General features: G+C 34.6%; 1 protein-coding gene across 1 annotated transcript; it reads left to right on the forward strand.

Annotated features, from left to right (window-relative positions):
- The first annotated feature begins 5,749 nt into the window (after positions 1 to 5,749).
- Positions 5,750 to 40,444, forward strand: LOC123655042 (muscarinic acetylcholine receptor M2). The gene is made up of 5 exons (XM_045590888.1): positions 5,750 to 5,829; positions 12,336 to 12,462; positions 38,014 to 38,197; positions 38,355 to 38,656; positions 38,759 to 40,444. Exons 1-5 carry the CDS (start codon positions 5,750 to 5,752, stop codon positions 40,442 to 40,444), a joined length of 2,379 nt encoding a protein of 792 aa, XP_045446844.1.
- Positions 40,445 to 72,089: the final 31,645 nt, after the last annotated feature.

The following is a 72,089-nucleotide window of genomic DNA, read 5'->3' on the forward strand; positions in this document are numbered from 1 at the left end:
TACTAGCACACAGTGCTTAACGTACTAAGTTCCAAACTGCCTTTTTTACGGAGAGGAAGTCTTCGTCCAAGTGTTTGTATTTCGGTGTACATTAAAAATAAATAAAATAAATAATAAATAAATAAATAACGTTTGAAAGAAATTAAATTTGTAAAATACTATTTTTAAATAAGGATAAAGAGTTCTCAAGTATTATACGTTGTGTTAGATTGATTGAACGAAATGAAGTTGGTTCCAATACTCATTAGAAGAAGCTTCTAAAAAAAAAACTAAATTATTAATATATCCAATATTAATAATTCATATTAACAGAAATATAAGTATATTGTATCACCCTTGTGTCGTTGTTAATCTTATAATTTTCAGTAATGTTGCTTAGTTATGAATCAATGAATCGTGTATTAATTTTGAATTCACATACTCTATATTAAACAATAATTGTCACACAATTCCAAGACTAGTAAATTGTTGTATAGCATAATGCATGCAATATTTTTTTATTATTTAATATTAATTATTGTGAAATTACCATTGATTCAAAATGAAAATTTTGCTCAAATAAAAATTATATAAATATTTAATTTATTTTTTTAATATTTAAGAAACGCGAAACAATATTTCACGTTTTTCACGTTTGCTAAACAAATTTAAAGGTACGTGACGAGAATTATGAGTTCTTAGAAGTGTTTGTTTCCAGGTCGACTGTTTACTTTATTTGTAGAAACTACAAATTCTTCAAACAACGCCTTTTGTTATAAATACAATGAGTTAATATTATTTTTTGAAGTTAATAAATAATAGTTACCTACCGCTAATTTCACTTGAACACTATTTCTTGTAAGAATAATTTTCACTAGACAATTTAGTCTTTAAATTCATATAAGGATGCAATGAATAAATTAATTTCAGTGGTGAAAGGTTGACCTATTAAAAGGTAACTGTAATGTTACAGAACCCAAAAATAGGCAAGGTTGTAAAGTCCCAACATTTATGTTCAGAGACTAATTACAGATGCTCTGTTAAAGGCTATCAATTATACAATATCGTCACAGAAATAGCAATGCCTTCAATCAGCATAAGATACCTGGGTAACTACAAATATTTTAAGCTTTAGAGAATTCTACGTCCTTTAAAAGTTCTTTAATATATTTTATATATTCCTAAATAAACAAATTAGAGAAAAAATTGTAAAAAAGTAGTATTATGGTTTATCTATTATATACACATATCCAATAACTTTGAAGTGCAGAATTATATATTTGATATTCTCAGCTCGCCTTTGAAGCAGGCTCGTCAACCTATTTACCATTATGTATCAACATGCATATTGTATAAGATAGAAAGCTTTTATATTTTATTACTCTGATATTTAAATCATAGTAGGAAAACTTAATAAACGTAATATGATTCGAGGCCGTGTGCTTCAATACTATGACAAGTAAATACTCGTTATGAGTTATCTCAATTTATTTCTAAGAATTCGTAATAATATAATAAAGTGAGATGAACATTGTACTATTATGTTCGTTTTATAAGTGTAAAAAATATATTATATTAGTAATTTTCGTTTTTTGTCCATTTGAATGAAATATAATCAAGCAACGCTTATTATAAATATAGTTAGTGTCCAAAATCAAATCAAAATCGAAAAATTGCTTCCTTCTAGTATGCTTCAACGACCTTTTAATCGTTATTTTACAAAATAGCAATATACTTAATATAGATTTGCCATCCGATTATGAAAAAAAGATTCTGCAAAGAAGGATCGACGTGAAATTCGATAGTTAATCTTTTAAAAATCACCATTAATAATTAAACAAAATAATTGTTTTTTTCTTTTAAATCAGCCTGTACCATCTCACTGCTTGGCATAGACTTCATTCTCCATGTATCAGTAGGGTCGGGTCGACTTACGACTTACTTTACCGTAGGTCATCATAAAATATTCCCTACTATTATACAATAAGAATATAACATCCCCCCCCCCCCCCCGAGGTGGACCGACGATCTGGTCAGGGTCGCGTGAAGCCGCTGAATGCATGCTGCGCAGGGCCGATCGTCGTGGAAAACATTAGGGGAGGCTTATGCTCAGCAGTGGGCGTCTGTGAGCTGCTATGATGACGATGGTGATAACAATCACTACCAGTTGTCTATGATAACAACCGGGACAAACAGCTTCACGTATTCTCCGAGGCACCGTTGAGAAACACACAGCTACAGAATACACACTATAATCTTAATTCTTAACAAATTTTATTTTTTTGGGTAGAGTGTTTTGCGCACATTTTACGAAATTGCTAATACATTTAAATCGTAAAACTATACTTCTAAAACACTCTATAACACAGAATATATTACTACTTATCTACCTTTAACAAATTAACTTTTATAAAATTAAATTATTTTTCCTTTTGAAACAATTAAAAAAAATACACTTTTATTGTATCCAATTCACATTGATCAGTACACGTGATATTAATATTATAGAAACAAAAAATATTCCTTAAACAGATACCTCTTCTATGTTCACAAAGCACTATAACCCAATGTCAATTCGCACGGCAGTTGGTATCAGGCTCACCGAACTTCCGTTTCAGATGCTGGCATGGACGACGCAGATAAACATCCGACACCCATCCGACCGGATCCAGTTCACGAAATATTGGTGAGATAACTGTTACAAATATTTACTAGTAATCAAGAGTTGACATTTTTAACAATACCAATGGAGTTCAAAGTAGAAAGATAGCACACATTGGTACTAAAAATAATGTAACATAAAAGTATGTTATGTTATGTTATATGTTATGTTATGTTATGTTATGTTATGTTATGTTATATGTTATGTTATGTTTTTGGAGTTTACTCCTTAAGAAACGAAACGAAAAGCTATGTGCTATAAAAAAAGTATTGGGATGTGAAATTGTGTGAGATAATTACTCTGACGCTCAGAGACGCTGAGAATTACCTTTTACAGCGCTTTTACCTGTTTATGCAAGATATAGGTAATACAAGCATTTACTGTAAATTTACTGTAAAGTTGGTATTTGGTACTTAATAAGTAAAATTTAATTTAAGCGTCAATTTATGTTTTGATTTTGAATTAAATATAATTTTATTTATTTGGTAAAATATTTAATTTTTAAATATCATAGTGTGAACTTCATTCGCTTATCGGAGTTGATGCACACTCTTTATGATTTTTTATTTGCCTCGTCGGTTTTCGTAATTTTATTTAATAATCATAACTGCATAATAAATGCGTATTCCTTTTTCAAAAAGATGTACCTATAATGCTTTATATACAAACTCAATGGTGTAAACACAGATGTAGTTCAGTATAAATTTCGGTAAGTATTCCAAATTTAAATTACATTCTCCCTCTAGAGGATGAATGAAATTCAGTACAATTTTCTTTCCCTGTTTTTAACAGATTAAAAATGACTATTGTCATGTTCGCTTTTTTTGGCATAGAATGTCACTTTTTTGAGCAAGTGGTACGAAAAGAATATTATATATTATATAGTATTATTATGGATTGTATTAGTAGAATAAATAAGAAACAAGTTAATTTTTTAAGTCTCATTGTTACAAATTCAAAAATAGAGCACTATAGACCTACTATTACAGACGAATTAATGCACAAAAACTTGGTATTAAATAATGACTTTATTTATAGTTCAAATAATCTTTGAAAATTTAGTACCTTTGAAAACTAGACCACATAACTAAAATGTTCTACTTAAACAAAAACTGTTAGTAGTACATCTCGTTAAAACATGTATTTTAACGATGATTTTTGTAATTATTTTACTATGAGAAAAACTACGCTATATAATAAATTAAAGGTAACTAAAGTTTGTGAAAATTACATAACAATTTGTTTGACGTCCAAACACGCGAGTTACTAAACATCGCCTGTTTTAAGCTCATTGTTTTCAACTTTAACAGTTTTCATTTAACTGAACGATGTGTCATAAATGATGATGGTTTTCAAATTAAAATAACTTCATCAAGTATGATTATGTGTAAACGATGACATTTTCACATACAACGGCCCTCAGTAGAATATGAATTCTATTTCAGGAATTCGGAAACACATAATAATAATAACCCTCAGAAAAATATACGCATGACCTATATCAATAATTGTCGTGTGTGAGGATCGAACCGACGCCTACAAAATCAGTTCTTGCTATGACCACTGCACATATACATCGTCGATCATAATTATAAGCATTTGAACTAACCTTTGTCACAAAATATTCTTTACATTACTCCGTTAACAATTTTTATTTGACATAGATTTATCTTGTTTGTGCTAGTTTCACGAAGTGAATTAATCACTTGAAAAATTAAATTGTGGATTTGAGAAAAATATATTGGTGGGATTGAAGAATTTTTATTTCTTTGAACCCCATTGCCAGCCCAATTATTAATTGAATACGGTGGATTCAAAGCGCCATATTGTTTACTTAAATCAATTATTTTCTTTTAAATGCTTTGTCTAAGGAGAAAAAAATAAATTTATTTTGTGACTCATTCTTAGAAGAAAGGGTTGATAAGGATTTCTAGTGACAAGGACTTAGGACACGAATAATGAAAATTAATCTTTACTTATTTTATCTAGGGAATTAGGTATGTTTATTAGACTAGAATTTATACAGCATTTTAGAAATCTGAATGTAGGACAAAAGATTAAAAAAATAAGAAACAGTCCGACTTTTGCTGTGGCTACAGCGTTGAAAGTAGCTGTAAAACGTCAAAAATTTCCGCCTGGCTTATTTTAACATCTTGGAATTTGTCGCTGCACTGCTTAAGGTGACATCGTATTAAACTTTCAATCTATTATCATACATACTTAAATACAAAATAGTTTTTATTCCGTTAGAAAAGAATAATAAATCTTTGTTTTATAAAAGCTTTAAGTCCCGTGTAGAAGAAATCCCATGTAAAACTATTATAATTATCAATTATTTCATACAATTTAATACATATTTTTAATTTATTATATTCCACAATAAGTAAATTAATTTAACTTTTTAAGATTATGAAATATTTAAGGTGGCTTAATAATACGCATACATTTGCACTTCCCAGCTCTGGCTTATTCTTCGTCTTAGTGAAGAATAAGTTGCCATTATTTGCATACTGCTTACGTTTTGATATAGCAATCAGAAGTTGATCATTCTCGTTGACTAGGAGACTAATTTGACTGGTATTCTAAGAGTGTGATTGCCGATTATCACGGAAATTTAGTTACAATTCGCAATAATTAATATTTAAAAGCACAATAAGTGCAGATTCACGAAATTAGTTTTGGTGAGTCTATCGCCAATTTTCGTTGTGTTTAAGTTTTATCAGTGCACGACTAAGATCACCACATTATGAAAAATTTCCAAATTTTACCCAAATATAATAATTAGATAAATTTCATATTTAATCACTTTAGTCTATCACAGTCCACTGCTGGACATATGCCTCCCCAAGTTCGTGCCTAAAATGGCGCGAACTCATATGTTTTGCCTTTCCCATAGTCATCACGCTGGGCCGACGGGCTGATGACCGTAGGGCTGGCTTTGTCACACGGAAGACGTTTTTTTTTTTTGAAATTTTATATTTATACACTCTGTGTTCCACATTTTGAATAAATCCATAGAAAAGAAGTATAATATTACAAACATATAAAATTCTCTATCCAGATGCGGTAGGCGTATCCGAAGATCTCTGAAACAAAAGCCTGGTAATAATGAACTCGACGGAAGCAAGCCTCGACGTCAACAGATCAACACCTATATACTCTATAGGAACGAGTTTCATAACGCAATGGTGAGTTGACGTTATTTTCTTGTCTCAGCTATTATATCTGCCTCTTATAATATTGAAATATAAAATTAAGAATTTATTAGAATTGTTAACAATAATACCTGCTTTTCTTTAGTCATTTATGGATCTAAATAGTTATTTTTGATCAGTAACTAAAAAACACTCGATGTCTTGCTCTTAAAAATTTCAGCTAAGCACGTAAAATCTGGCAAGATTTAACTTAAAATAGTTTTTATTTATATATTTAGTAATTACCAAATACCAACTTTACTGACACACTAGTACGACGTCTAATAATAAATTAATTTATTTTTTAAATATCGCTGAATAAGTTTCTTAGTCTGGTATTCTCAGCAGAGATTTACCTTTTTAGATAAACACATTTCTTTGTTTATAACTAAATGTAGTTAATTAAAATTTTTAAGATCTTTAAGATTATTTTTTCTTTGTAGCGAAATAAATGTCCTTTAATTTTTTGTCTTTCTTACTTTAATTTGTTTACAATAATATAAAATTGAATCCCTATTTCCCTTGGTAACTTCATCCCGCGTGAACGGCTAGATCGATTTTGCTAAATCTTTTTTGTTGTGTTTGTTATTGTCAGAAGAAAATTCTTGTGAAAGAAAAAAGTTACGAAAATTGCGAGGGAAATCAGAAAATTTAAGAATACATAACCACCATATAAAATTATTTCTAATCTAACCTTAGCACCTTGGACAATATAGACTTTTTTAATGTAACTTTTTGACGTTTGACATAGAATTGAGAGAATATCGGTTATAACATTTTTTTTTTTTTTTAATAAATATACCAATTCGAATTCAATATTCATAGTCAAGACAGGACGTCTGTCGGGTAGTTTACAATAATATCTGTTGTCAATCATTGTTTACATTATTTTTAACCAATTCTATAGTATAACGGCTTATAATTTTGCAATTGGCTTTATCAAAATCTCTTTATTTTTATATCAGTTCTCAAACGCCATCTTTGGAATATGAAGACAAGTCCTTTTTGTTTCCAACTTGGCTTAAAACACAAATTATTTAATCGTCTCCATAAAAATATATTTGAATTGTCCACCAGAACAGCACTAGAACCATTACATCATTTGTAAGCAAACACCGATAAACCGTGGTTAAAAGATACTTGTCTTTCTTTCTCGCTTATTTATTTTTTAGGCTAGTCTAATAGCTTTTATGAACAGTATTTCAGAATAGTTAATTACAACGAGGAAACAAGTAGGAATTTTGTTCTTCAATGCTTTTATAAATCTAACAGGCGAATGGACCATGTTACCACGATTTTAGTGTTTAAAAGTACCTTGGTGTAGTCATATGTTTTTTTGCTAAGAATTATAGAGTTTTATCCACAATACATTTTTATACAAGCAGATCGGCAAACAAGCGTACGGATTACCTGATGGTAAGCGATTTCCGCAGCCTACAGACACCTGCAATACCAGAAGCATCGCAAGCACGTTGTCGACCGAATCCCCCCTAGGATCTTTGGTCATCTTATCCACCAGAGGCACACAAGACTGCTTGAAGCAGTATTATTAAGCTGTGATCTTTTGTAAGGTCGAAAGACTTCTCTAGTCAGCCTTTTTTTACGTGGGGAAAATCGCCATCGGGGGCGCCAGAGGGTTATGTCAGACTCTTACTGACTAAAAAACCACCACGTGTGACCATTCGTCCGCCTGGGTGGGGCGAGATGGGGTCGCGCTAGCATTCGCCACCTCGCCCCGGCGGTAGGCCCGGACAAAGCCTCCGGGCCCCGGCACAATGGTGGGGTGGCCTCGCTCACAACAAGGCCAGCCCTTGGACATGTGAGGTCGTGTCGTCCGGCCGGCCGAAGTCCCCCGACTATCGGCCGGCGATTCTCCAGTCGGCCTGCACCAGGTTTTGAGCAAAAATTTCCTGATGTGTTCTACCTCCTCACTACTTAGTATAAAACAAAGTCACTTTCCGCTGTCTGTATGCTTAGAACTTTAAAACTACGCAACGGATTTTGATGATTTTTTTTTCTTTAGTAAATAGAGTGATTCCAAAGAAAGTTTTATATGTATAATATAATTCATGCATAATATAGTAGAGGAATACTGATAGTTTTAGAGGTTTCTAATTTGATGTCGTAAATAAAGACATTTTTTTCGCTTACACTGCAATTATTTATTTTATGTTAAGGATCAACATTGCACCCGTGCGAAGCCAGGGCGGGTCGCTAGTTTAAATATAATACATAATAGAACTTAGCTTAAAAGCTAATTATAAATTCTATAACAGGCGATCTAAAGGGTAATTAAACATTTCTCTCACATAATCGTAATCATACAGAGAATTTAGAATCCAGCTTACGAGGGTAGTTTAACAGTAGCTGCTTGATTGCTTTTCACACAAACAACTAATATACGTACATATGTGTAAAATCTGCCACATTTATAACCTAAATAAACATGATTGTTTTCTAATGCTTACGCGAATTTCACTCTCTATAATGAAAACAACTTTTTCGGATTTTATTAAGTTTTTTAAGTTTTTTAGATGCCCGAAGTTTCGGATATTGTACAGCTAACCTCACGGGAGGACTAAATAAACATTCTTAAATTAAAATGAATATATAACAATAGTAATAATATTTAAGTATTAAAAGCTATGAATATTTTTTGGTTGAAAAAGTCTAGCATGACTTTTGTCCGCAATTTCTAGAGATTAAATTTTTTTATAGTGTTAATATTTTTTGGTATTATCCATTAAAATAATTAGTTAGACCGAAAGTTAAAACATTTATAGTATAGGAGAACAAGCTAGTGTAGTTCTTAGATTATGTATTCGATAGTTTAAACTCTTATAAATTATTAAATACTAGCGACGCGCCCCGGCTTCGCACGGGTGCAATGCTGATACTAAATATACTACAGAATGTCTTTATTTCTAGTGTGAAGCTAGCTTATAGCATGGTTATTAATATATTAACAACAACATTGAAATATTTGTCGTTAGATTACACGTTGTTACAGAATGCGTTAAAGAAATAAAGGTTCACTGCTCGTTCCCCGTAGGTGATAGCGTGATAATATGTATCCTAGATGTTGACCCGACTTCTTAATAATATTTGTGCCAAATTTGTAGTAAATCTATGCATTACTTTATGAGTTTATCCCGGACATACATACAGACAAACAGACAAAATATCTAAAAACTATATTTTTGGCTTCGGTGTCGATTGTAGATCACACCCCAAGTATTCTTTAAAAAAAATATTCAATATCAAATTTTTTTTTTTTTTTTACAGATATGACTTTCCTACCATTTTATTATATATATAGATAAAATTATAAGGTACCTAGTGATTCCATATTTTTTTACCGTAAACATTATGAAATTATGTAATTATATATCTGTATATGAAGATATACGGATAAAAACATAAAAATGTATTTTAATTTATCTCACAGTGCAACTGGCTTCACTCAAGTATATAAAAGCTTACACACTCAAATATAAAGCTAAGTTGCATAGTTTCGCGCAAAGCTCCACAACACTAACCTATATTGCATATGAAAACAATGAAGGCATTCACATTCATTTGGAACACGAAATAACTTAAAGATACGAGTACGTTACATTCGCGCGGAATTTTAATTAGGTTTTTATCAAATCATTATTTTAACGCTGAATGTCTGCTAAATAATAACATTCTTTTGAAGTGTCTCATACTATTAAGCAGTTATTCTATTTCATCATCATCATTACAGCCTATACAGTCCACTGCTGGACATAGGCCTCCACAAGTTTACGCCAAAAATAACGTGAACCCATGTGTTTTGCCCATAGTCACCACGCTGGGCAGGCGGGTTGGTGACCGCAGTACTGGCTTTGTCGCACCGAAGACGCTGCTGCCCGTCTTCGGCCTGTGTATTTCAAAGCCAGCAGTTGGATGGTTATCCCGCCATCGGTCGGCTTCTTAAGTTCCAAGGTGGTTGTGGAACCTTGTTATCCCTTAGTCGCCTCTTATGACACCCACGGGAAGAGAGGGGGTGGCTAAATTCTTTAGTGCCGTAGCCACACAGCACATACACATAGTTATTCTATTTACTTACATATAATTGTATTTTTTACGTCATATACTATAAGACTGAACTAAATTTATACGATACCAGTTGACCATCTCTTCTTATTTTTTTTTTCTTAAATATAATAATTGCATATATCGAAATAAAATATAGCATATGTTTCAAGTTGGACTAAACTGTACATGGTGTACAAATTTGATTTAATTCGATTTAGTATATTTAGGAGTCCATCGCGGACAAACATCGTGACTGGTGATTTATATATATTAAGATATAATGTCTCCAGTACACACTAGGCCGATAAGATGTATATCATTACTTTGTATTGATTTAAAAATCACATAACCCTATGTTCGGAGACACTTACCCACACACATTCAGATGAATAATTCAAACTCGACATTTTATATTGTTAGTTTTTATTTGTATGTAGATAAACGATAAAAGGTGAACGTTACACGCTTACTTTTTATCACTAGCTCTGGTTTTTTTTATATCTGCCAACCCGCGGTATCGGCCAACCAGCAGTGGAGCAGCGTGGTGGATTAAGCTCCAATCCTTCTCGTACGTGGTGAAAGATCCCTATATAAGTAGAATATTGCAGGCTGAATCGATCGTGATTTTAGTTTGTTAAGTATTGGAGTTCTTATGTTGTAGCGCCATCTGTTATCCAGTAGGTGAATGAAAAACAAAAAAGGGATTTGCTACTAAATCCAATGATGATATCGTAGAGCAGGAAATTTACGTCATATTTGATACTACCATTTGAGACACTCCATTTAGATATGACAACCTACCATTAACATTTCACTATACAATAATTCGAAACTTACACTCAGGTAGGACGCCTTTAGATATGACCTCGGTCTTTTGGGTCCAAACTAAGTGAACCGGAAGCGGATGGCGTCAGTAAATAATTTCCCGAACAGGTAGGCATTGTATTAACTCTAGTAAACCTTCAGGATTGCCCATATACATGTCTAATTAATTCGAATTTTATCTGAAAGGACTGGTCCTCCCGTGACCACGGTTGCTATAAAGTATTGGAAACGTATATATATAGAGTGAGATTCGCGTAAATATTAGAAAACAATATATAAATGTATATCAACTAAATAATTTCTTGTATATGAGTTAGTATACCTAGTCAAGATGTAATAAAAATGTTTCTGCAGTTAGAAGAATTAAAAAAGAATAGAATTCAGGTGATATGCAATGAATCAACTTTGAAATTAAACATATTTGCTGAATCGAATATATACTGATACTTTTCCAAGAACATATATAAATATTTTGTGCCTAAATCAACTTTAAATTTAATTGTATTTTTTATTCTTTCCACAAGTATCCATACAGTGTATTCAAGAATATTCTATTTAAAGTTATTTTAATCAGTTTTATTTTATACTTTACCTATTCAATTTTCTTGATCTGCAAGTATATTGCTATTTTAAGCAAAAAAATTGTATTTATTATTTTTTATAAAAAACAATATTGTAGTTTCTAGTAGTATTTGTTTACTTTTATAGTTTATAAAGGTCACGTGGGTATTACTTTGCCTAATCAGTAAACTGTCAGATCCAGTTAAGATAAATAACTAGGTCCCGGTAAAAACAGAGAACATGCTAGGCCAAAAAAGGAAAATTTAATTACAAAGCTTTTTCTTTTTAAATACTTGAGAGATTAGATCTTAAACAGAAGACTAATATTAGTATGTTTCATCAAATGAATTGTGTGAAATGTTTTAAGGCGCTTTTTTCGATAATATTTGATATCTATAAGCTGATCCAAAAAATACACTACAAAGACTGCAACCCTAGCTTCGACCCTCACTAGGGGCTCTAGCGAACTTACTTAGAAAGTAATAGGGCACTAATTAGGAGCAGTAGACTTTTAGAAATTTGAAGTTAGTTATTAAGGCTTCTAGGATTTTAAAGTTGCGGTGAAGTACCGATGCATGTTTAAACGAAAAAAAAAAATATTTGGAATAACAAAAGCACGGGCATAAAGCCTGTGGATATATCACTTAAATAAAAAAAAATTAAGAGCAGTAATAATTAGCTGTAATCTTTTGTAAAATTGAAGTGCTTCCTCAATGGGGCTGTTCCAAATCTCAAGTAAAGATAGACCATCTGAAATATGACTTCAACTTGCTCTCAAAGTTAAACCTTCTGATGTTGCAATAGCATGTTATTGCCTGATGATTCGCTGGAGTAGAAATTTCTTATGCTTTCAAATGAAAGAAGTATTCCCTATTTTGAAATATTTTCTTCATTATAACTCTGCTCCTGTCCTATCTTACACAATAATTTGACTGTTCCAAGAAGAATTTTTAAATTTGAATCGCTAGTTCTTGAGATAAGCGTATTCAAATAAACTCTTCAGATAAGTATGTGTTTCTGATACTTAATAATTAAGATTTTATTGCCAACAGGAAACTACAGAAGTTGAAACAACGTTCATGCATCGGCAGTCAATGTCAAGGTTACTTCATCAGCAACATCTCCAACTACACCGACGTCTACTTTTACAATAGTACTTCGGATGACACTATTGATTTGGTAGGTTATTTATTCATATGCTATTTGTTTTTTAAATACCGAAAATTATCCATATACTATATATATGTGTAAATGTATATAGCCACAAATGACGACATCTTGATTTTATTCTTAAAAGAAAACACCATAGTAATAACGATTCAATTTAATCGTGAAAAATTAAATCAATACAGCATGTGCTCCGACCACCTGTTGATCAAAGAATGCCTGTGGCCACCTCGTGCGCTTCCTTTTATTAATAAAGAGGTGGGTAGCTTCCAGTCGTTGCACATTGGCGGTAGCGTTAAGGCTTACTCAAGTAAGAAATACGTGTATATTTAGTTTGGTCAAGGATGGTATTAAAAAAAATTACTTCTATTTTACCTTTTTCCAAAATTTATATTGTCTTCTTTCGATATAAAACCAAATTGTTATATTATGCGAATGCAAAAGGTTTAATTATTGGTTTCCCGTCGTCATGATACAGATAAAATATTCAAATTATCCAATATCCTGTTAATTTTGGATTTATTCAGATTAAAGACTGTTTGCTTTTAACTGACGATTAGGAACAGGGCTAGTGTCCCGTTATCTTCTAAATATTGTATGAACCTTTTCTGATTACTATATTGATACACGATACAGATGCTTTTGTAGAAACATCGTACCCCGTATAGTAAAATAGGGTCATAGGACCAATAGTTAGATTCGGAATAGTACCTTATAAGTCAGAAATTTTATTATTGTCATTTATTCTTTAATTTCAACTTTAATACGAATTATTTTGATTCGAACTTTCATAAAATTTTACTTTCATTTTTACATAAATCCCAATCGCACATTTATAAGAATCGGTTTGCCACTTCTACTTTGACCTTAATTCATTGTTATTTCCTTGGTCACGCCGTAACTTGAACGCGATTTTACCGTTTCAGACATATATTTTTATGTTTCCTAATTATTTAAAGAATGAATAAAATGTTAAAGTATTTATGAAATTTTCACAAAGTTAAATATTATTATTATTTGAAACTTTATTGCACATAAAAATTAAAATTGTTAAATTTCAGAAAATTTTACGTTTTTGACTTTCCGCGTTTGACAATTCACAAGATAGAACAATACCTGTCAAGAATGAAAGTTATTTATAAAATGTGTCACAAAAAAAATTGTAAGAACAACAATTACGTTGACAAGTATAGTAAAATGCATATTATTAGGATAACTCAAAACTACGAAAAGCACGAGCTTTCAAATACCTATAAAAAGAATCACAAAAATTGGTACTGGGTGTAAAAATTACTAGGTTACATCCATAGACGAAATTCAGTCGAATTGAAAACCTCCTTCTTTTTATTAAGTCGATTTAAAAGTAATGTTCAACCCTTTAGGGTGAGAAATCTAACAGCGATCGCTCTGTGTAATAATACATAATATGTCAGATGTGACAAGGGATAGAGCCATAAAGGCAAACATTGGGTTTTTTTTATTTCTAAAATAATCTACTTTTATGAGAAAAAATCTATTTCTCGAAAGTATAAAATTATTTTATTTTTTGTTAATGGTAATTTAAAGACTATGTTACTTTCGTAAAATCATGTTATTTTATTTACAATTTCCGATAAAAAATAAATTATTATCCTAGCATAGCTTAAAAATATAGTCGAAATTGACGACGAAACGAATAGATTTGAAAAGTCACGATCGCGGTTTTCCTGAATTTCTACCTGCATTGTATTTCGACAGAGTCGAAAATTGTGAATAGTTTGGGTTACACCTTCGACTGCAAAATCGTGATATAAACCAAAAACAGATTACTATATCATTCCATTAAACTAATTGATTTAAGTCTAACTGATTTACTGTTTTCTAATTATAATAATCATGATCCCTAAAATAAGCGCTATGTTACTAATACAGACGAAATTTAAATAATAAAATTATAATAATATAGTAATAAGAAGATTTTTAATCAAAATGTGAATAAACACAAAGTCATAATATATTACGAGCTTGGGATTAACTAACGCAACCCTCGTGTTTCATAAAAGTCGTTCAACAAACACGAAGTACTTTCGAGCTTTGTGTACATTCGACATCTGAAGAGGCTATTAACTCTCCAGAGGTTTCTTTTGTTTCTGAATTTAAAAATGTTATTGATGCTATCATGAACCAACCACCAGCCCATACAATCTCCGTAGACTGTATTTGTTGGATTAATTTTAATTTTTCATCGCAGTGTCTTTTAGCTGTGACTACGAAACTTTTGGAAATTTGAAAGTTATCTATTTTACGAAATTAAGACTCGTTGTTCACAAGTATTATTACTTTATAAACTTAGATTAAGCTCTGATATACAGGCTGAAGCCTGTGAGCGCGTAAGCGTATTATTCTATTGAATTACTTTACAAAAAGGTGAAATCCTTTTATTTCAAGTTAAAATATTAATAAAATACTATAGTATTTAATGCCTTGACGACATTCGATTCCGTTCAGTTTTCCTCAGTATTTTTTTAGTAACACACTTCAACCTAAAACACACACAGGTTCGTGCTAAAAATGGCGTGAATTCATATGTTTTTCCCATAGTCACCACGCTGGGCAGGCGGGTTGGTGACCGCAGGGCTGGCTTTGTCGCACCGAAGACGCTATTGCCCGTCTTCGACCTGTGTATTTCAAAAACAGCAGTTGGATGGCTGTCCCGCCATCGGTCGGCTTTTTAAGTTCCAAGGTGGTAGTGGAACTGTGTTTTTTTTTCTTATGTTTTAGTAACAGAGAAATAAAAAATTATATAAATAGATAGATAGATAGATAAATAGATAGATAAAAACTTAATTTACAATTCCACCCAATAAAAATTAAAATAAAAATGAAACAAATAAAATATCTTAATAGCATTAATAATAAAATATAATTTTTGTGTTTGCTCACAAAAGAAAAAATCGACTTCAGTAGTACGACGCCTACGTAGTACTTGTCGACGTTATTGAAGATAAAATATTAAATTAAATACGCATACACATACGAAAAAATACTTATTAGATCTGTCTTGATCCAATTTAAATAGGATCGTATGACAAGCACCAGCTTTCAATTAAATATTATAAATAGCTAGCAGACCCCTCAAACGTTGTTTTGCCATATATGTTATTAACCCCCTTAATTCCCCCTCTTATAATTTAGATTTTTATAATTAGATATGAAAAATAGATGTTAGCCGAGTCCTACCCGATATGCACATTAAATATCATAAAAATCAGTCGAGTCGTTTCGGAGGAGTATCTTAGCTTTGTGACATGAAAATTTTATATATAAGATTATTAAAATCGGAACACCCCGACAAAGTTATGAGGTAACAAACATAAAAAAAAATATAGTCGAATTGAAAACGTCACCCTTTATATGTATAATTAATATATGTATAATTAATATATGTATATTAATTACCTCAGAACTTTTTAGTGGGTCGACCGATTTCGATGACCTTTTTTTTAATCCAAAGTTCAATAAAGATCAAGATGTGATAGGTGCTTTTTGAGTTATATAACAAAAATAATAATGCATGTTTACTTGACTTATTTTTTGTCTACCTACGTTATATTTTTTGTCGATATAATTAAAGTCAGTTTTATTTCGTTTGCGAGCAAACACAATTATTTAAAGTCGATCAATACGTTTATGTACAGACGTCTATATACAATTACACAACATGTATTTTGCAGTGAGTTTGCTTATTCCGCTCACGTCGAAGTACTTTGTCTCATCGTTGTGAATTTTATCACAAACATTCCTTGTTAGTTTTGTTCACACTATATAACACAATATTTATTGTGTTATTAAAATTAACGATAATTTAAATTTGTAAATTAAATTGGAACGCTTGGAATTTTAAATATGTAATTTAAATCAAAGTGTGAATAAGCTTAAAATGAGCCGAATGAAAAATAGGCAAAAATTTTATACTAAACTTTGAAATTACATTATTAGTATAACCAATTGGGGGTACTAATTCGCAATTATATTTGATGTTTTAGAATTTTCAGTAAACGCTACAACACTTAACGTTATGTAATAATTTAATCCTGTAACAACACACATGTCTTTAATGTTCTACATACTATCAATATAAGTCTCACGATTGCAATTTGAATTTGCATCTCAGAGCTGTCAACATCGAATTTCCAAAACCCGAACAAAAATTCTAAATTTTCGGTAAATCTTTTATTATTTCATCACTCATCATCATCACTTCAGCCTATCGCAGTCCACTTTTGGACATAGGCCTCTACAAGTTGTGTGTTGTGTGAACTCATGTGTGTTGGCCGTAGTCACCACGCACCGCAAGTAGCCAAGCACATGTGAGGGTCCCAACTTCAGCTGATCTTCGATAGGTGGAATCCAGAAGTTACCTTCTAATCTCAACACTGATTTGTTACTGGTAAGGTCAATGTACCTGAAAAATATAACATAATACTCATCATTATCATCATCATCACTTCAGCCTATCGCAGTCCACAGCTGGACATAGGCCTCCACAAGCCAAAAACGGCGTGAAGTCATGTGTGTTGCCCATAGTCACCACGCTGGGCAGGCGGGTTGTAAAGATAGTAGTTGGATGGTTATCCCGCCATCGGCCGGCTTTTTAAGTTCCAAGGTGTTAGTGGAACTGTGTTATTCCTTAGTCGCCTCTTACGACACCCACGAGAAGAGAGGTGGTGACTATATTCTGTATTGCCGTAGCCACACTGCTACTATACTACTATTTATAATATAGTTTTAATTTCCAAAATATAATTATTTAACCTCAGTTTTTTCTACTTTTAAAAGTGTCTAGATTTTCACTATGACATGAGAGCTTGAAGACAAATCTAGGCAAATACCTACAGTTGACAACCCTAGTCATATAGTAGTCTCATGTCATATGAATAAGGCTCCGGTAACAATATTATTTTCTTATTTAATCAGTTGTAGCTTTAACTATAATAACTAAGACTTTTTATAATACTTAACAGATCAATGATACCTTTGAATCACAGTTTTTCTTTTTTTTTAACCAACTTTAAAAAGGAATCCTCCATTCTCAATTCGACCGTATTACTGTATTAGATAGTCACATAAATACGCGTTATCAAAGATTACTCAAAAATTACTAATCAGATTTCGATTTTTACCTAAACGGAACTACAGGACAAGCGTCAGCTTTCAATTAAAACAAGAATCATCAAAATCGCTACACAAAGTAAGAAGTTATGATGAAACACATAAAAAATACAGTTGAATTGATAACCTCTTCCTTTTTTTTTGAAGTCTTTTAAACACATCCTAAATAAATAATTGTTTAATGAAATCTCCTTTTATGTAACATAAACTGTCCGTCAGTAAATACAGTGGACGTACAACAGAAACAATTTTACGACGTTACATTTTATGTTACAATAAACCATAGTGTCGCGCTTGCAGAGGTTTTGAGTTGACCCTCAGATAAAGTGATTTTATGTCGCCATAAATACGTACGCGTTTAGCTCAATTGTTAATCTTTTTGAAGTTTACCCCTTAAGAATCGATTTTCATACAAGGAAAAATATGAAAAAAATATAAGCAGTAAAATTACTGAACGATTTACCTCGTTACGTTTTTGTTAACGCCATCTATCTGGACAGAATAGGGTTCCGATAGATGGCGTTATTTGATTCGCTTATTTACCATTTGATATAGTATTAATCTTTTTCTTAGATTAGTAAGCCTTTTTGCCTATTTAGACAGTTGATCTGAGGGACTAAACTTCAGTCGTGCGTTTGAACTGACACATACTTTTTTTTTCAAGTTACTGGAAATAGGTAATGCGGTGATTCGATGATATTACATTTTTCAAACGAAATTATAAAAAAAAATGAAAAAGTACAAGTAACACACACGGTCGTCAGTTCCCAAGGATAAGCAACATAATGCTTGTATTATCGGTAACTACTTTTTATATAAATATTGATTGATATAGCTACTTTTTATACATAGTAATTTCACATATTCAAATAAATATAAATAATACTGGACTCAGGGAATCGAAACCACAACCGCAGCAGAAGGTGGGGCCACTACAAAAATTTGCTAACGGGCTAGTAAATAAAATACTTTAAAACATTTAAATCAATTTTAATTATTATTAGGAAATAAGTTAGACTAGCTAGAGAAATCCGAGCAAAAATATTTTATTCTCATAAGTATAGAAGTTGCTAACTTAAAAATCTATTAATACGAAATCAAATCAATAAAACTAAAACTAAATAGAATAATAACGATCACTGCTTACGCATTTTTTATCTTAAGGTAAGATTCCGAAGTAACTACGCTACAATGTGTCTCTACAACGGCACACTCAGCCATTGTCCTAGCAATTCAGACGTCCATTAAGAAAATTGATCACTTACAGCTGTATCTTTCGCGTTGTTAAAGTAAATTTTACAGTTTGCTTTCGTTTTAATCTTGCATTTTTTTATTTACAAAATCGCACATACCTTACAATTTGTATAAATTTGACTAGCCCCTTGGCGTAGTTTGTAGTGACCCTGCTTTCTGCTCGGGGTTGTAGGTTCGATTTCCATCTGAGTCTGTATTATTTTTACGTATATTTATAAAAAAGAAATCGCTGCTTTAGCGATAAGGCCGCCTGTTGCAACTAATGCAAATTTATTATTTTTTTTAACCTCATTAAACTTATGTTACTTTTGTGTTGGTGTGCAAAAAATGTAAATAAATAAATAAATAATTGTGTTTGCTCGCAAACGAAAAAAAAACCGACTTCAATTACATCGACAAGTAATACAACGTAGATCGACGAAAAAATAGTCAAGCAACTACGTGTTATCAAAGATTACTCAAAAAGTAGTTATCAGATCTCGATAAAATTTATATGTGACCACATGATAAACATCAGCTTTCGATTAAATTAAAAATTATCAAAATCAGTACACCCAGTAAAAAGTTATTGCGGATTTTTGAGAGTTTCCCTCGATTTCTCTGAGATCCCATCATCAGATCCTGATTTCCTTATCATGGTACCAAACTAGGGATATCCCCTTTCCAACAAAAAAAGAATTATCAAAATCGGTACATCCAGTAGAAAGTTACGCGGTATAATACAACGTAGGTCGACGAAAAAAGCGTCAAGTAAAAACGCATTATTAGATATAACTTAAAAAGTAGTTGTTATATCTCAAATAAATTTAAATGGGACCAATCGGCACACACCACCTTTCGATTAAAACAAAATTTGTCGAAATCGGTCTACCCGGTCAAAAGTTCTGATGTAACATACATAAAAAAAAAAAAAAAAAATACAGTCGAATTGAGAACCTCCTCCTTTTTTGGAAGTCGGTTAAAAATATTCAGTTATAACAGTCGTCTGTTACCTACAACACAAGCATTAAATTACTTAATAGTAAGTACGTAAGTATTTGATTAAACATGAAATTGTCACATTAGTTAGTGTTAGTCAATTAAATACGCATTATTAGAGGGAACTCAACAAGTACTCGTCAGATCTCCCTCAAATTTATATGCAACCGCATGCCAAGCACAAGCTTTCGAATAAAAAAATAATTATCAAAATCGCTATACCAAGTACAAATATAGAAACTACAGTCAAACTGAGTACCCTCCTTTTTTAGATTCATTAAAATCGGGAGACAAATAAAAAATAAATAAAAAAATAAACAGAATAGTAAATTAAATTAACTAATTTATAAACTTCCAGGTACATTTAAATGTTTCTTAACAAATAAATTCAGGTAAGATAAGGTTATCTGGAAGAACTCGCTATTAAGAGATAACGCTGCCTTATTGTACAATTAGGTTTTAAATTTCTTTTTATGTAATACTGTTTTGTAAGTTTTTGCTGTACAATTAAAAACATTGTTACTCATCATCATCATCATCATCATTACAGCCTATACAGTCCACTGCTGGACATAGGCCTCCACAAGTTTACGCCAAAAATAACGTGAACTCATGTGTTTTGCCCATAGTCACCACGCTGGGCAGGCGGGTTGGTGACCGCAGTACAGGCTTTGTCGCACCGAAGACGCTGCTGCCCGTCTTCGGCCTGTGTATTTCAAAGCCAGCGGTTGGATGGTTATCCCGCCATCGGTCGGCTTCTTAAGTTCCAAGGTGGTTGGGGAACCTTGTTATCCCTTAGTCGCCTCTTACGACACCCACGGGAAGAGAGGGGGTGGCTAAATTCTTTAGTACCGTAGCCAAACAGTACAGTACAGTAGAGTAGTTCAATTTTGATATTGAAATATAATTATAGACATATTGACGACAATAACTTCATCCATACAGAAGATCAAAGCTAAATAATACTGCTAACAAGCAGTGTTGTGTTCCTGTGGTGAGAAAGGTGACCAAAGCTCTTGGAGGTGATTGGAGATAGGTCCGCACAAAACGCTTGCGAAGCTTCTGGTGTTGCAGGCGTCTATAAGCCACGGTAATATCTTACCATCAGGTGGCCCGTACATTATTTTGCCCATGTAGTTGTATAAAAAATGTGTGCAACTGTATTATTGTTATAAAGATGTAGTCACCGGTTACCTATGCGTTACAATATGTATGTATAAAAATCAAAATGGTCTCAGCTGATAAAAAACATTCTATAATTCTATTATTCTATTATTCTATATTTAAAAAAGCATTCTATATTTGAATTCCTCGTTATCGGGACGTGACATTGATTTTAGGCTCTCCATCGTTATCGTCAAATAAATACAATTTTATATTTATATATTTATTGTATCTTTAGATTAGTTCAATCAAATACATTGCTGTTTTACTTTCTTTTATCAACTTTAATTGAAGTAACATAATATGAAAACTTACTAAACCTCCTCCCCATACATACATTACGTTTACAGAATGTTCCAATTCCCTTCAACTCAGTACTACGTTCATCGTAGGAAAAAAATGCAGCCCATTACGTGTTTTTAGACAGAAATAAAATATACGATATTATTTTTTATGTACAAAATATAAATAAAATATAAAGCCTCATTCATTCATGACCTTCAGCGAGACATTATATAAACTGAACGCGCGCTTGCGTGGAGTTCCACGCTAGCCTCGTATGGTTAAAGCAAAAAGAGTCTGCATTTTTTCGTGTTTTTAATATAAAATATTCTGGGCTTGGTACTCAAGAGTTCAACCATTGTTATTGCGCTGAGTCGAAGCGAATTATTTATTTTTATTTTAGTTTTTTTTTTGTAATCACTTCGTTATTTTTTACGACACTGCAATTTTTTTCCGGGATCAAAAGCGAGCTTGTTATGTTGAGTGTTTTAAGTTTTCGTTATATTTTAGTTGTAAAACATATTTTTTGCCACTCTAATAAGTATTTTATAACCGTACATGTAGTTCAGGGCGATATTAAGTTCATAATTTTGTAAAGATATTGTATTATTAAAATGTTTAAAATACACTGAGCTAATGAAACAAGTTTAATAATAATTAAAAACAAAACAAAAAACCCGCCTGCGTGAAGAACAACTAATAGAAAATCAACTGAAAAAGCTGAAACAAGATAAAAATTCAATATGCACACAAAGTCAGCGAAATAAATAGAAACAATATCAAACATTTTGTGCTGTACATTTAAAATATATTAATACAGTAGTCCTTCGAAACTTTATGCAACGTCGTACATAACATGCAGTCGGAGACATGCACAAAGAGAGAATGATTTGACTTATCCTTTAATTTCATGCCTCCGACTGCATATTATCTACGACGTTGCATAAAGTTTCGAAGGACTACCGTATTAATATATTTTAAATGTACAGCACAAAATGTTTGATATTGTTTCTATTTATTTCGCTGACTTTGTGTGCATATTGAATTTTTATCTTGTTCCAGCTTTTTCAGTTGATTTTCTATTAGTTGTTCTTCACGCAGGCGGGTTTTTTGTTTTTTTTTAACCGACTTCCAAAAAAGGAGGAGGTTCTCAATTCGACTGTATTTTTTTTTTTTTTTTTTTTTTATGTATGTTACATCAGAACTTTTGACCAGGTAGACCGATTTCGACAAATTTTGTTTTAATCGAAAGGTGGTGTGTGCCGATTGGTCCCATTTAAATTTATTTGAGATCTAACAACTACTTTTTGAATTATATCTAATAATGCGTTTTTACTTGACGCTTTTTTCGTCGACCTACGTTGTATTATACCACATAACTTTCTACTGGGTGTACCGATTTTGATAATTCTTTTTTTGTTGGAAAGGGGATATCCCTAGTTTGATACCATGATAAAGAAACCAGGATCTGATGATGGGATCCCAGAGAAATCGAGAGAAACTCTTGAAAATCCGCAATAACTTTTTACTGGGTGTATCGATTTTGATAATTTTTACTTTAATCGAAAGCTGATGTTTATCATGTGGTCACATATAAATTTTATCGAGATCTGATAACTACTTTTTGATTAATCTTTGATAACGCGTATTTACTTGACATTATTTTCGTCACCTTACGTTGTATTATACCTCATAACTTTTTACTGGGTGCACCGATTTTGACGTTTCTTATATAAATTAAAAGCTACTATTCGTCACGTGGTCCCATTCAAATTTAATTGAGATTTGATTCGTAATTTGTGAGTTATATCTAATATTGCGTATTTACTTGACGGTTTTTTCGTCACCCTACGTTATATTAAACGTTATATCTTTTTACTGGGTGCACTGATTTTGATCTTTTTTGTATAAATCAAAAGCTAATACTTGTCATGTCGTCCGTTTTAAATATGATTGAGATATAATGAGCAATTTTTGAGTAATCTTTGATGACACGTATTTACATGACGATGTTAAGACGACTGTGGTCATGTTCAATACTTTGCCACAACGCCATCTATCAAAATGTAATGAAATTACTTCGTTCACTATCGATCAAATTACAATATTCCACTAGAGTAGAGAGTAGCAGTTTATTCGTTATAAATATATTTGAGCTTTTAATTTTTGAGTTATCGCTAATACTGGGTATTTACTTGGCTATTTTACGTCGACCAACGTTATATTAACCTCATTACTATTTTACTGGGTGGATCGATATCGATGATTCTTTTTTTAATCGATAGGTGGTGCTTGTCATGTGGTCCCATTTAAATATAATTGAGATTTGACTCGAACTTTTTGAGCTATATCTGATATGGCGTATTTACTTGACTGTTTTTGGAGTTTTCTCCTTAAGAATCGATTTTCATTTAAGGCCCCGGAATGAAAAAATTGAACAGTAAAATCTACTGAACGAATGACCTTGTTAGAGATGGCGTTCAGACGTTTTCTAATAACGCAATTAGGTTCCGATAGATGGCGTTATTGCATTCATTTATTTACAATTTGATATAGTAATAATATATTTCTTAGACTAATAAGCCTTTTTGTGCCTATTTAGACAGTTGATCTGAAGGGGTAAACTCCAGTCGTGCATCGGAGCTGTGTGAAAACATGAACATTACATATTTTTAATAAAAAAGACATAAACTGTAATTCAATATAAATCCGCTTCAACTAAAAAACCCGCCGTAATAAGCGATGTCAGCGCTTCGCGCGAATCGACGACGGGCCTTTTATGAAATTTCTGCCTACAATCGCTAACAAAATGTTAGAAATAACAGTAGAACATTATATAATTCTACAATTTTATAATGTCGCGTTATATGGAATACGAACAAAGTATTACTATGTTTTCGTCGATCTACGTTGTATTACTCTTCGATGTAATTGAAGTCGGTTTTTTTTTCGTTTGCGAGCAAACACAATTATTTAATTATTATTTTATTTATGTCTTTTTAGTCAGACAAATTACGTAATCGGTTCAATTCATTAAAACAGTTTACATCATCTGGTTGATTAAGTAATTTTTTAGGGTCAAGAGAACTGATAGCAAACCCGGAGAAAGATCTCACTCTGCTCAAAGCAACGTAAGCCTGACCTTTAACAAATAGGTGACTGCTTAAGTCAACAACTATTAGTTTTAATATAATGAAATTATTATGAAAATTATTTGTTTGTATTTGGTATTATGTATTTGTTATTGATTTTATTAATGTAATTGTAAATTGGTGTGACATTATTTTATTAATTTTTATTTGTAATTGTAATTGTGTTTTTTTTAACCATTGTATTTTATTAGAAAGGCTACACCCCAAAGTTGATCGTCGCCTAGGAGGCGAGTTTGGCATGGCATAGGCGTGGGAAAGAGCAAAGTCCACATTTTTTAAACTTTAATATTGTATTTCTTTATTAGTATTACGGTAATAATAATCATGATATACCTTTTTAAAATCCTTGTATTGTGCCCTTCAATTTGATATCCATATTGTAGTATTCGAGAAAAAAAATTTTTTTTCATTAACTACAATGGCTTCGCGCAGCCGCTATGTTTGATTTTTTTTAATGTCACCTATCTAAGAACACTTGGGCAGCTAAGACGAACCTAACGATACCTCAATTATGTAAATCCGTTCAGTGGTTCTGGAAATATGAGGTAGTAAAGAATATTACATACAAATATACATACATACAAGATACGCGCGAAAAACATAACCCTTCCTTGGCAGTCAGGTAAAAATGGGAAACTGATTGATGTCATGATGGTCAGTTCCGTTACTTAGCTGTGACCTTATATAAGATTAAAGTACTTCCACAATCGGGCTGCTCTAAATTTTGAGGATATTTGCTATCTCACAATTAACGTACAAATAATAGTAAAACGACTCAATTATCACTCAAAATTAAATTTAAAATTAAGTGGCATCTAGGCAACAATCACATTACATCTAAATGTTACCTGTTACATCTTATATTGCTTAAATACTCTGCAAATAAAATCAGAATTAGATAAGAATAATAATTATTGTTTAGTTTCGTTAATTGTATAGGCATAGTGCTCCTTTTTCATAGCAGAATTTACAGCTACTACTACTATAATTCTTACTAGGTATTACTTTTTAACTTTACAATGACTACAAATAAAAATCAATACTTACAAGATGCCGCGTTGGCGTAACGGCTACAGCGCTGGTTTGTGGCTGTTGCGCGGGCAGTTGTGGGTTAAATCCCCGCACATGACAAACATTTGTATTGGCCATACAGATGTTTGCCGTGGTCTGGGTGTTTGTGCAGTCCTTTTGGGTCGTGGGTCTCCCCACTGTGCCCCAGAGAGAACGTTAAACCGTCGGTCCCGATGGTTACACCTGATAGCGATCGTTACTCATAGTAGGCAATGTGTCCGCCAACCCGCATTGAAGCAGCGTGGTGGAGTAAGCTCTGATCCTTCTCCTACATGGGGAAAGAGGCCTAGGCTCAGCAGTGGGATATTACAGAATAAAGCAATCAAAAATTACTAAAATCAAGAGTAAAAGCGTATTTAAACAAAGAAATCTTTGTATTGATTTACGTTAAAGTTTTACGAATTGATCCTTAAAAATCCAATTACACATTGACTGGCTATTGGCGCAGTTTACAGAGACACTGCTTTTTACTCCGAGGGTTGTGGGTTCGATTCCTGCCTGTCTCAGTCTGGGTGTGATATATGTATTTATTCATATTATGTAAGTATTATTTATATGTATTTATCGAAAAAAAAATTGAAGATATATCAACCGACTGTTATCTATAGTATAAGCATCAAGTTGCTTACCGTAGGAACAGACGACCCATGTGTGCGTATGATAAATATAAATAAATAAATTAATGTCGAAAGGGAGTTCCATCGTGTAGTATTTGATCTATCATAAATCACAACCCCATCCATCAGCAAAATGTCAAGCTAACAACCTTTCTCTTGTATGTCGTTTTATATATTCATAAATCAAAACCACAATATGTCTAAAATGTCTCAATCAATAATTTATCACATTTCACATCTCCAGTTACCTAAATTCTAGTCTTTGTAACTTAAGGGTAGATCATTACCGAGAGGTGAGAATTTATTTGGTTTGGTGAGTGTTTGCTGTGTCCTTTACTTGTACTTTTACTGGCTGTGCTTGGGGTCTCTCTCGAAGTTGGATTAAAAATGAGACTATCCACCAGAGAATGAAAATAACCGACATAGCTCACAGGATTAGTAACTTGAAGTGCCAGTGGACTGATCACCTATGTCGCAGAACCGATGGCACACGCGTCTTGAAATGGAGACCGCATGTCGGCAAACGCAGTGTGGAAGTTCTTCCGGCCCGTTGGTGTGGGTGGCTGGATGAGGATTGTGGAAAACCGGAATGTTTGGTGTGAACTTGGGGAGGCCTATGGCCAGCAGTGGACTTCGATAGACTTATGTGATGACGTGATATGTACTTTTAATTTTTTGCTCGTTGTTACAGCTAATGGTTTCACAACGAATGGCTATTTTTCCTTTCGTTAATCTGTAACACGTACTCAATTTACCATACAATTTCAAGTACATAAATCATTCTCCTTCACGTCTTTTCTATCCTACGTGGCATTAACGAAATCGACAGTGGGGCTCTGGCAAACTCGAACTCATTAAATCCAAGAATTAGTTAAGTTCGTTAGATATTTGTAATTGTTAGTTAGTACAATTTTAGGAGTGGAATAATATTAAATAGCAATATAAGACCTATAATTTATAATTTTATAAGCTTATAATTATAATTATATCTATAAAGTTTTTAACAGCAATAGTAACACCTATATTTTATTTTATTTTATTTTATTTTATTTTATATGGATAGCTTACAGCTTATTATAACTATAACTCATACAGAATATGAAAAAAAAAGATAATAACAAGCTATCACATATAGAAACTAAAAAAGTCTATATAATGCTAAATAAGAATAGTTAGTTACCAGTGTGCACAGATTCCATCATAGATTTAACAATCGCCATTTTTATGGTACTGATACTCCCATGGAATAAGTCGATATCAACATTAATATTATGACATGCCCGACAAGCTCTAATAAGTACACTATTCTGTCGGTAGTTTGTACCTGAGGATGGAATAATAAACGGCTTATAAGTATTGTTACGAGATGCACGCGACGGTATCCTGAACAACACTCTATGCAGCAGATCAGGGCAGTCGATTACAGCTCTTACTATTTTGAGAAGGAAAGTAATATCTAAAACACTGCGTCTTAAGAAGAGAGGCAACAGGTGAAATTTCGAACAACGCTCGTTATATTATGTCATATTGGGAATGCGGAATTAAACATAAAAATGGTGAGCAAAGTAACCCATGTCATTGTCGACCAATTCTCTTATTTTTTGCTATTAGAACTGTTTTTTTATATATACATACTTTAATACACACACACACACACACACACATGCACATACACTTTTAAAAATCCGTCAATAGTATTTCACATTGTTACGATTTATTTGAAATTGAGAAAATATTACAAATAAACGGTCTTAACATATAGAATAGACAATAATAGTTATATTTACAATTAAGGTATAATTTACATACACTTATTATACTTTACTTTTTATCTAAATCAAAAAAAAACACGACAGAGACATTGAAAAGGCTGTAAAAGATTATCATGCAAATGTGGAAGAATATTAATAAATTCAACACTTTTAATAAAGAAAACAATAAAGTTATAACTTTCAACATAACCTACTGTTATATTACTTACATAACATAACCTACTGTACGCTTGCACCATTAATATACCATTTCCTTTACCCTAAAGTTGCCTGGAAGTGATCGCTCTTTAGCAATAACGCCGCCTTTTGTACATATTTTCTATTTCTTTTTTCTTGTTATATTCCTTATTTTTTTTCTGTATAATAAAGAGTTGTGTTATTATGTTGAAAATAGTACATACGTATAGCAAACATGCCTCGAACAAAAACAGTAAATCAATAATGCTGAATTTAGATATTTTATGTCGATATTTGCAAAATTGATTTTTATTTAAACTCCATGACTATTATTTTTGTTCATATGAATAGGAACGTGCGCAAAGTGACAGTAAATCGATTCATGCCATTACCGGTATGTCAGGGCCAACGCGTTCACAGCAACTTTGAATTCTCGGGACAAAATTCCTATTTCTTTAGTTAGCTATAAAAATTCCATCAAAACAAATGCATACAATTTAAAACCTGATCTGGAACTGATTTACAATTTAAACTTTAAATTATATCCAGAAAAGAAAAGGCCAAAACATTTGATGGCATTTTCATTCAAAACACATAACACATTAATATATACACTTTATATTGAAGATCGATGAAAAGACTAAGCTAAGAAGACGGAACATATGCTATATGTGTAATCTTGTAAAATTTGCAGTTTTTATCTATTCTGTGTGAAAGAGTAAAAAATATAGTCATATAATTATATAAATTAGAAAATCCGATTTCACGGAAAGATAACGCATTCGTTTTTAAGCTGACATGGATTGCTGTATATAAAAAAGGGGGGGCTTTAGACCACACTACAGAAGTAAACCTTCTTTAGCTCCATGTAACTTACATCTCCCTCTCAGCTTCCGTTTGCATCATCCGATCATAATTGTCGTAACGCTCTCGTCACGCAATCATCAGCTTACTCCCCAAGTCAAGCCTGCGTTAAGAAGATTTACTTCAAAATGTAACTGTTTCTTGTATTAATGTGAACATATTACTTTAAACGTGTAAAAAGAATATCAAGAGATGACAGATTCATAGTTTATGTCATAAAGCTACCGAGAAATATTTTAAAATACGAAGACATCTGAATAACGACAATTTTGAAATATTTTGCTATTACGGGGAAAGAAAGTAACGACTTTCTTGTAACAGTAATTAATGAGTTTCTTGGCGATTCTTTTTAGCAGAATCTACATTTCGAATCAGACGAAATTTTAAAATAAAACTGTTAATTAGTAAAAAGTGTAAAGTGATGTTAGTTATTATCACAAAGGATAAAAACACTATAGTCCTAACTTTTTCCTTAACAAAATACGCATACATCCTTACTGCTCAGTCGTTTATCAATATAATAATCATGCATTTGATTTAAGCCTGATTTGATTATAGCCTGGTCATACTCAGTATTATATTGGTTTTAGCTAGTAAACGACTATAGTTCCATATTCATTCTACTTCCACATTAATCGTGATTAAATAAAGTAATAAAAATTACACACACACACACATATATATATATACTAGCTGACCCCGCAAACATTGTTTTGCCATATATTTTATTAACCCCCTTAATCCCCCCCCCCCCCTTTTAATTTAGTAGTATAAAAAATAGATGTTGTTCGATTCTCAGACCTACCCAATATGCACACAAAATTTCATGAGAATCAATCGGTCAAGCCGTTTCGGAGGAGTTTAACTACAAACACCGCGAAACGAGAATTTTAAATATGAGATAAGTCAATTGTCAATAAATAAATCAAATAATAACTATACAGTTTTTTTTGTTTGTGACAGTCACAAAGTGTTCATTGCTCGCTATGTAACATGTCATTGGACCTTTTTCGTTTTAATTTTTCAATATCATTAAATAACTGAGAGTGCGGAATGGATAAATGGTTATATAGGTTAGTACTAATAAATGATTGTTCTGTTTCTGTGGGAGATTCGGGGTAAGGTCGGCAACACGCTTGCAATGCTTCTGGTAATCGCTTACCATCAGGTGAGCCGTACTCTTGTTTGGCGACCTAGTTGTATAAAAAATATTATAAATATTTATCATGTCTTATTTTTATCATAACAGTTGGGATATTTTTTTTTTATATTATCTCATCTGTTATTACGAAAAGAGATACATTTTTTCGATTTTGGAATATTTTTATTTTATTAATCGTTGTGGCGTAATATTTTATAGATTGCTTTCGTCAATGAATTGGCTCTCAAATATCATATCATATATTATATCAATACACTTAGGTTAAGATGTTTGCCTTCCTATTTGGGAAAAATCTCACAATTACTCCACATAAATTGTATATCGCACTGTGAGGATTTATGGGTTAAACTTGAACTGCTAAATACCAATGGTCAAACTGATTATCTGTACATTTGCACCGTTTATATTCCCCCTTCGGTACAGAAACATATCTTGGAACACTTCATTTTAAATACAAATCATATAATTGATAAACTTAGCTCCTTTAACATAATCATTCTTGGGGATTTTAACTTGGGTGGTCTGTGTTGGAACTAGACGACTGGCCCTGCACTGAATCCGATTACAACGAATAATTTGTTGAATAACATGATTACTGATTTAATGTCATTAAATGCTCTTACACAGTATAATTGTTGTAAAAATAATAAAAATCGCGTTTTAGACCTAGTAATTAGCTCTCTGGTTATCTCCCAATCGAGCAAAAGCAAGGACCCTCTTTCCGGGATAGAATTATTGCACTTTCCTATTGAGTTTTCCGTTAAAATTAACTTTCAGGAAAAGCTCGAACCTTGTATTGGGGCTAGGTTCCGCTTCTACAAAGCTGACTATGACAAAATTACAAGTGCCCTGAATAATATTCTTGGGAGAAGAAATTGTCAAGTTATGATTGCTGCTCTGAGAATTATCATTGCTAAACATGTGCCCAAATCCAAAACACGGTCTAGTAAATATCCGCTATAGTTTTCTGCAGCACTGATAAAAGTCATCAATGAAAAATTTAAATATCGTAAAAATGGCAACCCTCGTGATTTAATTACTTTTAAGTTGCTCAGGGAGCGTTGCGCGAAGCTTCATAATCTAAACTATAAATTGTATTTGAATAGCCTGGAAACAACTTTGTCTTCAAACTCTAAACTTTTTTGTAACTTTATCAAGCGCAAAAAGTGTAAGTCAATTTCCTATCCTGCCACGATGTCCTTAGATGGCGAAGTGGCTTCTTCCGGACCTGGACAGATGTAAAATCATAAATAACGGTTCTTTATTAAACAGGTTTGTTATTTCTGTTGGCGTCCTGTCGTGATGGCGCGTTGGCGCATTGGCGTGTTGGCGTGTTGGCGCATAGGCGTGTTGGTGTGTTGGCGTGTTGACGTATTGGCGTGTTGGCGTGTTGGCGTATTGGCGTATTGGCGTATTGGCGTGTTGGCGTGTTGGCGTATTGGCGTATTGGCCTGTTGGCGTGTTGGCGTGTTGGCGTGTTGGCGTGTTGGCGTGTTGGCGTGTTGGCGTGTTGGCGTATTGGCGTTTTGGCATGTTGGCGTGTTGGCGTGTTGGCGTATTGGCGTATTGGCGTGTTGGCATGTTGGCGTGTTGGCGTATTGGCGTATTGGCGTATTGGCGTGTTGGCGTATTGGCACATTGGCGTGTTGGCGTGTTGGCGCATTGGTGTATTGGCGTATTGGCGTATTGGCGTATTGGCGTATTGGCGTATTGGCGTATTGGCGTATTGGCGTATTGGCGTGTTGGCGTGTTGGCGTGTTGGCGTATTGGCGTATTGGCGTGTTGGCGCATTGGCACATTGGCGTGTTGGCGAGTTGGCATGTTGGCGTGTTGGACTGTTGGCGTATTGGCCTGTTGGCGTGTTGGCGTGTTGGCGCATTGGCGTATTGGCGTGTTGGCGTGTTGGCGTTTTGGCGTGTTGGCATGTTGGCGTGTTGGCGTGTTGGCGTATTGGCGTATTGGGGTGTTGGCGTGTTGGCGTGTTGGCGCATAGGCGTGTTGGTGTGTTGGCGTGTTGACGTATTGGCGTGTTGGCATGTTGGCGTGTTGGCGTGTTGGCGTATTGGCGTGTTGGCGTATTGGCACATTGGCGTGTTGGCGTGTTGGCGCATTGGCGTGTTGGCGCATTGGCGTATTGGCGTGTTGGCGTGTTGGCGTTTTGGCGTGTTGGCATGTTGGCATGTTGGCGTGTTGGCGTATTGGCGTATTGGGGTGTTGGCATGTTGGCGTGTTGGCGTGTTGGCGTATTGGCGTATTGGCGTGTTGGCGTGTTGGCGTATTGGCACATTGGCGTGTTGGCGTGTTGGCGCATTGGTGTATTGGTGTATTGGCGTGTTGGCGTATTGGCGTATTGGCGTATTGGCGTATTGGCGTGTTGGCGTATTGGCGTATTGGCGTGTTGGCGTATTGGCGTATTGGGGTGTTGGCATGTTGGCGTGTTGGCGTGTTGGCGTATTGGCGTATTGGCGTGTTGGCGTGTTGGCGTATTGGCACATTGGCGTGTTGGCGTGTTGGCGCATTGGTGTATTGGTGTATTGGCGTGTTGGCGTGTTGGCGTGTTGGCGTGTTGGCGTGTTGACGTATTGGCGTATTGGCGTATTGGCGTGTTGGCGTGTTGGTGTGTTGGCACATTGGCGTGTTGGCGTGTTGGCGCATTGGCGTATTGGCGTATTGGCATATTGGCGTATTGGCATATTGGCGTATTGGCGTATTGGCGTGTTGGCGTATTGGCGTATTGGCGTGTTGGCGTGTTGGCGTGTTGGCGTGTTGGCGCATTGGCACATTGGCGTGTTGGTGAGTTGGCGTGTTGGCGTGTTGGCGCATTGGCACATTGGCGTGTTGGCGAGTTGGCATGTTGGCGTGTTGGACTGTTGGCGTATTGGCGTGTTGGCGTGTTGGCGTGTTGGCGTGTTGGCGTATTGGCGTTTTGGCATGTTGGCGTGTTGGCGTGTTGGCGTATTGGCGTATTGGCGTATTGGCGCATTGGCATGTTGGCGTATTGGCACATTGGCGTGTTGGCGTGTTGGCGTGTTGGCGCATTGCTGTATTGGCGTATTGGCGTATTGGCGTATTGGCGTATTGGCGTATTGGCGTGTTGGCATGTTGGCGTGTTAGCGTATTGGCGTATTGGCGTGTTGGCGTGTTGGCGCATTGGCACATTGGCGTGTTGGCGAGTTGGCAAGTTGGCGTGTTGGACTGTTGGCGTATTGGCGTATTGGCGTGTTGGCGCATTGGCGTATTGGCGTGTTGGCGTGTTGGTGTATTGGCGTTTTGGCATGTTGGCGTGTTGGCGTGTTGGCGTATTGGCGTATTGGGGTGTTGGCATGTTGGCGTGTTGGCGTGTTGGCGTATTGGCGTATTGTCGTGTTGGCGTGTTGGCGTATTGGCACATTGGCGTGTTGGCGTGTTGGCGCATTGGTGTATTGGTGTATTGGCGTGTTGGCGTATTGGCGTATTGGCGTATTGGCGTATTGGCGTGTTGGCGTATTGGCGTATTGGCGTATTGGCGTATTGGCGTGTTGGCGTGTTGGCGTGTTGGCGTGTTGGCGTGTTGGCGTATTGGCGTGTTGGCGTGTTGGTGTGTTGGCACATTGGCGTGTTGGCGTCTTGGCGCATTGGTGTATTGGCGTATTGGCGTATTGGCATATTGGCGTATTGGCGTATTGGCGTGTTGGCGTATTGGCGTATTGGCGTGTTGGCGTGTTGGCGTGTTGGCGTATTGGCGTATTGGCGTGTTGGCGTGTTGGCGCATTGGCACATTGGCGTGTTGGCGAGTTGGCATGTTGGCGTGTTGGACTGTTGGCGTATTGGCGTGTTGGTGTGTTGGCGTGTTGGCGCATTGGCATGTTGGCATGTTGGCGTATTAGCGTGTTGGAGTTATGGCATATTGGCGTGTTGGCGTATTGGCGTGTTTAAGTTAAGCGGACAATAAAAAAAAAGGTCGATGTTTCCGATTTTAGTAATTTTCCAATATGCAATGAAACAAAACTAATGAATGAAAACTATTGCTAACGGGCGTCAGATGTAGCCCGGACGACGACCACTGACTACTGCGCTCAGTCAGGCGTTATACACATTATATAATTTATATGTAGAAAGCCGGTAAAGATAACTCTAGAAGAAGTCTCTTCCAGCTAACCTGCGGTAGTTGTTTTATTTATTTTTTATTTTATTACTGGACTTTCATTTGGACAAAATATCTGTGTTGTTACGGCAATAAAATATATAGCCGCCCCCTATCTTCCCGTGGGTGTCGTAAGAGGTGACTAAGAGATAACATAGTTCCACTACCACCTTGGAACTTAAAAAGCCGACCGGTGGCGGGATAACCATCCAACTGCTGGATTTGAAATACACAGGCTGAAGACGGACAGCAGCGTCTTCGGTGCGACAAAGCCAGCCCTGCGGTCACCAATCCGCCTGCCCACCGTTGTGACTATGGCAAACACACATGAAGAGCTTGAACTTGCGGAGGCCTATGTCCAGCAGTAGACTGTATCAAGCTAAAGTGAAGATGATGATGATGGTGAACACGGAATCGACTATCTGTTTAAACGTTATATCAAGTCAGTCAGTCAGTCCACTACTCGCAAAGGCCTCATTAAGTTCGCGCAAGACATCCCGGTTTTCCGCAATATAACAATATATTTATATATAATTACTAACTGTGCCCGCGGCTTCGCCCGCGTTTAAATCAGTGTGTCACAAAGTTTTCCCGGCAAACTTCCAGTGAATCTCAAAATCTCATCAAAATCGGCTTAGTCGTTCCGTAAACCTTCCTCTTGAAGCCCTCTCTCCATTGGTAAAACCGCTGAAAAGCCGTTCAGTAAATTTTGAGGAAATCGATCACATACACTTTTGGGGACTTATTGTTATAATACACTAACTATTGCCCGCGGCTACGTTCGCGTGGTTATGAAGATATGCATTACTATCAAGATGTTTAAGCAAATTATTTTTTTATTTCAGTCACTTGAAATGCTTATCACGCTGAGTAATTTTTTTAAAAGGCACAATTTAGTATAATTTATTAGTTATTTTTATAAAACCTCTCTATACACCACATTTTTAGTTTTATTTTCAGGCTGCAGTATAAATAACCTAGCAGGCGAACTTATAGCTGCCGTATATGTTTCATACAAACTATCAACCCCAATCAAACGCCCTTAGCAGTGGGCAGTAAAAAAAAACGAATATCTGGAAATGCTTTAAGGAGTAAACATCCAATTTAAGAATCAATCAAATAATCTGCATATAAATAAACCATCCCTACGCATTTTCCTAAAACTGGTCGCTTTGTCTGTTGATAGAATGCTAAGTTTTACGAGAATTACTTGAGACTGAAACGATCGTATTGCGTGTGAACCTAAAAGTGAATAAACTTTTACTATTCACGCAATATTACCACCACAGTGACTATGGTGTACATACACTGTGGACTGTTTATTGGTTCGATTCCCGCTTGGTATGGACATTTGTATTTTTTACAAATATTTGTTTCCGGTTTGGGTGTTTGAAGCCGTCGGTCCCTGTTGTTATCATGTACACCTAATAGCGATCGTTACTCATAGTAGGGAATATATCCGCCAACCCACATTGGAGCAGCGTGGTGGATTAAGCTCGATCCTTCTCCTGCATGGGAAAAGAGGCCTATACCCAAAAGTGGGACGGCTTAACGTACTCTATGAGGCACTGCGGAAAGACCCACAAGGACAGCACAAACACCCAAACCACGGCAAACTACAAGGGCAGCACAAACACACAAACCACAGCAAACATCTGTATGGCCAATACAAATAATGTTTGTCATATGCGGGGATCGAACTCACAACCGCCAGCGGTGGCTGTTGCCATAAGCAAGTGCTGTGACCGTTGCGCCAACGCGTCATCAAAGCACCCTGCTTTCTGCTCCAGTCTTTCTCCCTGAGTCTGGATAAAATATAGTTATTTATTTATACATGTATTGTTAATATGTAGATATAATTATAAGATATTTATTATTCATTATTATCTATACAAATAAATAAAATTGGAATGTCTGTTCGTAATATTAAAATAAACCGCTTTTTACTAAATGCATATCGATGTATACACGGTAAATATACCAAAATGACATTTTTTATAAATTTTGTCTGTCTCTCTATCTGTCTGTCTGTCGGATCGATTTCGACGGGACTTTCATTGGCAGATAGCTGATGTAGTAACTTAGGCTTCTTTTATTTTAGAAATTTATTTCTTTTACAACTCTGCGACCAGAACAATATTTTTTTTGTTAAACTTTACGCGGATGATATACAACTGTACAGGATCTGCTGAGTTTCTCGGACAGCTTTTGACGCTATCTGTGTTAGCGGTTTTGAAATAGTTTATCAACTTACCTATACAAATTAAATATATTAAAAAAATAGAGTGTGTGCTTAAAAAAAAGGCAGAAGTGATAACTTAATTGTGTATATACAAGTATCTACGAAAAAATGTGTGTGCGGTGCGCCAAAAAAAGTTTTCACTTCAATAAAATGCTTAAGCATAACGAAATCAGAGAAAGCAAGATGTTGCAAGTTGTTTAAAAGAATCGATGACCATAGGAGTTAATAATATTTACAAAGAAGCGGATGCCTATTGATTTATTTAGTGACAATAAAGCACAGCAATATAAGCGGACAAAAATTAAATACGCTTCAGCCTGTAATATCCCACTACTGGGCATAGGCCTCTTTTCCCGTGTAGGAGAAGGATCAGAGCTTAATCCACCACGCTGCTCCAATGCGGGTTGATGCATATATTCCCTACTATGTGTAACGATCGCTATCAGGTGTACATGATAACAACCAGGACCGACGGCCTAACGACAAACACCAACTAAATTATAGTAATTAGTCATAGCTGTATAGAAATCAAAACATACAATAGAGACTAGAATAATGAAAAACTTCAGTTAGCTTCGCTCGTTTCAGATGAACAGTGTATTTTTAACCAATTAACGTATGTTTCCCTGTGCTCTCGAAACAATACCGCTCTTGATAACATTGGAAACAATACGAGTACTTTTATACGCATTATATTAATACAATAATTGCATTAATCCGACACTCTAACGTCTCATATTTCCTTTTATTACATCCATTTTAATAATTACCATTAAATTGTTTGTACTGATGATAACTTCAAAAGTGTTACACTTGTTTCAACTTATCATTAAATATTTGACAATACTATCGACCTATTTTATTCATAATTCAAGTAGAAATGCATTCGACTCAGACTAGTGATAGCGAAAAGTAAATAAACTATAATTATGGTTTTCGACCGAATCATTAAAGTTAAATTATCAATAGTTCCGTTCAAGACCGCCTCTTGTACTACACATTCTTAAGCTGTCTGTATTATTATTATTTTGTATTTGCATATTGTGGTGTACAATAAAGAGTAAATAAATAAAAAATAAATAGTTAATTGTTAGTTCATTTATAAACAAATCGAATATCATGCAAACTTGAGCCAGCTTGTCTAATTGCTACTAGATTTTAATGTTAAATGTATATTTTACATTCAATGGTAAAAGAATAATTAGTGATCCGTAGACGTTTACTTGATATGACTAAATACTAAAATCAAATTATACTTAGATTTATTTATCAATCTATATGCATAAAAATGAATGTTTGTCTATATATCCTGTATAGAATTGTAAACTATGCATTTGATCATGTCATGATCTTCAGCAAAGTGTTGTGCATGAGCCCACAAAGGTTTCTGAGTTGGTAGAAAGATAAAAAAAAGCGTAACAACGCGCGCAGGGTACAGCGAGTTATTAATCAATTAAGAACTTAACCACTGGCTCAAACTTATTTAAATTTACTTTTTCGAACAGCATTACAATTATTTATGAAAATAAATTTTCAAGGTGATTTCTGTTTTAGCAACCCGTCTTACCGCCGTTTCCCCTCTGGCTCGCTGTCATCATCGCAACGTGTCTGGTGTTGGTTATCCTACTGACTGTAAGCGGGAATGTGCTAGTACTTCTCGCTTTTCTGGTAGACAGAACGATACGCCAGCCAAGCAACTACTTCATCGCCTCACTTGCTGCCACTGACCTTTTAATAGGTAAGAACAGGATTATGACGTCAATAGATTTATTTAATGCATTATATTATTTGTACATATAAATCTTTAACCCAAAAATAATAAAATTTTACAGAAAAACTTAATTTTTTTTTTGCTTCGCTTAATATAATGGCTTATTAGACTTGGTTGGTTTCAGGTACATTATCTCTTCCTTTTTACACAGATTACGTATTGAAAGGGTATTGGCATTTAGGACCTTTGTTGTGTGACCTTTGGCTATCCGTGGATTATACAGTATGCTTGGTATCACAATACACTGTCTTGCTTATAACCGTCGATCGATTTTGTAGTGTTAAAATAGCTGCGAGATATAGAGCTTGGAGAACAAAGAATCGTGTAATATGGATGGTCACAGTGACTTGGATAATACCAGCCTTGCTATTTTTTACAACAATATTTGGATGGGAACATTTTGTCGGTTATAGAGATCTGCAAGAAGGTGAATGTGCTGTACAATTTTTGAAAGATCCAATTTTTAATACAGCATTAATAATAGGATATTATTGGACAACGCTATTTGTATTGATCGTGTTATATGCTGGAATTTTTAAAACAGCGTACGATATGCAGAAGAAAAGTGAAGCTAAGCAAAGAAAAATGCAATCGATGGTCGCTTTAAGTGCTGGAGTGATGACTGGTATGGCCGGAAGAGCTGCTGGAATGGCAACTTTATCTAAAGCTACTATATCTAGTGAAGATCAAATCAAAGCATCAGATTCGATACGAAAAGATTCTACGTCTAAAGGTTCTCTAGCAGCTCCCTTACTAAATTTAGGTGGTTCAACGGATTCTAATTCTAGTCAAAAGTCATCTGCTCAAAAAAGTAGTGTTACTGCAACTGGAACGTCTACAACCGTCGAATCTAATGGCGATAAAAAAGAAGATCAAGTAGAAGCAGAAAGATCAAGTAGTCCAGCATTCGACTCTGATGATGAAAGCACAACACAATCCAACGTAAAGAAACGACCATCTGTCGCCAACTTAGTTATGCAAACAGGTGCATTACAATTACTTAATAATATGCGATTAAATGGTAGCATGCTTATGAAACCAGATATTAAGCCATCTCCTTTATTAAAGCCCGATACAGATAAACCAAAACCATCGCTATCACAAATATCAGAGAAGAGCCTTCTTGATACAGAAAACCCTGATACCTCGCAGAATTATGGACAAACGCCAGCAGTAAGTGTTCTCCTATCTTCCGTAAGCTTTTTATCCCCTTCATCGTCGGGGATTACTACGCCGTCAGAAAGAGAAGTATCGACTACAATCGCTCAAAGAATCATCCCTCCTCCATCAGAATTTAGGGGTAGTCCACCCGTATCTGAAAGTCCACCATCTCAATCAGAATCAACTAGTAGAGCTAAAATTTTTAAATTATTAAAATGTGATGGTACTAATTCTGATGTGCTATCAGGATTGGATGGCGCCGACTTGAGGTATATGGATGAGAGTTCTATCATTGTTCCTTCACCCACAAACGAAAGCCCTCCATCTTCAATCACATTTCCAACAGCTACAGAACCATCATCCCCTCCTACATACAATTCGGGTAATATAACAAATACTTCCTTATTACAGGCTGCTCTCATACGAGCAACAGCTGAAGCTCAAGTAACACAACCCAAAACAAATTTATCTCCTCCATCACCTATAAAAGTTAACACTGAGGTAAGTTTGACAACAGGAGAGCGTCCAAAACCCATTATAACCCTTGTATCTTCGTCTTCCAATAATAATGAGGCTCAAACAGTAAAATCACCCGAAAATAAAACCTCTAAATTAATGTTAAACGAAACGCCAGCTATTGAAAATAGTGAAATTTCCAGTCCAGCCGTAAGCGGACCGGGTCGCGGAGATTCTAGGAAAGACTTTGTTAAAAATATAGGCAAAAAATTAAAAGTTAAACGATCAAAGCGAGACGGATTATTTCCTAGTATCGGCCGACAAAAGTCTAAATCAGAAAATAGAGCCAGGAAAGCATTTCGGACGATTTCATTTATATTAGGCGCGTTCGTTGTTTGTTGGACTCCATATCATATATTAGCTTTAGTTGAAGGTTTTTGTAGAGATCCTCCGTGTATCAATCAACACCTGTATATGTTTTCGTATTTCTTATGCTACGCCAATAGCCCCATTAACCCCTTTTGCTATGCGTTAGCAAATCAACAGTTCAAAAAGACTTTCACGAGACTTCTACGGGGTGATTTTCACGTTACCTAGTCCATGTATGTTGGATACAAAAACGCGTAATTTGACTGTATTATGCAGTGTCGTATGGAAAATATTACGCGCATTTCTAAGATAATTATATCAATTAGACGCTGATTAAAATAAGACAATACTAATCTATGAATAGTTTAAAGTGCTTTAAATGTATAGAAATTAATATACAGATTATAGTGAAAGCTGTATTTATTGTATAAATAGTTTTTTTCCAGCTTTTGTAAGGTTGGCCTTTTTAAGAATAATGTGTAAATAAATTAGTGATTGTACTTGTTGCGTATTATTAAGTATTTCATCTAAAATGTTCAGAACTGACAATAAATGTTAGATGTTGTAAATAGATTTTTCAATTTTTAAAGTCTCTTTATATTTCTAATTAACATATAAATCTTAATGTAAGTAGTGCGAATAATTCTCGATGTGTGAATTATATTTTAAAAAGTCTTGTTATTCAGTATCATGATGTGTATTTTTATTAATAAGGTAGTGAGGAATATTGTGACAATAAATCGGATTTTTCATTTAAGCGTAAAGTTACATAAGAGTCGTTATTTATTATTAAATATATATACAAATTGATATAATATTCAGTGCGTGGAATTTTTTGCGCTTCGATATATGTATGTTGATTATTACATTGTAAATAATAGGAAACAAATAATAGGATAAATAAAATCTATTCATTGTCACATTATTGAAAACGCTTTAAAACTTTACGCTATGAGCCCAGCTAAAGATTTTTAGCGTTCTTAGTCAATTACAAACTTTTAATTAGTTACACTAGAGAAGTTGACTATTTAAAAGGTATTTTAATTATAAAAACGTTCATTCGTTAATTAAGGAAAGATATTAATAAGATATCGATTTTGTTGTAATGGCAAGTATAGTATAGAAAAAAATATTGCTATATATCTTCGACTAAGGCCTAATTAATGTTTATATTTAGATCGTCTGTGTATATAATTATAAAATGTTAATAAATTGATGTAATTGCATTTACTCGAAATAGTTGTAAGCATACATTGGTGTGAATGCTTTCAAAAAGAATGTGTATCTTGCGTCATCAATCAGTAACAACTATTACATTTTACAAATCAATTTTTTTATTATAAGACCCGGCCTGCTTTCTGGGTTTTAGATAGGAGTATGCCAAAACTATTTCAAAAGTGTAATTTTGAAAATAATATTTCTCATAACGGAATAATATCTATTGTCACGTTTCTACCGTTTCAATTCAATACAGTTGAAATAAAATTGTTAGCTTAATAAAACTGACATTATTAATTTCGTCATCTGATATGGACTTAACAATTTTTATTTTAATATTATACACGGTTGAATGGTAACAAAAAGCATTCCCACCAATAAATAAATTCTAGTCGTACATATAAATCAACAGTATTATAATCAATTGTCAATCTTTAAATAAGTTATTACAAAAAAAAAAAATGAAAGACTAAAGTGAAAAAACAGTAGAAGTCATGAATATTATAATAATAGTGAGTACAAAAATTCTTTAGATGTAGATACTTCATCTTGTGTCAAGTGTATCAAAATTAATTGATACATCGTTACTCATGGTAAGGAATATATTCGCCAACCCGCATTGGAGCAGCGTGGTAGATTAAGCTCTGATCCTTCTCCTTATTTGGGAAAGAGGCCTATAACCAGCAATGGGATATTACAGGCTGAAGCGAATACTAATTAATAATTTAATAAGCCTGTAAGTATCCCAATGGTGGGCCAAGGACTCTTTGGTGTTGGATTATTAAGCAATCCGTCACGCTGTTCCATTGTTAGACGGATGTACTTTAAAAATATAGGTTTTTAATTAAAAATATGACGGCTGTTATACCTATGTGTTCTAGATCAATTTCAATGATGATATTTTGTTTTTTTATTGTTAATTTTGTGCAATGAATCGAAATTACTTGTAGTTATATTCTTTTGTCTGTTGTGTCAATTATAATAGTTTATTTACGTATGTTATTATAAACCAAGCTATCTAGCGTGTATATATAAAATTGTTTCATTTTTATTTATTTTTTCCCGTAAATTTTAATTACCATTATGAGTCTGTAACAATAAAATTCTTCATTAAAATTGTATATTCAAATACGAAAGTGCGAAATTCAATATATATAATTATATTTATTAAAAATCATTAACTTCAGTTACAAAAATAATTATTGTTGAGTGTGATAATTTTAAATTAACTAGATTATTTTTGAATGTAAATATGTCTTAAAAAGGGCTACTCGCGCGGTCAAACGAATCGTTATACACATTGTCATCGCAGTGTGTGTGTATCTGCGCATGAACTTTGTAACCTTAAACATCCGATCAAAAAGGGATTTAAACTTTTTATATTAAAAAACTGATACTTATGAAATATATTACACTTACCGTGAGTAGCCTTTAAATGCCATTTTTATTTACATATAATATGGAAATAATAGTAGCTAAGAATTTAAAATTCCAGTATACAAATAGTCAGCTTTTCATTAATTTAAAATCTATATATTAAATTAAGGTTACATTGTATGTGAATATAACAATAAAAATTAATTTTCCTTGTAGATATTTGTAATGGGTATTTTTATTTTTCAAATACCTATGAACCTATGTGTTGCTATAGCATCGTTAAATATAAATTGTAAATATTGCTAATTTAATGTAATTATACTTGAATAAAAATGTTGTAGTTGAATACAATAATAATAGTTTTTTTTTTTTTTTAATCTGAATCCTTAATTTTGAAAAAAGAACCCTTTTTATTTGGTTTCTGCTTAGTTCGTTACATTTATGTTTTTTCTTATATCCCAACTAACAAATATATAGTAGTAGTTTGTGTTCGTTTTCTAGTCAAATGTAAAACATACTTCAAAAACCAGTAACGTTAAAATATCATTATCTAACATAAAATATCATTTTGTGAATTTAAATTTTTAAATTTTCACAAAACTTAAAAATTTAATAAATTTAGCGAATCAAAAAGAACATTCTAAATCTTTATTTCCATTTTCTTAAAAGGTTTGCTTTAATAGGAAAGGTTTGAAGCTTAGACTAGACATCTGCTTTAAGCACCTTAGCAAATAATTTTTCTACAAAGAGCGTTTATCTTTATAAGATGTTTATTATAACTACTACAAATTCGTTCTCTTCGAGGCACGATAAAAATACCTTCCAGAAAAAAACACTCTTTTGTCTATAAAGGTAAAAAAAAAGTGTATGGTCCCGCCTGGTAGTAGAAGTATATCATAATCTATGGACGCTTGCAACACCAGAGTCATAGCAAGGTTATTGCTGGCTCTAACCTAAGCGACTAGAAAAAAGGTCAGGCTCAACCAGATCGTGTATCTGGACCGGATCAGGATAGAATGAGGTATGCCAGATCCGGCAAGCTCTATCAGGGCTCGGTCCGGTCCAGATTAGGATAGCTTGATGTAAAATATTATCAAGTATGGTAAGGCATACTGGATCAGGACCCGGTCCGGTCCAGATCAGGATAGCCTGAAAGAAATTACGCGAACTGAGCCTGAATCGCGAGTCGCTGATCGGACAGTCTAGAAGGGAGTCCATTTCTACAAAGTGGAAAAGTCGTAAGTAATAGGAAATAGTTAAATTATTAGAAGTTAATAAATACAATTTAATTAATACCATAAAATAAATAAAAATAATTAATATTTAAAGTAAAAACATAAATAAATAATACATTGGAAAAAATAAACGGAAATAAATATCATAATAATTATGTTAAGTAACATATTTATAATATCAATTCGCTTTTTTTCTGTTAAACATTTTTTTCAAGAATGACATTCGTGTTTTTAAAAGGACCGGACCGAATCCTTATCTAGTCCTGATCAGGCATGCCTAGTCCGGTCCTTATAAGGAAGACGAAAAAATTTCTACTCGGGTAAACCCGTAACTCTGTGCATCTTAATTAATCACAGGAACACAACATTACTTAAAAGCAGTTTTACTTCGCTATGATCTGTGAGGTCGAGGAGTTTTCCAAGTCGGGCTGCTCCATATTTTGATATTTCCAGCAGTGCCCTACCTCAAGATCGGTGACAGTAGAATTGTCCTCGACATTACATCAAAATCATTATCATTGTGTAACTTTCCCTCTCTTAAAGTCTAATAAAAAAATATATATAAAAACTAAAAAATATATTTAAAATATGACATATACAAGTAAGTAGAATGCTTTAAAAAAATCACTATTTAATAACCTAATCGTCGACTTAATTGTTAGATTTAATAACTCAGAAAATATTGTTAAAATATATTTTCGAACCTATCTCCTGAATATTAGCAGTAGAATAAATTATATTAAAAAGTAATAAATAAATTTTATAATCCTTAAACTGACTTGAAATGACTTTGAATGAAATAATGACATAATTGAAGCGTTTTTTTTTTTTAGATTTTTTTTTTCTCTGAATATATAAAGATATGCATTCTCCTTTTAATTTAAATACTAATAAGTTGTAAATAATGAAAAGCGATCATATATTTGTGTAAATGAAAGATTTTTTAAAAGGTTAATGGATAAAGAAAGTCAACACTCAAACTAATTGACGATTTTTAAAATAGTTAGATAATGTTGGTTCCTGCCAATTCTGCTCAGCAGAATTTACGTTACAAATCAACTTAGATAATCAAGACTCACACCTACTCCATCAAATAACGATACAAAGGTGCTTTTGAAGCCTATTTGAATAAACAAATAAATATATTTTTTAAACATTTTTGAATAATGTGTGGGTAACACAAAAATAAAATCGTACATATATATATATATATATATGTATATATTTTTTTTTATTAATTTTGTAGTCAAGTAATTTTATCATTGAAAATTATATTTAAATCTGTCTAATGATACGAATAAAACTTCTATAAAATACGCCGTTAATACTTTGAGATTAAGTAGTATTACTTTTACTTTGCTATTAAACAAGCGAAATAACTTTCTAAGAGGGTTGTAATAGCAATAATCCAAAGATAAATTTTATATAAATTTGACGACCTTTAAAGTATTATGTGATTGATTTTCTTAAACGTAACATTTTTAGAATACGTTAATTATTTGTAAGTCGCAAAGGCTACTTCAGAATTCATATTGTTTAATTATTAAATACGTTATTACTACACACAACGAATAGTAGTCTAAGATCCGAACTTGAAACAATCTTCACCTATGTGTTTAATGGAGATATTTTTTTTATTAACTTTAATATGTTGATTAATAAATAGCGAATGGGAACGCTGAGCAGTCTATATTATATTCGCTAAATACCATCCAAAACAGATTTTTAACAAACAACCCTATACCATCGTACTTGCTTTGAAACAGCACTGGTTTTATGTAATATTTATTTTATAAACACACACACTCTCTTCCCCCCTCTCTCTGGAATCGGTCTCCCGTATCTGACGATCGTATTTAGCATCAGGATTGTATCTGGTGCAGATGATCTGCCTCTACCGGTTCCTATCCTATCTAGCGTATACGACACTGTAGAGATTGGAGACGTTGAATCTTTAACTTGATCGGTCAATTTTGAGAGAATTCGTTGTTGACATATAGTCGATATTTTTCATAAAAATTTAAGTGTAAGTAATAGATATCAATACACGTGTTTAAACCTGCTAATCCAGTAGCAACTCAGTAGTACGTCAGTAAATCACCACAACACCACAACCAAATGTTTTCGTTTTACTACATACTTATACTGTCCGTTGGATATATTTATTGTTTAAACTAATTTTTGCCATGTTAAATTGAATATCTTCCACAAATATAGCCTGGTCAGTAATTATTCAGTGAACCCGTTCGCCATTTATTTTTAAAATACTAAAATAAATATACAACAATTTTTATCCATTAAACAAATAGGTTAAGGTCGTTTCCAGTTCAGATCTCACACTATATTGATTTTAATCGTTCTGTGTTAGTTACTAGCCAGATTTTTTTTTACCATTCATAACAACTTCTTCTCATATGAATATCGAATCGATATATGTACACATAAAATTATCCATCCTAAGCGGGAATCGAATCCGCAATCGCCGGTGCTTAGGCGCCTACCTGGTACGCGCACCACTACATCAGAACGGCCTACGGCATCATGTGTCATATATCTTCATCGTTGAGTTAATATTTAAATCCTGGTTCTATATACTAAATTTTAAATTCACAGACTTTTTATCTTAACGTAATTACATGGTAAACATGTACAAAATTGTTTTTTTTTTAAATCTTAAAACTGTTTTTAAGTAAGTTTTAAAAATAATGCACATAAAATTTTCAAATAATTTTTCGATATTTCTGTTGTTTTTTTTTTTTTTTACATCTAACACAATTGTTATGTAATTCAAAGAACCTCTTATTAATGAAACGAGTATAGGAAAGGCTTATCCTCGAATATACATATTATAATATTGTCATATTTTAAGGCGATTTACGTCGCAGAGGTTTTTTATCCTGATACAGATGAAAAATTAATGTGTTCATGTAAAAAAATAACAAAAAATCGTCTTTTTATAAAATCAGTTAAAAGAAATATAATCTTTTTCAAAGCGAAATCTAAGCGGCCATGAAGCACTTAAGGTAAGATTCTCTTAAACATTAAAGACGAATTAAAAAAAAAACTCTTAAAGAGAATGAAAGGCAGAAAAGCCAAGGGGCTTAAAAGATGCAAAGCTTATATCTTAAAAAATACCAACCATACAAGAAATTATTTAAAACCAATTATAAATGAATACACGCTTCACACTTAACGCCCCCTAGTAGCATTTACTCCTGTGTCGGGGGTCCAGAAACACACACAATACACAAGCACTCCCAGACCACGACAAATATCAATGGCCAATATAAATGTATGTCGTGAGCGAGGATCGAGCCCGTGACCGCCAGCACAACAGCCTGTGCTGTTACCGCTGCGCCAACGCGTCTTCGTGCTATTATTAACCAAAAAAATATCGGTGACATTTTACAACAAATTTTTTTTGCTAGACTAAATGAAATTGTTTACTTGTCTACTTGTAAGCGGTTAACGTAGCCTATGAACGCCTGCTATAAAATATGGTTCTATTATTTACCCCTACCGTCTACCAACGCACTTCCAGGAGCTACCCCTACCGTCTACCAACGCACTTCCAGGAGCGCTTTTTACCCCTACCGTCTACCAACGCACTTTCAGGAGCTCTGACTACCTTACTTATGACAGGAACACTGGTATATTACTCGTATTTGACCTTGCTCTTATGTAACATTAAGACACATTTGTCAAACTGATTCAGATATTCAATAATAAATATTTTCTGCTAAACCTTACCCCGAAAACACAATAAGTAAAATATATAATAAAGATTTTAAATATATTTAAATCAAATACATATACCGCGGAAGGGCGATGACATGTAATATAAAACTACGTACACATACATTCACAAACCTAAGTATGTTTATATTTGTACATAATTACATGCTTAAACAAAGCAAACATATAATAAAATATGAAAAAAATACAAACGAATAAATTGAAAGCTTCGAAAGTACTTGTATTATTAATGCTTTAATGGTCTGAAATGTAGATTAAAATGATTGTTCTATATATAAAATACACAGAGGGTACGGATGTTTACCCGTAACTTACATTCATTATATCGTCCCTCTAACTGTCAGAACAGAATAACAATCAAGTTGAAAGAACGATATAACAGCCAACAAGCAATAAGCGACAGCGATGGCGGTATTGTAACCTAACATATACTGTATTTGTTCACATAGGCAAGTAGCGATAGCGATATTTTAAACTAACCTATCCTGTACTCGTTTAAATGGGCAATTTTTTTATTATTATTAAAGCGTTAAACAGCTTATCCATTTGGTTGATTATAATATACTGGCTGTGACACGCGGTTTTACGTGCGTTAATTTGAAAAAATAGCCTATAGGCTATCTCGATAAATAGGCTATCTAACAATAAAGGAATTTTTCAAATCGAACCAATAGTTCCAGAGATTAGCGCGTTCAAGCAAACGAACAAATAACACTCTTCAACCTTGCGTAAATCGTAAAACATATCTAAAGGACATCATAGATAAAATTTGGGTGTTCTTTAGTTATACTTATGTATCAAAAACATAACCTTCTACAATTCGTCAAATTGGCAATACAACTACTATACATAGGTACGTATATGTGAACCAAAAAAATATCGATGCTAACATAAACAGATAGTTTTTAATAAAAAAAATAAACAAACAAAAAAAGTTTGCTTGTACAATTCCTGGTGTATGTCGCTGATACTTCAAGTCCTAAATTTATTCGAAGTTCAATACATGCTTAAGGAAAGAGAAACTTTGTAAAAAATATATATGGACTTAATTAGTGCAGCGGATGACACTCAAACTCTTCTTCATAGTACAACAAGTCTAGCCTATATTTGTCGTTAAAATAATATAAACACAAAATAATTAAATACGTCCCGTCATCTCGTGTCTTGGGTCACCACCCGATTGTGTTAGTTGTCAAAAGGAACAATGCAGCGAAGGTGTCGCTATTGTACACTATATAGTTAATTTATTTTCAACTGACTGTTGATAAATGTATTCAAACTCTATTTAAATTACAAGTATCAGTATCATTTTAAGTTGTAACAATATAACTAACTAATATACTTAATTACCTTTATATAAATTATCATAATCAAAACTTTTTTCAAAAACTTCTGATTGTGTAGTATTAGTGTCGGGTAATTACTATATATAACCTACAACTTATATTTCTGGAGTTTTTCTGATCTGCTCTGGACAATGATGACCTCGGTTTGCTCCTGTGCTGCCTAACTAGTTATGAAACGCTCCCTTCACCGGTTTCTTATTTTCGGTTCAACTATGATTGTTATAAATAGTAATTAAAATGTAATATTTAGTTGGTACTCACATTTAGTGTTTACAAAATTACGGTGAGTTCATCATGTCCACTTCTGGTCATCGGGGTCTTACAGAGATCTTTAACATTCCACTACCGTCGACCATTTGATGTTCGTCTATTAACTTGAACGAGTCAACACTATACTTAATGATAGTCCAAAACCTTGAGAAAATCAATTTATGGACACAAAAAATGATATAGTAATAAACTGTTCACTAACAGTTGCTTTCGATATGAAAATTATTTTTAAGTATTTGTTATTAAAATTATTGTAATCAATACTCAATCAATACTGAGCAAAGCGACAAGCTAGTAAAACTTCGTTTGATATCAGAGTACTGCGGCACACTATTGGAATTTACTCTTTAAAAAAAACACACACACACACAAGATCGTGTGAAATAGGTGACGTTCACAATCAGTGACGTTTTACAGCGCTGTTATAATATGTCTACATACCAGTCTTACAGATACGAATAGGACGAATCAATGTTTTATTGCTTTAACTAATAATAATTATATTTATTTTATACAACATTTTGATTTTTAAATATCGCGGTAATTGATCTAACTCTCGTTGTGGGTCGGAACTAACGCACACTTTTTTTTCTTTTGTTTATATTTTTGGAAGTTTTGCTCAAAACCTTGTGATCTCGTGAAACGGGTTAACTGTTTTGTAAAATATATTTACTAGTAGTATGTTTGAGTTTTATGAGATCGCGGCTTAAATCGATGTTGAAAATCTGACAACCAATGAATTAAACAACTAAATGTGTAAATATATAACGTATTAGAGCCATAGCATGTAAGCCCTACATTCAGCATCCATTTGTAGGGATTTCTTCTGTGTTTCTGGGATTGCATAAGCTCAAACCCCCGGACCATGGCAAAAATATGTAAGGCCAATACAAATGTATTCCACGTGCGAAGATTGAACCCTCAACCGCAAACACAAAAGCTTTGAAATACAGTTTTTTTTTTCAATTATTCAAAAATCGTTTATCTTCACAATTATAATTTCACCCGCTATATACGTTCTAGATTAAATACAGCTGATATTAAAATTAGCCGAAATGTGCATTAGTGGTGAATCATTCATTCAAGCCATATTTTTTTTTCATATGCATGTTCCATTGAAGTAAATGCCGTGGGATGAAAAACTGCACGGTTGATTAAAACGAGCTTGATGGATTTGCGTCTCGTTATCGCGGCATTCACAATATCGAGTAGGGTTTACAAAATACGTCAATAATCATTTATATAAATATTTATCTTTTTTTGTAGGACTAGGTCGGCAAGGGCACGCTTAACGGTTACCGTAGCCTCTAGACGTCTGCAACACCAGAAGTATCGCAAGCACGTTGCTATCCCTACCTCCAATCTATCCCAGGAGCTCAGACCAACTTACTCATCACAGGAATACAGCACACACAGAGCACTACTTGACAACTGTGCTATCCAGCTGTGATTTTCTGTAAGATTGAGGTATCTCCCAAGACGACCTGCGCCAGAATTCAAGCTGTGCAATTAGCAATTATAGCTGCTATGCCCTATCTCAATGAAAAAAGTTTCATATAAAAGAAAAGAATATATATATATATGGAATCAACAAATATAGCGATATGAAGTTGGTCGGCTTAGCTAGCTTTTTTACAAAAAAGATAAAATTAGACAGCTAAACAAGCAGACAGCTCCCCCTGATATTAACTAACCGTAACTATAAACAAATTTAAGATATATTTATAGTATGTCAAGAAATTACCATTTCACTTTTGATGACTTTAATGATCGATCACTGATCTATCATTGTGGCGATTTTATTTACAGATTAGCGTTATTAGTGACTGACATTGAAGGAAAGCATCAAGGCTATAAAACTTCGATTAATAGTAGAGTAACGAATCAAATTTTTTATTCATCCTTGTATGTTAAAAATGTTGACTAAAATCTTATTTTTCAAATTTTGACTATTTTATTTTGTTCACGAAGATAATAACAATAAATACTCTTTATTGTATACTACAAAGAAACATTACAAAAAAAAGTGTTACATACGAAGAAAGATGTTCAAAGGAGAATTTAGGGTTTTAATTTTAAACATTTTACTTCGCAGACGTTGTCACGTCAAATGAACTGGCAAACGCGTGATAATCACGTGACGTTTAAATAATCGTTGGGCTTTCTGAAATTTTCTAATTTCCTAAGCCATTTTGTTCATTTATCGCTCGAGAAGAACATTAAAAACAAACTTATAAAGATAAAATAGCCTGATTGATCTAGCCATTTCCGAGTTTTGCGTTATGCAATTAATTTAGCAATTCTCTTTTACTTATATATACTATATTTTACTTATATATGATAATAGTGTTTGCATGCAAACGAAGAAAAAACCGAACACAATTTACATCGACAAGTAATAAGGGGAGGTCGAGAAAGTAATCGATGAAACGTACGTTGTTAGAGAAAACTCAAAAAAGTACTCGTCAGATCTCGATAAAATATAAATGGGACCACATAACAAGCATCAGCTTAAGATTTAAAAAAATAATCATAAAAATTCGTATATCAAGTAAATAATAACACAAATTAAAAAAAAAAACGTTTTCCTTTTTGAAGTCAATGTGTAGTAATATGAACGTTAGCAAACAATTTAAAAAAAAAAAACTAAAGAAATGAAAACTTTAAAAAATTTAACCATAAAGACATGGCACTCTTGTGTTGTCATCAGGCTTGTCCACCTGATGTGAAGTAACCATAACTATAAACACGGTATAAGCCATTCCGAACCAAGAAGCCTGTTCTGCCACAATTTTAAAAGTATGTTAGCGAAAGTTTGTTCTACGCATGTAACATTTTGTGGTAATTTGTGGACTTAGCCTCCTGGCACGCGTGATACGGGTTAAATATATGACAGAACTGCGCTTTGTAAGTCAACGTAGATTGGTATTTTCGTATTTTCAGCTTTGTCGATAAACTCTGCGTCGAACTTTACACGTTCGACTAAAATATATTTACTTGACAAATTACCTTACATGTACTAATTTTTTTATATACTTTACCTTTTTTTTACCTTTAAACTTTTACGTAATTAAGATTAAAGTTAAAAAACTAAGCTCAAACATTCAGTTAAGGTTCGTTAAGCAAGGAAAAGGCATCGCTAAATGAAGAAAGGAATCGCTATACAGTTACGAGTAACAAAATATATTAATGAGAATATGTTTATTGTCCTTTCATTCTAGGGTAAGGAAAATTCCATTACCACAGATAGACAAGATAAGATATTTGAGTGTTTAAATTGTATCCCACCGTGCTACAGATAATACACAAAAACGCTAAGGGCACGCGTTAGTACCTGTTATAATTATGAATACGTGATAGTGATCTTTACACTTCATGAAAAATTATTTTACTAACCACAGTGCAATGTGGAAAATTATCATCCAACTGTCCTCTTGAGTCTTTTTCAGTTCAATGACCGAACGAACAATATATCAGACGTTACATGATGTACATTTATAGCATTAGTTTACATTCTACTAATGCCTTGTCAGCATGCGTACGTGAGTTTGAAACAAATTCAAGACTAAGAAACAAAGATGACATCGAAAATCCCCTCTTCCGATTCTCTTGATTATCGGACATAAAAAACTTAAATGATTATTTTTCGAAGATAATAATAATTATTAAAAATATTTTAAATTATTATCATCGTTAAATTTGTCATATTTCGTACGTTTAGTCGTGAACAAGTTTTACATAAATGACTACAGCTACGCTTTACATAATTTTAACAAACATTTATTATATTTCGATAAAATTTAGATAGAAACTTAGATTAATTATTCTAACGTCGCTTCACAGAAAATCGTAATTTTATTGCCCTTGATATATGAATAAAATCCCGGGCTTCATGTTTAATAATTTGATAAATGAGTTTGTTCGAGAACTAGACATGAAAATTAATAGAAACATTTTAAATATAAGAGAGAAAGAAAGAAAAAAAGTCTTAGATGAATATAAAATGTAGTTACTATAGTCAATTACACGAACCAGTTAAACAAAGTAGCTAGACGAAAAAAATTAAGCAAATTCGCATTATTAGAAATAACTCAAAAAGTACTCATCAGATCTCAATTTAATTTAAATACGACCACATGACACGTACATTTCGATTAAAAAAAATCATCGAAGTCAGTCAGAAAGTCACCCAGAAATAACTCGTTTTTTGGAGTCGGTTAAAAAGTATCAAAATTTAAAACATCTGTAACTGTTTTGTAAACGCCGTAATGGTTTTTTAAAATGACACATTAATCCAGTTTGAGTCTGCGTTTTAAGACTAAAGTGGAAAAAAAGGTTTGGCGATGTATTCCCACAATTTATTTATTTATTTATTTATGTATTAACAAAAACTTAAAACTAACATTACAGTAACCCAATGCGTTAGTTAAGTTGATCACAACAAATAACATTAAATTTAACAAACAATTTAAACAATTCAATAAAAACAAAATAATCAAAAAATATAAAATAATCAATGAATAATCAATAAATATAAAATAATCAATAAATAATCACACTTAAAAATTCATAAAATTCATAAAAAACAAACATAATAATAATACAAATTATTACATTTATATTAATAAAATTAAAATCAATGTCAATGTGTAATATTAAATTCATCAATTAATTAATTAGTATAATTACTACGCTGGCGATATACAGCTTTTCGGAGAATAATGTAGAATCTGTAAAAAAAAATACAATTTTAATTATAACTAAATATAGTAAAAGATTATATAGTACTTTGATATAGTACCACAAGCGAAGTTATGGCAAATTAACAAAATTAACAAATTATTGTAGACACCTTAAACTTTTTTAAAAAAATTATCTTCCTTAACTAAAATTGTTCATGAGAAAAAAATGTTTATAAAAAAAACCTTTGAATAATGACTACAAATACTTGGTAATGATCTATACTAAAAATAAATATTGTTTCATTTTTTGTTCATGTATATTTTTTTATGCTTAGCCTCTAAGTATATTTAACTACGTTAGGAATTGCTAGTTTTACGCCCATTTATTATATATTTTATTTTAATTTGTTATCTATTCGTGTATTTGCTGTAACGCCTAAAAATGATACAGGTATTCGCGTTTAAATATGTACTCGTAAAACAAAACATATATGTATACTAAGGTAACATATATCTACACTAAATATATAAATATGGCGGTCTTCTTACCGCCATATTTATATATTTTTAACTGTGCAATAAAAATACCGCTGATACGAATCGATGAAAAGGTGCTAATGTAAATCCTATATTTTAAGTTGGACAATTTTACATATCTATGCTTTTCATTAAAATCGGTCTAGTTGTTTCAGAGATTAGCCCAAGAAACATCGTGAGACGAGAATTTTATATATTAGATAAAGATTATGAGTAAATTTTGAAACGAAATATTCTAAAAAATAATATCTAGTCTGTGATTCGACATTAAAGCCGTCACGTTGTTTTATCTGCTTTAATACAATGAATATGGAAAACAAAAAAAAAATAAACCCTTCACAGCTCCCACACTCACTCTTGTGTCGGTGGTCCGGAAACACACACAATATACAAACACAAACGCCCAAAACACGCCAAACATATGTATGACCAATACAAATGTATGCCAAAATTAATCTAGTCACCAGTGTTTACGCAGCACGTAGGAGACAGGAGGTAGTCAGGTATGGACACTCCTAATGCCGTCAACATCTACCCGCAAACTTCAGTCTCGCAAACAAGACATTCGTAGCTAATGTCGAAATATCGAGCTCCGCAAATTGAAAATAAAAACCATGGTAAATATCTCGTTTTTCAATAATTTTAGCAATAAAAATAACCATGTTAATTTAAAATCTTATAAATGTACGCCATGTTCAAGGATCGAACCCACAACCGTGAAAGTAACAGCCGCAATTCAGCGCTGTGAAAAAGCGTCAAGTAACACTTTAAAACTCTCGTAAAAAATGTTTTCTAATTAATTTTAAGGATCATCACTTTAAAATAAGATAATACAAGAATGTTTTCCTTACGCGCTTATATCAAGATACACTTGCTTCGATTTTAAAAAAAAATTGAGTTTTAGGAAGATAAACAAGGCTTAGATATATTAGAGAGATATTAGATAGAAGGATAGGTAAGGATGACAAGTATAAACTTTTTTACTAAAGATTTTTCTTATATATTCGAGTATACACTCTAAATCGTTACTCCATCTTTGATAACTGGGTAATATAATATATCCACTACCATCCTTAGTATAACTTGTCATAGGAAAATATCAATAGATTAAAAATATATTAGAAGACCTGTTTTTAATAAAATTAAAGGCTATAAATGTATATAAAATCGCTCAAATCACCTACTACTCTCACACTCGAAGTCATTACCCCAACTCTCCTTGACAGATAACGTATGTTATAATAAGGTACGTTCACTGCAGATGTATTTACCCTCCATCATTATATCTAATAAAAATATCTTTTTAGGGAGAATATTTTATTTAATAAAAAGAATAAATAAATCCCTTTTTGTGTTCGAGGTGATAAAATGGAGGACAAATAGAACAGGTCAGGTCCTCATTATTTTATCGCATATTAGATTATCTACAAAATCACTACCGGGGTGCTCAGGTTTACTATTCTCATTATATACTTGATATTACCTACAGAAGATTAGTTTTTATCTAGTGCACGCTTCTACTGGACGTCGATTATGATAATAACGCTATTAAATTGCAAATATCTTTTGAAGCCGATTTATAGCGGTGACTTATTTACTAAGATGGAGCTGACGGGGAAGTTTTTTAATTTTAGAGCGTACCCTGTAGCCTGTAGCCTAGGTAATAATACGATTTTACGATATTTTAACGCGCGATTCGTTTTATGGAGAATTGATCCAAATAGATTGATTTTTTATAGCGATCTATCAGAAGATTAACCCATAAAAATCTTATAGAGCTCAACAGAGGAATTATATACAAAATAAAATAAAAATAAAAATACTCTAAAACCGAACGGGGATGTTCTGTAAACGTCAGACAATTGGCCTAAATCCTATTTTCTATTAAGGAGAAGTTTTTTACAGTACGCTACATCCTACAGCTCGAGAGTCGCCGACTGGTTGAAATTCGACCATTATTAATTTAAATTATAAGTGTGGACATTATTAAGGTTCTTTTGTCAACGACTACACTTCTATAATAATAAACAAAAGAGTACATATACGTGTGTGCACTCCTTCTCTATATAAACTATAATTGTGCGAAATTTCATACTCCACCGTCCGCGCAATTTTCGTAAAAAGAGATACAAAGTTTTCGCTTCACGTATTAATCTAATAGATATTTGAGTATTTTGATCCACATTAGGAAAATCTAAAAGCACAAACACCTAGACCAGACGCTATAATAAATAATGGAAATCAGTCAACGTAAATGCTGAAGCTGACGAAAATCAAATTAGCCACAATTGGTGTTTTGGAACTTTATTGTTGGGTTACTCGTTGCATCAAATATTATTTATGTAGAAATTATTATATATATTATACATATATGTACATACATATATATTTAAAATAAATTGAGCCATTCCGGCAAATTTAGAATGTCGTTTTGTTTTTTTTTTTTGTAATAATGAAAAAATGAAGAATAAATTTTCAACCATCTACTAAATTTTAGTCAAAAAGTAAATTAATATTTACGTATATCAAGTTGTATATGATATATCTAATCTAAGAATTTATTGGTAGCCTAAACAAATAAGCCATATCAACAGAGGCTTATTGGGTAAACTCGTAAAACAGAGCCTTTTATATTAGCAAACAACGCTGGTGATTGGGCAACCTCATTTTATTATGAGAGCCTTAGTTTGCAGTTATTTTGATTTTTATTATCTTTACATTGGATATTGGGTCTCTTGTGGCTTTTAATTTAATGATTTTTTTATAATTGATTTCTTCACTCACTTCAGCCTATTGCAGTCCACTGCAGGACATAATTAATTACAATTATGTCATTTATTATTATTTATTATCGTTAAGAGCCATTTCACAATTTTACGCTCTGCAAGTTTAGGTAAATTTGGTCGCATCGCGCGAGTCGTACGAGCCGCGCGATCTTTGTGCTAGTACGTATAGTGTGACAACCAAAAGACCATCGTGATCATTTTCTGATGTATAATAAAAATTATAACTATGGTATAAAATGTTTTTTACATAATTAATTTGTTAAAAATTTCAAGTATGTTATATAACAACAGTCAATAAATTTAAAATAAAATTAAAAAAATCAATTTTATGAAACAATTTTTTTAAATTGATTTAGTTTTTTCAGTTTACGAATGAATCTAATATTTACGATATGAATAAAAAAGCATTTAATGACATCGACACCGACAAACATATTAATTAACAAATAACAAGACAAACAGATTGAAATGCCTATTTGTATTGATAGTGTGAGAAAAGAAAATTAAATTATACATTTGTTTACAGAAATTATCATTATTTTATTTTACAGTCATTTTCGTAATATGTTTATTTTATTTATATTTTATTATGAAAGTATCAAATGCGTTTTATCCGCTATAACAACAGGCGCTTGGCGCGTGTGAGCGAAAGAGACGGCTGCGCAGAATTTGGCGTGGACCTTACCTCTAAGAGCGCTAGCGCTCGACTGATTTACCGGGCTTGATGCGTGGCAATATATACTATCTTTTTATTATTTAATATAAAATGTATTAAAAATAATTACATCTTTTAATAATTTTTTTTGTATTCCTTAATGATGTAAGTTTACTTTGATGAAGATAGTTCGTTAAAATTTCTTAGGTTTCTAAGAGAAATATCGCTTTTAAAATTGTACTTATTTGGAAAATATTCGTAACTTTAAATTTTTTTTATCGTTTAATAGAGATACAAATGGAATAAAAATCTATGATAGTGGACAACAAAATTATATTCCACATATTATGATATTTTTTTAAAATGGTTTCAACGTAGAGGTTATTGAAAAGTAGGACTTCAAAGTATACATTGCGACCGTTTACCCAGGGAGGAGGCTGATGAAAAGGTTAATAATGTTATACACATTATATAAATCAAAATTCTGATCTGACTATGGACTACAACAAAGGTTGCTCTGTTATATTTTAAGAATATAAATTACATTATTGCATCCAACACTGAGATTAACGACGTCAAAATATTACAATTTCGCGGATTGTTACCAATTTTTGTGAAATGGCTCTTAATAATTGATTTAATAATACTTAATTTCACTTTGTTACTTTCACTTAATACTACGATTTACTGCGATTATCAGTTTGAAACTTCCGACATTTCGGCAACGACACGGACCCATGGTCACTGGTGATTCATGATTATCATAATGGATTTGTTTTTGATTTACAATTGTCAATAAAGAAGTAATGTTTATACTGATAAGTTTTTAATAACCAAAGGTATAATATTATTCACTTCAGCCTATCACAGTCCACTGCTGGACATAGGCTTCCAAAAATGGCGCAAACTTGGGGAGGCCTATGTGTTTTGACCACGCTAGACAGACGATTTGGTGACCGCTGGGCTAGTTTTGTCGCATCGAAGACGCTGCTGCCCGCCTTTGGCCTGTTTATTTGAAAGCCAGCAGTTGGCAGGATGGTGATCCCGCGGTCGGCTTTTTAAGTTCCAAGGTGGTAGTGGAACTATGTTATACCTTATTCGTCTCTTACCATACCCACGGGAAGAGAGAGGGTGACTATATTCTTAAATGTGTGTTAATATTATTCATTACAAGCCACATGCCACATTTTTGCAAGTTTAGTGATATCGTCTTTTTTATTTATTTCATATCAGACATGGTCCATAACTTATAATTATGTGTTGATATTGATATAACATAGTTATATCTACTAATAATAATAATATAAAAGTAAAAATAACAAACAAACTTAAACAAAAGTAATCGTTTTCTTGACACGACCATCGCTAGTATTTATGTAGCCCAGTGGTGTAGTATTGCCGAATCCCAGCGGTCACCTCCAGTGCACACAGAATGCTGTTCAAACTGGATCGTAGCCTCTGAAGCATAGATGCATATTACGAATCATGCAAGACATATGTATGACTGGCTTTAAAATACTTGTGTAATGGTGTGGGTTATCTTAAAAGAGTTACTGTTGAGTTTCTAAGCGATTCTTTTTAGTACAACTACATTTATACAATGTAGTTACATTTAGAATCGGTAGTAAAACATGATCCAATCATCAATAATATAATAACATACACCTTGGCTTATAACGGTTTAAATAGCTTTTGAATTCTATTTTAATAAAAAAAAAACTTGAATTTTTTTTTTTTTTTGTGTAATTCTTCCAATGGTTTTTGTATAATAAAAACTTTGCCAGAAAAAGCAAAAAAAAAAATGTTTTTATAAAGGAATTTTGTGACAATGAGAGTGTTTGTTACCGTGTATCATATACAACACGATAATATTTTGAGTAGCATAGAAGTTTTAATACTACTGTAGTTCAGAGCGGGGGCTTTATGATATCTTGATATGATGACAGGCTTCTTGATATGTACTAACATAAGTGCATCTAAATCAGATGGCTGTCACCTTAAACACAAGCATTGCCTACTTACTTAATTTGCCTACCTGAGAAACAGATGACCTTGTGTTCTTGTTAAACATAGCTATTTTCTCTCTCTCTCTCTCTGCACAACTTCAAGTCCAGTGCTGGACGTAAGCCTCCCCAAGTTCGCGCTAAACATCCCGGTTTTCCGCAATTCGCGTCCAGTTACCACAGACAATCTTACGTAGATCGTCGATCCAGCGGGCCGTTTTACCGGACGGAGAACGTCCGAGACTGCCTTTGCTAACACACGTTCTCCACTCCAAGATACGTTTGCTAACATAAGTATTAATTACAGACCTTTAGACTATATACTTCAATTTTAAAATAATGGGTACTACTATTAATGTTTGTAAACGTTTTTAATTATTGGTGTGTTCAGCGAAATTGCTTACTAAAATTTACGTTGAATGTTTGAATTGATAAGGGTAAAATATTACGAAACTCTGCTTGTACGATCTACGGCTTGTTGTGATATTGATACTTTTAATTGAATACACATCTTATATATAAAATGGTCGTTTCGCGATGTTTGTAGTTTAACTCCTCCGAAACGGCTTGACCGATTCTCATGAAATTTTGTGTGCATATAGGGTAGGTCTGAGAATCGAACAACATTTATTTTTCATCCCCCAAATGTTAAGGGTAGTCCACCCCTAATTTTTTTTCTAATTTTTAGATAATTATTTATTTTTTATTTTATTATGATTTGGCGTTGAAAAATACATAGAACCCTAAATTTTCACTCTTCTACCACCAACCCCTATTCTTAAATAGCGTTTAGCGGCAAGACAACGTTTGCCGAGTCAGCTAGTTATTCTATATAAATAAACTACTATAACGCTAGTATAGTTACAAAATGATTATAAAATTTGCTTTAAAAATCTACTAGATTTAAAAAGAGTGTGGTAAAAAAATTTGTTTCATTAATTACTACATTTGCTTATAATAATCGTTTGTATTAGACATCTCAACAAGCGCGTTACCGACCCTAATCCCTATCCGACCCTCTCCAGGAGCACTGGCTACCTTACTAATCACAGGAAGACAAAACTACGAAAGTTTAGTATTATTTAGCTATGATTTTCTGTAAGGTTGAGGTACTTTACCAGTCGGGCCACTATTAATGTTGCTGTATCATGAAATATCATCATTGTTATTATGAAATCATCAGTGCTTAGTAACAGCATTATCTTTATTACTTATACATACTTAGTACGCTTTGTTTTTTCTGTCCTATATCCATGCCATTACTAAGCATTACTTTCTTTTACTGAAATTACGATAATCGCTTTGATGTATTTCGGATTTGGAAGTGCTTTATCCTACAATTAATAACTTTTTTTTTGAAGTAAGAGTTCTTTACGCATGCATGACTTGGGAAGTAAGTTGGTGAATGCGCGACGAGAGCGATACGAAAAGTGTGATCGGGCGAGGCGAACGGAGCAAGCCAGAGAAGTGCGATCACATATTTTTTTCTCTTTCTCTCATAGCCACCTAGTTACGTTTCGTATATCTAAGACACAGTGAAGGCCTATTACTAAAGATTTTTTTTTGTTTACTACTTAAGAAACGACATGAACTACGAGATATATAAAATTGCGATTACTTTTAACTATAGCAAAATATAAGTGTAACTCGTAGTTTAGCAGGTTATGAAAAATACGGGCAGAGATATCGTGTGATATAATGAAACAGAACCAACGCTGAGAGTGCTTTACGGCGTTTTAAGCTGCAAAAAGATAAGTATATTAGTATACCAGCTAATATACTGAACCGATGTGAATATAAAACATTTTATTTTTAACTAGCTGTGCCCGCGACTTCGTCCGCGTGGAATTTAAAAAAAAGTTATTGTTCAGTTCGCAGTCTTATAAAATAAATAAATTTCAAAAATAAAAGTAGTCTAAGTACTTCTTATTACCTCAGCTATCTGCCAGTGAAAGTCCCTTCAAAATCGGTTCAGCCGTATCAGAGATTAGCCGGAACAAACAAACAGATAGGCAGGCAGAGAGACAAAAATCGTAAAAAATGTTATTTTGTTATAAGTACCGTGTACACATTCCATAACATTTAATAAAAAACTGTTTTTTCGATATTACAAACAGACACTCCAATTTTATTTATTTGTATAGATTTGCATAACAGATTTTATTTAATAACAAATAATTTTAAGCTGTGAATAATTTTAAGTTCAATTAAAGATGACCGCCTGTATTGCCAGGAATATGGCATCATCATCAGGAACTTTGATTTTCTTACTTAGAAAAGCAACACCATTTAAGGACAGTATCGTACTGCGGTGATTTTCTGTAAGGTTGAAGTACTTCCGCAGACGAAATAGTCCAGAGTTTGAGCAACATACTACCCTACTGTGCTCTACATCAGTACGGATATCTTCATCATCATCATCACAGCAGCCTTTCGCAGTCCACTACTGGACATAGGTCTCCACAAGTTCACGCGTTTTGCCCATAACTCATGCGTTTTGTCCATAGTCACCACGCTGGGCAGGTGGGTTGGTCAGCCCTGCGGTCACCAATACGGACATAATTATTTATTTTTAATTATGTTTTTATTATTGTAAAGGCAACACCGGATTACTTATGTTAGACCTAATAACCTTGTGGGCGATGCGAAATATAATAATGAAACTATTTCTCAAAGCACTTTACAAAGAGATCAGCTCCTTTGTGTTCCTGTAGACTTAAGTATGCCTGCGATCCAATCTTACTAATTAAAATATTATAGGTCTAGGCGGCGTTATCTAAGATGGATACTACTCTAAATATAGATATAGGTTTTTAGAGTAGGAATTGACAACCAGTCTAATATGCATTCTTTTATGCATCTCTATATGGCCCTAAACGAAAGGATGCTAGTGTAATAACAAGTTGTATAGGAAAATAGAATATAATTTTCCTAATGACTATACTTAATTATCGCTATACTTAAATAGACGCCACGTTGGCGAAACGGTTACGACACTGGTTTGTGGCTGTTGCGCTGGCGATTGCGGGTTCGATCCCCGCACATGACAAACATTTGTTTTGGCCTTACATATGTTTGCCGTGGTCTGGATGTTTGTGCAGTCCTTGTGGGTTTCCCCGCCGTGCGTCAGAGAGCAAGTTAAGCCGTCAGACCCGGTTATTATCATGTTCATCTGATAGTGATCGTTACTCATAGTTGAGAATATACACGCCAACCTGCATTAGAGCAGTGTGCCTTCTCCTACATGGGGCAAGAGGCCTATTTCCAGCAGTGGAATATTACAGGCTGAAACGTATACTTCAATATCAGTTCATATGTTGTACACGAAATTCCATACTAAGTGATAAAATTTTGTATAAAATTTTGACGACCCGAATCGGGTTGAGGGAAATTGTGTGTTAAATAACATCACATATCCGGTCGGTAACAGTTTAGGCGTTATAAACACAAGCGAACAAGTAAATTGATTGATATTTACCGTATCGTGGTCATTGGAACTGATTTAATGTTGGAAGCTTGTAATTTGTATCGATTATTTAATGTGGTTTACCCTTACCCTTATTATTGTATAAAATATGAGGGTATTGTTGCACAGTAGATACAAATTCGACAAATAATTCGTGCATGCGTAATTATGCAGATAGATTAGATATTACCGTACGGATATGTCTGCATTAAACGTGTACGCATATGAGCATACAAACCAGGAATTGTTATGATTTTTTTTATGCAACAAACAATCTAAGGCTCACCTGATGGTAAGCGAATACTGTAGGTTATAAACGCCTGCAGCACCAGAAGCATCGCAAGCGCGGTACCGACCCTATCCCCAATCACCCCAAGGAGATCTGGCTAACTTACTCACCACAGGAATACAACACTGCTTGAAAGCACTATTATTTTAAATAGGTTGTTTTGGATCTGGATCGGGATATATACAGATTAAAGTAAACGTACCTAAACGTAACAAATTCTATAAAGTCTTTAGTACAAGCTAACACTTGACTCATCAAATCTAGAAACAATTGACTACGTTTTTACTTGTAAAACAAGTCTGTCTAAAATTATTTCTGAACCTAATCTCTTATATTAAAACAATACTAATTAATTTTGTGGACAACATAATTTATTCAAAACAATGACGATATGTTGGCACAGCGTTCACAGCACTGGTTGTTTAATTATTTATTTATTAATTAATAATAATGTTTACTAAACATATTTCCAAACTTAACCTATTACAATGAAATAAAAATCAATACTAAAAAAATATATTATTATACCGTCACAATTTGATTTGTTGTTTTGGTTGATGTTGTTGCGCTTAAGGTTGCAGGTTTGATTTACTCTCATGACAAACATTTGTATTAACCGTATATAATATATTATTGTGATGGTGTGGGCTTTTGTACTTTTATATGGTGTGTCCCTATCACAAGAGAAGTAAACAAAACAAAAAGAATTACAAGCTGTTAGTACCAAAAATATCTTTACTAATATTGTTGTTGTATCGTGAACAAAAAATAATAACTATACACGTTGCCTGAAAATATCCCACTCAATATTAGTTGAGAACAAATTTAATCAACTGACTTTCAGTGGCAACCTGCATTTTATCTCGCTTTGAATCTGTACACTATTATAACTTGTACAGCTCGCTCAAACGGGGTTGTGATCTGAGATATAGAACAAGACAAGGATATTACATTCACACAGAAAACCGAATCGAAGTAACTCCAATAGTTGCCAACACCTCACCTTCTCTTACTCACCCTTATCCTATCATCCCTCGACTCCCTAATCACATTTCAAGCAAGCAACGCATATGTGCGTCACTTAGCACGACCATGACCCGTTTGTTACTTTACTATCCAAATAGGTAGACATGGTTGTCATTAAAGTTTTTAAACAATGCTATTTAAAGCGATAACAGTAATCAAAAAATTATTTTTATGTTGAATAGTCCATTTATCAAGGAAGGCTGATGTAGGCTTTTTTTATGTCACTAGGTCGGCAAACAAGCGTACGGCTCACCTGATGGTAAGCGATTACCGTAGCTTATAGACGCCTGCAACACCAGAAGCATCGCAAGCGCGTTGCCGACCCAATCCCCAATCCCCCCAGGAGCTCTGGTCACCTTACTCACCAACAGGAACACAATACTGCTTGAAAACAGTATTATTTTGATGTGATCTTCTGTAAGGTTAGGTGGGGTGGTTGGGGTCTACCTCCTAGTGGTCCACCCCGGGCAACGGCACCACTAATTTACTTTTGGTGACGGCTGAACGACCCCCACACAACGCGGTGGTAGGTCCCACTTAGGGGCCGCCTGGCAGCGACCACCCTCCCGTCGGAACCAGACGCCAAGCAGCTTGCTGCGTTCCGTCTGTGAGCGGGAGTACCAGTGCCTTTGGGGGATTAGAAGAGTGTCAGTTGCGCAGCTTGCGCAGTTTTTTTTCGGAATCTTGGACTGCACTGTACCGGGTAGCTCATACTGGAGGGTAGCGGGATCCGAGGCACGGTCTTGCCGTTGACCGACCGCAGGCAGTTGGGGGCCCTAGCGCGCCAGCCACGTGGCAAAGGCTGCCCCGCCACCTCGCGAAAAATCCTGGGATGGCTCCACCGTGCCAGTTGGCGACTGGGTGGGAGGACCCGGTGGCGATTTCCAGGGGGGCTCGGGCGTCCCCGCAGTCTCCAGATGAGCTCCTCTAATGGTCGGCTTAGCCTAGGGAATCCGCATGGTAAAAGCTGCGCCTCGACATCCAACTGCTTCCCCATCATCACTCCTCAATATGAAAAAAGCACAAAGAAGGATAAAAGTTAAAAAACGGCTGCACTTCCTCCCACTGAAGGTGCACCTCATTAACATCCGAGGTTTGCATTCCAATATTGACCCGGTCTACCACCACCTCGAGACCGTGAAGCCGCATCTGTTTTTCTTAACGGAGACGCAAATCAAATGTCCAGCAGATGCGACGTACCTCAACTACCCATGCTACTCATTAGAACATAAGTTCAAGGAACACGCTGGGGTCTGTGTGTACGTCCGCAATGACATTTGCTATAAGCGACTCCGGTGCTTTGAAGCGACCGGGTTCTCTACATTGTGGGTTTTAGTGGACACCGGCGTGGACAAGACTGTCTACGCCTGTGTTTATCGGTCGCACAGTGGAGATCAGGAGACAACCAGGCTCTTCGACCACCTTACAGAGATGGCAGACAAAGCGCAGCAACGGTATCCGACGGCGGAACTTGTTTTTCTCGGGGACTTTAACGCCCACCACGAGCAGTGGTTGTTCCCGTACGAGAAAACATGCCACGCTGGGAGGGAGGCGCGCAAATTCGCGTTAGCACTCGATCTTACCCAGATGGTACAGGTTGCAACACGGGTACCAGATATTGCTAGCCATACAGCCAATTGCCTGGACCTTCTGCTGACTACAGATCCAGACAGACACTCGGTCTCAGTATCTGCCCCTCTTGGATCATCCGACCATTGTCTGGTGAAATCCATATCGACCGCCTCTCCTCCGGACAACTGTCCAAGGGGCACAAGAAGAGTGTGGCGATATGAGTTAGCGGACTGGGAAGAGATGCGGCATTTCTATGCATCTTTCCCTTGGCGGCAAGTCTGTTTTTCCTCGGGTGACCCCTCGTGTTCAGCTGAGGCAGTTGCGGGCGTGATTCGACAGGGAATGGAATACTTTATACCATTCTCCGACATATCGCTCGACCACAAATCCCGACCTTGGTACAATGCTGAGTGCGCCCATGCTGAAGCCCTTAAAGAGTCTGCTTACAAAGCTTGGGTACAAGTCCGCGATGCCAAAGCTGGAGCGCGGAGGGTTCGCACGAGGAAGAAAGCTTTTAATTCAGCCGCCAAGTCCTGCAAACGGATATTACAAAAGGCCCGATTCGACCATATCCGTCGTATAGGCGCTAAACTTGCCTCCTACCCCCCTGGTAGTAAACAATTCTGGTCTCTGTCGAAGGCAGTAGAGTCCAATTTCTGCCGCCCTACATTGCCTCCTCTGCAGAAGCCTGATGGTTCGCTAGCTCACTCGGCAGTGGAAAAGGCAAACTTGTTTGCATCTCTCTTTGCGAGCAATTCGCGTCTTGACGCTAGCTCTACACAACCACCATCCTTGCCTCGATGTGACTCTTCTATGCAAGAGATCACGATCCACAATAAAGAGGTCCGTAGAGTTTTGCTGAACCTTGACGTGAATAAGACTAGTGGACCTGACGGTATACCTGCGCGCGTCCTAAAGGCCTGTGCACCTGAGCTGTCTCCTGTTCTCACGCGCCTGTACCGCCTCTCTCTTCAAACTAGAACGGTGCCAAAATCTTGGAAGCTGGCTAATGTGCAGCCAGTGCCCAAAAAGGGTAGCCGAGTGAATCCCTGCAACTACCGACCAATCGCCATCACCTCCATGCTCTGCAAAGTCATGGAAAAGGTACTTAACAGCAAGTTGCTGAACTACCTAGAGGACAATGAACTCCTCAGTGACCACCAATACGGTTTTCGTCAGGGGCGGTCTACTGGAGATCTTCTGGTGTATGTCACACACTGCTGGGGCGAAGCCATAGAGAAACATGGTGAGGCGCTCGCTGTATCACTAGATATCTCGAAGGCCTTCGACAGGGTTTGGCACGCAAGTCTCCTTAGCAAACTTCCTGCTTACGGCATCCCTGTTGACTTTTGTAGCTGGATTTCAGACTTTTTGAGTGAACGGTCGATCAGAGTGGTCGTGGACGGCTGCTCCTCTGACCTGATGGATATAAACGCCGGCGTCCCTCAAGGTTCTGTTCTCTCTGCAACTCTTTTCCTGCTCCATATTAACGACATGCTACGACCAGGCATTGTTGGATACGCAGATGACAGTACGATTGTTGAGAGATATTTGTCCGGCGCAAAAGACAGCAGGGACGTAATACGTTCTCAGAGAGAGGCCATGGTGGAACGAACAAATTCAATACTGGAGCAAGTATCCCAATGGGGTGATTGCAACCTGGTCACGTTCAACGCCGCCAAAACGCAGGCCTGTTTGTTCTCCACCAAACGGAGTCCTTTCAACTTGACTCCTACTTTCCGTGGTACACCTGTCCCTGTGTCCGATACCCTCGACCTCCTTGGCATAGAGTTGAATTCTAACCTCAACTTTGGCAATTACATTGAGTCCAAAGCGCAAACTGCGGCCAGAAAGCTTGGCATCTTAAATAAGGTTAAGCGATATTTCACGCCTAAACAGCTTCTTACGCTATACAAAGCTCAAATCCGACCGTGCATGGAATATTGTAGTCACTTGTGGGATGGCTCAGCTAAATATCAACTCGCCACACTGGACTCAGTGGAACGCAGAGCCAAGCGGCTTATCGGTAATGCCAGTTTGGTGAAATCTCTTCACACTCTGGCTCACCGAAGAAAGGTTGCCAGTCTAACGGTCTTTTACAGGTTGTACTTTGGAGAGTGTGCCCTGGAGCTGCACGAGCTCATACCCCCATCTCCTTTCTTCCATCGGACTTTCAGACGTACCGCAGGCTTTCATTCCTACCTGATTGATATACCTTTCATACGTACAAAGCGCTTCGAATCATCTTTTTTAATGCGCACAGCCAAGGAATGGAATTCCCTGCCGGCGTCTGTATTTCCGAGTTCATATAACCCGAACATATTTAAAGCGCGAGTGAACAGGCTTCTTCTGGGCGAACTCGCTCCATCTTCGACCTCGTCTGTGCTCTAGGGCTAGACTGAGGTCAAGAGCAAGCCCATATCGTAATAAAAAAAAAAAAAAAAAAAAAGGTCGGGTAGTAACCCCAGTCGGGCTACTCCATATTTTGAGCAGGAAATTCCTGCTGTGCCCTACCTCAGTTAATATAATCAACATGTGTGTGTGACTCGTGACAACTCGTGATGTGTATACAAGTAAGTAATAGGCTATATAACATCACGCTAATAGAAGCGACCAATAGGATTGAGAGCATTTATAAGAAATGTCACAAAAACCGGAGAGGGCTTCCTTTGCGTACGCTATGTAAACGGTTAAACCTAGCCAAAAACTATGTATTACAGGGTTCGATCGCCATTAAAAGTTCTAAAAAAAGGTCCGCGACGACATATCCATCTCTTAAGGTTAACTCATTAATATTTTTATATAGTAATCAAATTTGTTCTAAAATAGTGCACTATTGGCGAAGGTAGTTTTATATACATAAATCCTTATCCAAATACATACGTTATTCATCACAAGTATTTATTGAGAACAAAATTGTCCTTGACATTATTTGATTTCAATGAATATCTTACAACGTATCATAGTTTTAAAGTTGTAAAATAATTAATAGTATTAGCCAGGCATATGAATCTTTACGAATGAAAAATACATCATCGATGAAGCAATTTTATGAAGATAACTTTGTCTTTTATAACGTTTAATTGCTATGCTCCCCCCCCCCATCTCGTGGGTATCGTAAGAGGCGACTAACGGAGAACACAGTTTAACTACCACCTTGGAACTTAAGAAGCCGACCGATGGCGGGATAACCATCCAACTGCTGGCTTTGAAATACACAGGCCGAAGAAGGGCAGCAGCGTCTTCGGTGCGACAAAGCCAGTACTGCGGTCACCAACCCGCCTGCCCAGCGTGGTGACTATGGGCAAAACACATGAGTTCACGTTATTTGTGGCGTAAACTTGTGGAGGCCTATGTCCAGCAGTGGACTGTATAGGCTGTAATGAGATTGAAATTACTTTAGTACGTTTTTTTTCCTGAAATTAACGCGGGTATAACCGCGGGAAACGGCTAGTATTTTTACATATGAACTAATGACCTACCTGGCTTTAAGGCGGAGCATTTAGTGAATGAATGTTAGTTCACTGTCATCGCTTTTATAAAAAGATGGTTATGATTTTGGATAGTACCTATATCATTTTACATCTTTACTAGCTGACCCCGCAAACGTTGTTTTGGCATATATTTTAACCTTCTCAATCCCCCCCCCCCTTATAACTTAGGGGAATGAAAAATAGATGTTAGCCGATTCTCAGACCTACCTAATATGCACACAAAATTTCATAATATTTTATAAACCCTCATAGTCCGCCCCCCCTTATAACTTAGGGGTATGAAAAATAGATGTTGTTCAATTTTCAGATCTATCCGATATGCATACAAAATTTCATGAGAATCGGTCAAGCCCTTTCGGAGGAGTTTAACTACAAACACCGCGACACGAGAATTTTATATATTCGATATAAGAAACATCTTTATTTTCGTGACGAAAATTTATACAATCATTTTCTACTTTTTCGTATTTTTTTCGTTTGTATATGTGTATATTTCCAAGCTAATTACATAGAAATTTTCCGCAGTACAAAATGAAAAGCCTACGGTACTACAAAACGTTTATAATAACTTCAAACTTTCAGCCTAACACATTTAATAAGGAATCTCAATCTTGTTAAACCAACCCACTTCAAGTATCTACTAAGTGTATATGTTGCAGTCAGAACTCTTAACCAGTCAAAAGTACTATTGACTAGCGAAATCAGTCAAAAGTACTTTTGACTGGACAAGTTGGTCAAAAGTGGTTTTAACTGAAAATTATTGGTTATTAGTACTTTTGACTGCAAATTCGCGGTTAAAAATACTTTTGACTGATGCTCTCCGTCAAAAGTAGTTTTAACTGCAAAAAAGCGTCAGTCAAAAGCACTATTAACTCGTTAGATGTAAATAAATTTAGTCAAACGATCCTGATTAATAAATTTATGCCCGCGATCTTCTTGCGACTGCATGTCAATCAGATCGACTTGGCAGCGGCTGTTCATTTCAGTGTGCAGGATCGGTTTCTAAACCTGACCCATCCTTTTCTTGCTTTTCTTCCTTTGGCATACTTCGCACATTGACAAATATATATTAATCATTTCTTTTGTAACATTAGCGTACTTTTTTGCCGTTTCATTCTTAAGTTCATTCTTAGTTCTTAATCAATAATGTCGTAGATTTCCTCAGCCGGCAAAAATATTTGACAGGTTCTGTGTTTGTAACTAATTTTTTTTATACCACAAACTTCAATGTGTTAAAGCGTTGTAGTCTACTGTACTGTAATGGTGTTTCCTTTTCATTAAGTTTCGCGTCTTCCACATCCATTGCAAACTTTTCTAATTTTTCTTTTGTCATCTTTCATCGCTAATTTTTTTTTTTTTGCAAAAAGCCTTCTTTCTTTTCGTAGTCACTCATTTTTGTTCTAATATCAGCACGTTCTCCACTAATAATGAGTAATATAAAAGTTTATATGTGCGTTTGTCGTTATTTTTATCGACCACCTTAACTTTTTAAGAGTTTTGACTTTTTTTTTTTTTATATCGCAGGGTAACCCATTTACGGGTGATATCCAGGATGCCCGGGTAGGCATTCCTAGACCGTATGTCGGCTTAGCACTTGGGGGTGCACTACCGACCAAAACCCCTGCGGGAGCCTTCAGCCGCTTTAATTGGAGGGTCCCGGAACTGCAGGCAACAGGATCCCTCCAGCGACAGGCTGGCCTCGGCGAAAAGACCAGACTTCTCCTCCATGGGACTGTCCGGCTCACCTCTGAACAATCCCGACGACGCCATGTCTAGCAGGACCGGGTTCCCATCCCGGCCCGACATGGGCACAGGGGCGTTACTGGAGACGCATTAAGTAGCGCCTCCTACGCACCCCCGTTCGTCGCCTGCGGACGGAGGCCTCGTCGGCGGCCCCCTCTCTCATCCGCTCGTCGTTCTCCTTCTGGGACATTACTGTCTCGCAGAAGGAGACCATCGCCTTCCAGGACTCGTCGTCACTGAGCATCGCGGTGATAACGCTCGGTAGTGACAAGTCCCCTCCGAGGACTGTCGTCAGATCGCGACGTAGCGCCGCCCATCTCGGGCACACCTCGAGGGTGTGCTGGGCAGAGTCCACCGCCGCGCCACAATCGTGACATTCAGTCGTCGGCTCCCTTTGGGCCGTCCGACACAAGTATTC

Source organism: Melitaea cinxia, chromosome 7, assembly GCF_905220565.1.
Source record: "Melitaea cinxia chromosome 7, ilMelCinx1.1, whole genome shotgun sequence".
In the NCBI taxonomy this organism is placed as follows: domain Eukaryota; kingdom Metazoa; phylum Arthropoda; class Insecta; order Lepidoptera; family Nymphalidae; genus Melitaea; species Melitaea cinxia.

Coding starts and splice junctions, on each gene's coding strand:
- LOC123655042 (XM_045590888.1), top strand. CDS start 5,750: ATGAACTCGACGGAAGCAAGCCTCGACGTCAACAGATCAACACCTATA. Junction 38,198..38,354: donor TGCCACTGACCTTTTAATAG/GTAAGAACAGGA, acceptor GGTTGGTTTCAG/GTACATTATCTCTTCCTTTT. Junction 38,657..38,758: donor GTTATAGAGATCTGCAAGAA/GGTGAATGTGCT, acceptor GTGTTATATGCT/GGAATTTTTAAAACAGCGTA.